The 72,089-nt window shown below is 44.4% G+C and overlaps 1 protein-coding gene across 7 annotated transcripts; it reads right to left on the bottom strand.

Annotated features, from left to right (window-relative positions):
- Nucleotides 1–17,715: 17,715 nt before the first annotated feature.
- Nucleotides 17,716–63,981, bottom strand: LOC140720334 (butyrophilin subfamily 1 member A1-like). Of its 7 annotated transcripts, XM_073035227.1 has the most exons (11): nucleotides 63,858–63,884; nucleotides 59,523–59,611; nucleotides 46,581–46,673; nucleotides 46,190–46,222; nucleotides 45,550–45,897; nucleotides 43,910–44,194; nucleotides 39,726–39,845; nucleotides 35,132–35,164; nucleotides 30,040–30,066; nucleotides 28,294–28,320; nucleotides 17,716–22,251 (listed from the first exon to the last, which is right to left on the bottom strand). In XM_073035227.1, the coding sequence occupies exons 5-11, from the start codon at nucleotides 45,833–45,835 to the stop codon at nucleotides 21,695–21,697; spliced, it is 1,335 nt and encodes a 444-aa protein (XP_072891328.1). In that variant the 5' UTR covers nucleotides 45,836–45,897; nucleotides 46,190–46,222; nucleotides 46,581–46,673; nucleotides 59,523–59,611; nucleotides 63,858–63,884; the 3' UTR covers nucleotides 17,716–21,694. The 7 variants fall into 7 exon arrangements, with proteins under 7 accessions (XP_072891328.1, XP_072891323.1, XP_072891305.1 ...); XM_073035222.1 differs by lacking the exon at nucleotides 46,190–46,222; XM_073035204.1 differs by lacking the exons at nucleotides 46,190–46,222; nucleotides 46,581–46,673 and having other exon boundaries at nucleotides 63,858–63,981.
- Nucleotides 63,982–72,089: the final 8,108 nt, after the last annotated feature.

Genomic DNA, 72,089 nt, shown 5'->3' with positions numbered 1-72,089 from the left:
GCAGGTAGGGCTTCAGGCCAGGCTTCAGAGGGAAGGAAGGGAACAGTCCAGCCTCAGAGCAAAGACAGCCTCACTTACCCAATGGAGGCAAAGACATGAAGGGATAGATCCCACTGTAGGGTAATGGCAAGGATGGCCTGACTTACCCAATGGAGGCAAGGACAGGAAGGGACAGATCCCACTGTAGGGTAATGGCAAGAACGGCCTGACTTACCCCACAGAGGCGAGGACAGGATACCGACAAGATGAACCAGCCACCACACTTGAACCCAGGGCCACTTACATTCCAGCCCCAATATGAGAATCAGTTGCCTGTGATTATGCCCAACTGAAACAATGGACAGCCAGAAGACCCAGAGTCCGGAGTATCACAGACCGGACCGTGAACCAGAACACAGACTTCACGGACCGGACCATGACAATATCAGCCCCGAGATTCACTTTCCTTTGGACATACTCAGCAAACCTACAGAATAGTAACTGTAGCAGGATCAATGAAAAATCAAGTACAGTGCAGAAGACAGCAAACTGTGCAAATGCAAAAACATATAAATAGCAATAAATAACAAGAAAATGACTCTTTAAGGAGAGATCATTGGTTGTGGGAACATCTCAATGAATGGGCAAGTGAGTGTATTTATCACCTTTTGTTCAAGAGTCTGATGGTTGAGGGCTCATAACTGTTCTTGAACATGGTGGTGTGAGTCTTGAGGCTCTTGTATCTTCTATCTGACGGCAGCAGTGAGAAAAGAGCATGGCCTGGGTGGTGAGGATCTCTGATGATGGATGCTGCGGTCCTAAGACGGTATTTCATGTAGATGTGATCAATGATTGGGAGGGTTTTACCCATGATATACTGGGCCAAATCCACTTTCTGTTCAAAGGCATTTGTGTTCCGACATCACATCAGGCCATGTTGCTGCCAGTCAATACACTTTCTGCTACACAACCATAGACTTTTTTCAAAATTTCTGCTGTCATGCTGAATCTCAGCAGGCTCCTATGGAAGTAAAGGCACTGCAATGCTTTCTTCACAAATACATTTGCTTGCTGGGTCCAGGACATGTCCTCCAGAATAGTAACAATCCAGAATCTAAAGTTGCTCATCCTCTCACCTCGATACACCAATGAGGACTGGCTCGTGGACCTCTGTTTACCCTCTTCTGAAGTCTACAATTAGTCCTTGGTCTTGCTGACATTGAGACAGAGGTTGTTGTTGTGACACCACTCAGCCAGATTTTCAATTTCCCTCCGTATGCTGATTCATCACAACCAGTGACTGAGAGAGTCAAGAGAGAAAATTTCTGGGGTTTACTGGGATTTTGACAAAACTCTTTGCTCTGTTTTGCCCTCTGAAATCAGGGGATAATGGTGGAACGCTGTCCATAAATGAAGTCCTGGAGAATTGGAGATAGTGAATGTTCAAGAAGGGGAAATAGGAATAATCTAGGAGTGATAGCCCATGGGTTTTACATCAGTGATAGAAAAGCTATTGGAGAGTATTCTCTGGAATTGGATTTGCTTGCATTTGGATGCCTTGCAAATTTGATTGAGGTTTTTGAGGAGATGAAGAAGGTGATTTATAACAGTGGAGTAGTGGATGTTGACTACATGGGAAGGAAACTGAATGGCCTCTCATGGTGGGTTGATCCTGATAATTAAGATTGAGGTGAATGTGGAGGGTGAGCACCGGCTGCCTGTCTCTGGATCGCTCGCTGCCAGAGAGGGAAAGGCCTGCCGCTGTGCCTGGAGAGTGTTACCCAAGTTTTCTGCATTTCGAATGCGAACATGGACTAGAACTCTTTTTTCAGTGAGAATCAGAATCAGGATCTGGACAACAATTTTTTTTCAAAAGTATTGCTTCCTCAAAATTTTTTTTGTTTATGATAGACTGCTTGAAGATGAACACAAATATAATTTCAGAATACTTGTATCATGTAGGAATTTGGAGAAACAGCAAATTAACTTTTATTGAATATAATGTGTTTAATTGCATAATGATACTGATGCTTTCCAATAGTTCAATTAAATTAAAAATATTTTGTTAATAATTTTCATCTGTACTCAGTGTCTGAGGCTTCTCGCTTAAGTGTCCAACAATAATTCGCCAGCATTGATGGATTCCAGATGCCCTGGTATCTTTTCTCCATGACCGCAATGTCCTTGTGAAACCTTTCACCATGTTCGTCACTAACAGCACCAAGATTTGCAGGGAAGAAGTCTAAATGGGAATGCAGAATATAAATCTTTAGTGACATGTTGCACTTCATGGTTTTGTATGCCTGAAGCATGCTTTCAACCAGCTGCGTGCAGTTTGGTGCTCTGTAGATGCCGAGAAAAATTTCAACAACTTCCTTGAATGCCTTCCATGTGATTTTCTCCTGTCCCACTGGGAATTCTTCAAATTGCCTGTCATTGATGACCTGTTTGATTTGTGGACCAACAGAAATGCTTTCCTTAATCTTGGCATCAGTTATTCTGGGAAGCATCTGTCTCAAATATCAAAATCCTTCATAAAAATTTTTGTGCCTGGTGATAGCAAATTCTATTCTTACAGTCCTGAACCCAATAATTATTCCTAAAACCTGTCCTGCCATGCAGCAGCCACTTTGCCTAAGCATGCCCAAGCATGCCTGGACAAGATAGGAAACTTTCCAGCTTATATTGTAGGCAACATTTTAATTGACTTGAATTGTGAATTGAAATAATAAACAAAGTGATTTCAAAAATGGTGCGTGATACAATGTGAAACACATAAGGTTGAAAGAAAGCAAATGCAGGCTGCACTACTACTTTCATTTGAAAACTTTACTAAGTTATAGAAGTGACTTGAATTTAATTCACAATATTGTCTTTCATTATTTAGAAGCAATAGTGCTCTTTGGGATAATTTAGTTTTCATTTGATAAAGAACTAAGGGGTTTTATTTCCCAACTTTCTATTCCACACTCCAGTCCAGTTGGTGGTGGGAATGCACCTTTAATTTGGACTGCCAACCGCCATTAAAAGTCAGAAGAAGAAAAAGAAGGTGAAGAAAACTTTATCTCAACAGTACTTGGAACCTTATGTGCAATTCTGCCTGTTCCATTACAGGGAGGAGATGATGTTTTTGGAGAGGGTGTGGAAGAGGTGTACCAGGACGCTGCTTGGATTAGAGGGTATTAGCTACAAGGAGAGTTTGGACAAACTTGGATTGCTTTCATAGTAGTATCTTTGGCAGGAGGGGTACCTGTCAGAAGTTTAAAAAGTTCTGAGAGGCATAGATAAGGAAGGCAGTCAGAATATTGTTCTCTCAGTAGAAACATCAGATGTTGAGAGGAAAACGTTTAAAGGGATATGCAGGACATTGTTTTTATTTAAACTATGTGCCTGAAAGAGGCTGATAGGGATAGTGTTGGAAGCAGTTATGATAGTGACATCCAAGCAACTTGCAGATAGACATAAGAATGTGCAGGGAATGAAGGGATGTGGATCATGTACAAGTGGGAAAGATTAACTTAATTTGGCTTAGATACTGAGAGCCAAAAAACTCATTCCTAATTTGTAGTATTTCATGATTTCAAAAGCATTGATGTGCAGAGCAATCTTATGGTGCAAGTTCACCGCACCCTGCAAGTGGCAACACAGGTAAATAGGGTGGTAAAGGTGGCTTACAGCACCATTGCCTTCACCTGTTGGGACGTCGAGCAGAAAAGTCGGGAAGTCATGTTGCAGCTGCACAAAACTTTAGTTAGGCCACAGTTGGAATATTCTGTTTGCCCCATTACAGAAGGTATGTGGGGGCAGTGGAGGAGACAGGGCAGAAATGGTTTAACAGAATGTTGTCTCAGAGTCTCAACTGTAGCACAAAGCTGGACAAAGAGATCGTTTTCTCTGGAGTGTTGGAGGCCGACGGGCATCCTGATTGAAGTACAGTATTTTAAATATGATAGGCATACATAGGCTAGCTAGTCAGAGCTCTCTCCTCCCAGGTGGAAATCTCAAGTACTAGAGGACATGGGATTAGGGTGAAGGAGGAAATTGTCTGGAATGTGTCACAAGGTAACTGAGAGGAGTGGGTACAAACAAAATATCTAAAATATATTCAGACAGGAAAAAGAACAAGCAGGGAATGGGGGATGTGAATCACATGTAATTACATGGGATTGGTTGTATTAGGCATTTTGGTTGACACTGATATTGTTGTCCAAGGAGCCTGGTCTGTGCTGTACAGCTATTTAATGGAAACCTCTGCACAATTAGGATGTTACTTGAATATGTACATAAGTCAATCTTTCTTTTCTAAATTGCAAGGGAAAAAGTAACTAAACTATTTGATCTTTCATGCTATGATAACTCTCACAGTTATTAATCTGGAAAACCTACCAAACCTTTGGACAGACTACACTGTGAGTATATCTTGTTTTAGATAACAAGAACAAAGCTCTGCACATCATTCTCAGCACAGCCTCACCCAAAACATCGACTGTACTTTTTCCCATAGATGCTGCCTGGCCTGCTCTCCTCCAGCACTTTGTGTGTGTTGCTCGGATTTCCAGTGTCTGCAGATTTTCTCTTGTTCTTGATTTGGTCCTCTTACCTCAGAGTCTTGTTTCACTGCCAATTATTCTCATTTTCCAGGGACCATGGCCCAACTTGATCAATCTTTCCTCAGAAGACAATCCCTTCATCCCAACAATCAACCAAATTCCCTGAGCTCCCTCCTCAGTGAGTATCTCTAGTCAGCCTGTTCACAGACTGTGCACTAAAACTTCCTGGATACATCTAACAAATTCACCCATCTAATCCTCTTGCACTAGGTCAATCAATGTTAAGCAATTAAAGTTCCCATGACAACAACCCTGTTATATTTCAACCATTTAAAAATCTGCCTCCCGATCTGTTCCCCAGAGTCTTTGTTGCTTTTTGAGGGTCTATAGAATGCTCCAAATAGAGGGATTGCTCCCTTCCTGTTTCAAACCTCCCCCCTCACTGACTCAGTAGACAATCCCTCCATGACACCCTCCCTTTCTGCAACTGTGATACTCTCCCTAATTAGTGTCATGCCACTTTTTAAAAAAGGATGTAGGCAAAAGATGGGCAACTATAGCCCTATTAGCTTAACATCTCCAGTCAGGAAGAAGCGTAAAGCTGTCATTAAGGAATAAAAAGCAAAACATTTGGAAAGGAGTGGGTCCATTAGACAGATGCAGCATGGATTCAGAAAGTGCAGGTCCTGTTTCACAAACTTACTGAAGTTCTTTGAGGACATAATGAGTGCGGTGGATAGTGGGAAACAGGTGGATGTTGTATACTTGGATTTCCAGAAGGCGTTCTATAAGGTCCCTCCCCCTATCTCTATTACTGGGCTTCGGCCCTCTCTTCCCCCCCATTCCTGACGAAGGGTCTCGGCCCGAAATGTTGACTACTCTTTTCTCACAGATGCTGCCTGACCTGCTGAGTCCTTCCAGCGTTGTGTACGTACACATTATTGTGTAATTGTGTAATTACTTGCACTGTAATTTCTCTGCAACAACAGCACTATATCGCACATTGTTTTCTTTTTACTACCTCAATATACTCGTGTATGAAGTGATCTATCAGGATGGCATGCAAAACAAAAGCTTCCCACTATACCTTGGTACAGATGGCAATAATACTCACCGAGAACATGCAGTTCAACTGCAGATTGCTCAAAGTCAGTTCTGTCTTCAACTGAACAGGAATATTGCCCTTCATCATCCTGCCTTACGTTCTGAGGGAAACATTTCTTTTGGTGATTTCATCTTTAAACAGTTCTGTCCTTCTTCTGTAATCCAGGTGTTGATCGAAGGGGTCATCTTGTCCGTGTCTGTACATGTGGATGGGTGAGCTGAGACCTGATTTCAGCCACTGCACTGCCATGTTGCTGGCAGAGGTTGGTGGGAGCAGCTCACATTCCAGTACAACATCTTCACCTGCAATGGCTACAAAAGGTTCATCGGGTACAAGTAGGATAAAATCACCTGGAGAGAAATAATTGATAAGACAAGGAACCCATATTGAACATTGATAAGGAAATTGTTACCCAATATACAGTTCAAACTACAACACAACCAGGACTGTGAACTCAAATGAAAAGAATCTCAGCAAGTATTACGATTTTGATTACAAACAATCAAATTGAAATGGTTAAGTGTGTAGCTGGTTTTAACACAGGTTTGTATATAAATTTACTACGGATTATAATAACAATGTTAAAGAATATTAGTTCTGCCCCTCTTCTAGCCCACCTCAAACTATCAAAATGGTTTTGGCATCCCACAGAGCACCGGGATGGAAAATAACATCCCACAGCTACTCCACCGCAACCCACCCAACAGGCATGAAGAAAGGGGTGGTTTGGGTCTGAGGGTGGGTAATGGTGTGGGTGGAACTCAGCACAGAAATCTCTATGTGAAATCCAGCCAGGTGACAGCTGGACAGAAAAGCCCAAATTACAAACAAGAAAATTGATGAGAAAAGTTTATTGCATTCCAAGTGCTTAAAGTCCAACTTTTGAGGGTTGAAGTAACGTCTTTATATTGACATTGTCTGGTCATCATTTATTTTTTAATATAAACTGCATAAAAGCTGAAGTTCCATCACTACCCCAATCAAACATCACTCCCGGCATCATGCCAAACAGAAATAAAACCCTGATGCCCATTGTTTGCCAGCTGATCCAGATCCTCTACCCCACTCTTCTACAGTCACATCTTCCTGTCCCTGATCATTCACCAATTCAGTGATGGGAATTGAAGGGTGTGACTGCCTCCTGGAATATTATGTCAACCCTCCCCGATGTATTGAAGTGTTTGGAGCTCATCACCCTGAGCCAAGTACTTCAACCAGAGAACACTTGCAGATGAGTCATTTCACTGCAGTAGTGCAACAGTGGACAGACAAAAGTCCGTTTATACAATGAGAGCTGCTCATCAATGGGTTTTACATGGACTGGTGATCCACGTTGTCCGATTCCATTGAGCCTAGTCTGTAGCAAACAACTTACAAATGCAGCAATGGCTCCAGAAACATTGAAAAGACACTTAACTACAAATCACAGCCACTTGACACATAATTGTACTGATTATTTTAAAAAACCATTGGAATCTCAAGAAAAAAAGATTAAAGCTTTTGAAAATAAAGTCACAGTTATTTAAAGAGTTCAGGAAGCTTGTTATTAAGTAGCTTTAAGACCAGTTCACTGGAGAATGTTTAAAGAACTGTGTGAAACCCTGGACAAAGAGACAAAAATCTCCAGCTACGTACAGAAATCCAGTGGCTGAGCAGAGGAAGAGTTTTCAACAGGGTGTTTGAGTGAAAGGCAAATTGCAGGTGTACTTTCTAGAAAATAGTAGGCCAGATTTTGCTGAGTGCTCTGCAGATGAAGAATGTCTGCAGAAACTAACCTACTTAACAGACATTTTCCATCATATGAACCAGTTGAACGTCTGCAATGTCCTGAAGGAAATGTTTTGACTTCAAGTGACAAGATTCTTGGATTTAAAAGGAAACTGAATCTTTGGAAAAATCATGTTGCAAAAGCAGATCTTGAAATGTTTCCATTGCTGTTTGGATTTGAGAGTGAGGAAGGATATCAGAAAGTCTCGAATCTTGTTGAAAACCACCTGGAAGAACTGCAGAACAAAATTGAACAGTCATTTCTCTCCATTTCAACACAAGAGTATGACTGGGTGAGGGAATCTTTCTCTGAATCTTCTGCTCAGCCTGAGAACCTGACTTTGAGAGAAGAGGATGAACTTTGTGAGCTGCACTCTGATCATGCACTCAAGATTAGATTTACTGACCTGACCCTGGACAAGTTCTGGATTTCTGTAGAAGAGTATCCTGCCATTCATTGAAAAGCAATGAACATTTTGCTTCAGCTTTTAACTTCTTACATGTGTGAGCAAGCCTTTTCTTGTTTAATAAGCAACAAAAGCAAGGATAGAAATACTCTTATTTCAGTTGAAGGTGTGCTTATCTCAAGTTTGACCAAAAATTGAGAAATTTATTATGTTTGCCTTATGGGTTTTTAAAATTTATGAAATGGAAGGAAAGATTAATTTCAAGAAAGGTAAGCTAAGCTTAATGATCTGTTATATTTTCAAGAAAGGTCAGCTGAACATTCATTCCCTGCTCAAAAGAGTATTGACAATTATTTTTGATTTATTATATTAACAACTTACTGATTACACTAACGTACCGTGAGCTGTAGATATAATTTTTATGCAGGGGTTCACTGAGAACTAAAAATTATTTCAATGTTGCCTCCATGGCAAAAAGTTTGAGAAAGGCTGCTCTAAGTATTTGTGGGACAATTTTCCTCTATGACTGATTGCTTGGAGATAAATAGCAGAATTAGACAGTTGCAAGTTCCTGATGAATTTAGCAGAGATGGTGCCTCTCACCACAATGGATCCCCACACCCCAGTAGCCTAAGTGAGCTGTTTCAGTACTTCTTAAAAGCTGGTCTCAAGTCCTCCCTGACCGATGGATGTTGGCATGGAAACATAGAAAACCTATAGCGCAATACAAGCCTTTCAGCCCACAAAGCTGTACCGAACATGTAACTACTTTAGAAATTACCTGGGGTTACCCATAGCCCTCTATTTTTCTAAGCTCCATGTACCTATCTAGGAGTCTCTTAAAAGACCCTATCATATCCGCCTCCACCACCGTTGCCAGTAGCCTATTCCATGCACTTACCAATCTCTGAGTAACAAAAATTACCCCGACATCTCCTCTGTACCTACTTCCGAGCTCCTTAAATAATGCCCTCTCACATTAGCCATTTCAGCCCTGGGAAAAAGCCTCTGGCTATCCACACAATCAATGCCTCTTATCATCTTGTACACCTTTATTGGGTCACCTCTCATCCTCTGCCGCTCCAAGGATAAAAGGCCAACTTCGCTCAACCTATTCTTATAAGACATGTTCCCCAATCCAGGCAACATCCTTGTAAATCTCCTCTGCACCCTTTCTATAGTTTCCACATCCTTCCTGAAGTGAGGCGACCAGAACTGAGCACAGTACTCCAAGTGGGGTCTGACCGGGGCCCTATATAGCTGCAACATTACCTCTTGGCTCTTAAACTCAATCCCACGGTTTATGAAGGCCAATGCACTGTATGCCTTCTAAACCACAAAGTCAACCTGCGCAGCTGCTCTGAGTGTCCTATGGACTTGGACCCCAAGATCCCTCTGATCCTCCACACTGCCAAGAGTTTTACCATTAATACCATATTCTATACTATGTATTATACTATACTATAGTATAGTAATAGTTTAGTAATATACAATATAGTATGTGAATATACTATACTATATTATCTGGTGGGAATGATCATCTGCGGGGCTCAGAACAGCTCTGAAATAGGGCCTGCTGTCACCCACGGCTGTTGGTATAAGGGCAGCCGTTACGAGACCCAGGAGATTTCATTCCTGACACCACAACTGCCTTGTCGGCCATTCAAAGCGTTCCACCCTCCTTAGTAAATTCAATTCCTTTCCACCTATTCCTACCTCCCATCATGGTGTACAGCACTCTTGGGTTCCTGTTGACCTACATTCCACCTCGTTTGTTTTAGCCTGCCATGATGCACACCAGCATCCCCTTAGACCCCCCTATGATGGCCCATTTTGAATGGGGAGAAGACACTTTTTATCATAGAGAAGAGGGGTAAACCTGAATGTACTTCCATAGATCGCCTTAAACAGACCCACCAAGAATTCCACTAGCACGGCCTGCATCACATGACACTCCTCTGGAGGAGCCGAGGCACCTGCTGTTCCTCCTCCCATGGAACACAGAACCTGAGCTGGGCGGCTCGTCCAAACACCGGACAGGTTCACAATGCCGGTTTTAGTGAATTATGGGGAGGGGGAAGGCTGTGTAGTGTAATGTAATTAATGGAAACATATATAATTCACAACCACTGATACTGAGTTGGCGTTTCACTTTAAGAGGCTGGTCTGATATAATTATGTAATTTTTTTTAACCACACTTTGTGTTCAGGGTTTGGATATAATAAATGAGTTGTTATGGCTTTTCTTAAACATAAAATGGCTTCTTCACTATTTTTATTTGTGAAAACCTACAGTGTTCTCTAATAGATTTGTATGGAAGCTCGACTTTCGGACGCACAGAACCCAAACTGCAGATTTTGCAGTAAAGGGCCTTTGAACAAGATGTTCCTGAATTGCTGTTCACACCCTGTTTAACATTCCTTTGCAGGATCATATCATTTATACGCCATCAATTTGGCATACAGCCTAATGATGACCTGGACTCACAAATATTGCTGGATGCAAAACAAACTTTGCTTTCTCAATTTACAAGACTGGTACATCAATTATTCTTGAGGACGTGCTGATGTTTTGCTTCCTTGAACTTCTGGTGAATGCCAGACATGAAGGAAGTAACAGCAGAAGAGTCGAGAGGCTGAGAAGCTGGGAGAGGGGGAGGAGTGATGGTGACAGTGAGGGGGAGTAGGAGGGGTGAAAGGGAGAGAGGGTGAGGGGAGGGGAGAGAGAGAAAGAGAGAGGAGAGAGAAGAGAGAAAAGAGAGGAGAGAGAGAGAGAGAGAGAAAGAGAGAATAGTCCTGTCATTGGTGGGAAGTTGTGAGCATCCCCTCCCCCACTGTCCTCAGCACCAATGTTCACCAACCCCACTCCCAATAACCTGAGATAAAATGCCCTTGGCCTCTCCACACAAGGTGGGATCAAGTTACTGGGCAAAGCAGCACCAGGTTCAGCATGGAGCCCCCACCTCACTTTAGAAATGTAGGGAACATTTCTAACCAACAAACTTGTATTAAAAAAGTGAAATTATTGTCAAGGTTTCAATAATTAGATTAGTAAAGTTTATTACATACTCCAAAACAGTATAGTGTTCAATAAAATAAAGGTACAAGCATTACAGTATCATATTAGTAAAAATATTGTTCCTGTGTGGGTTTATTTCAGTTCTTCTGGAAGATTCCCCAGTGAAACTGCTGAGAAACTTCAACAACACTGACCATCGCTGGGTAAGTCCAATGGAAATTGTAGCTGGGAAATGTTGGTTAGTCACAGTCAGAATGTAAGAACATAAGAAATAGGTACAGGAGTAGGCCAATTGGCCATTCGAGCTTGCCCCACCATTCCATAAGATTATGGCTGATTCTCCACCTACCTGCCTTTTCTCCATAAACCTTAATTCCCTACTATGCAAAAATCTATCCAACCCTGTATGAAATATATTTACTGATGTGGCATCCACTGCTTCCTTGGGCAGAGAATTCCACAGACCAACACTCTCTGGGAAAAGCAGTTCCTCCTCATCTCCATCCTAGATCTACTCCCCCGAATCTTGAGGCTATGTCCCCGAGTTCTAGTCTCACCTACCAGTGGAAACAACTTTCCTGCCTTTATCTTATCTAGCTTTTTCATAATTTTGTATGTTTAAGATCTGCTCTCATTCTTCTAAACTCCACTCATCTCTGGAATCAACCTGGTGAGCCTCCTCTGCACCGACTCCATAGCCAGTATATCCTTCCTCTAGTAAGGAGACCAGAACTGCACACAGTACTCCAGGTGCAGCCTCAGCAGTACCCTGTACATTTTCAGCATTACCTCCCAGCTCCTAGAATCAATCCCTCCAGCAATGAAGGCCAGCATTCCATTTGCCTTCTCGATAGCCTGCTGCACCTGTAAACCAACCTCCAGTGATTCTTACACAGGCAGTCCCAAGTCTCTCTGCAGAGCAGCATGCTGCAATTTTTTACCATTTAAATGATAATCTGCTCTTCCATTGTTCCTTCCAAAGTGGATGACCTCACATTTACCAACATTGTACTCTGTCTACCAGACCCTTGCCCACTCACTTAACCCATATATATCTTCTCCAGACCCTCAGAATCTTCTGCACAATTTGCTTTCCCACTCAATTTAGTATCATCAGCAAATGTAGATACACTACACTCGGTGCTCTCTTCCTTGCAGCCAATTACCATGCATCACAGACTGAAAGCTAAGTCATAGAAGAGGCTAAAGAACACAACTTAGGTGTATAAGGTGATGAGAGGCATTCACTCATTCATGATAGTCAGAGGCTTTTTCCCAGGGCTGAAATGGCTATCACGAGAGGATACAGGTTTCAGGTGCTTGGAAGTAGGTGCAGAGGAGATGTCAGGGGTAAGTTTTTTACGCAGAGTGGTGAGTGTGTGGAATGGGCTGCCGACAATGATGGTGGAGGCAGATACGTTAGGGTCTCTGGATAGGTACATAGAGCTTAGAAAAATAGAGGGCAATGGGTAACCCTGGGTAATTTCTGAAGTAAGTACATGTTCGGCACAGCATCGTGGGCCGAAGGGCCTGTATTGAGCTGTAGTTTTTCTATGTTTCTAACTTCAGAGATTAGGGCAACATCAAGGTGGTAAATTTAATTTAAATTAAATTAAATTAAAAAACTAAATTAAAGTAGCACCAGATCTGAAAGGCCGCTGCTGCCGTGTGCCGTGCTGCCTACAAGCTGATGTATGCATCTTCGCTGTCCAGATGTTCCAGGGTTGAGTGAAGTGCCAATAAGATGGCATGTACTGTGGATCTGCGCGATGGAAGGGAAATTGGAGTGGATCTAAGCTGCTTCTCAGGCGGGAGCTAATATGCTTCATCACTGTGGATGTAAGCGCAAGAGGACTCCCCATGTCTTCTTGGCCACCAGTATAATTGAAACCTGCTTGAAGTAGGTGACAATAAACAATAATCAATAGGTGCAGGAGTAGACCATTCAGCCCTTCGAGCCAGCACCACCATTCAATGTAATCATGGCTGATCATCCACAATCAGTACCCCATTCCTGCCTTCTCCCCATATCCCTTGACTCCGCTATCTTTAAGAGCTCTATCTAACTCTTTCTTGAAAGCATCCAGAGAATTGGCCTCTATTGCCTTCTGAGGCAGAGCATTTCACAGATCCACAACTCTCTGGGTGAAAAAGTTTTTCCTCAACTCTGTTCTAAATGGCCTACCCCTTATTCTTAAACTGTGGCCTCTGGTTCTGGAATCCCCAACATCGAGAACATGTTTCCTGCCTCTAGCGCATCCAAACCCTTAATAATCTTACATGTTTCAATCAGATCCCCTCTCATCCTTCTAAATTCCAGTGTATACAAACCCAGTCGCTCCGATCTTTCAACATATGCCATCCTGGGAATCAACCTTGTGAACCTATGCTGCACTCCCTCAATAGCAAGAATGTCCTTCCTCAAATTTGGAGACCAAAACTGAACACAATAGTCCAGCTGTAGTCTCAGCAGGGCCCTGTACAACTGCAGAAGGACCTCTTTGCTCCTATACTCAACTCCCCTTGTTATGAAGGCCAACATGCCATTAGCTTTCTTCACTGCCTGCTGTACCTGCATGCTTACTTTCAGTGACTGATGAACAAGGACACCCAGATCTCATTGTACTTCCCCTTTTCTTAACTTGACACCATTCAGATAGTAATCTGCCTTCCTGTTCTTGCCACCAAAGTGGATAACCTCACATTTATCCACATTAAACTGCATCTGCCCACTCACCCAACCTGTCCAAGTCACCCTGCATTCTCATAACATCCTCCTCATATTTCACACTGCTACCCAGTTTTGTGTCATCTGCAAATTTCCTAATATTACTTTTAGTCCCTTCATCTAAATCATTAATGTATATTGTAAATGGCTGCGGTCCCAGCACCGAGTCTTGCGGTACCCCACTAGTCACTGCCTGCCATTCTGAAAAGGACCTGTTAATCCCTACTCTTTGTTTCCTGTCTGCCAACCAATTTTCTATCCACGTGAGTACCCTACCCCCAATACCATGTGCTCTAATTTTGCCCACTAATCTCCTATGTGGGACCTTATCAAAGGCTTTCTGAAAGTCCAGATACACTACATCCACTGGGTCTCCCTTGTCCATTTCCATAGTTACATCCTCAAAAAATTCCAGAAGATTAGTCAAGCATGATTTCCCCTTCGTAAATCCATGCTGACTCGGACCGATCCTGTTACTGCTATCCAAATGTGCCATTATTTCATCTTTTATAATTGACTCCAGCATCTTCCCCACCACTGATGTCAGGCTAACTGTTCTATAATTCCCTGTTTTCTCTCTCCCTCCTTTCTTAAAAAGTGGGATAACATTAGCTACCCTCCAATCCTCAGGAACTGATCTTGAATCTATAGAACATTGGAAAATGATTACCAATGCATCCACGATTTCTAGAGCCACCCCCTTAAGTACTCTGGGATGCAGACCATCAGGCCCTGGGAATTTATCAGCCTTCAGTCCCATCAGTCTACCCAACACCATTTTCTGCCTAATGTGAATTTCCTTCAGTTCCTCCATTACCCTAGGTCAGGGGTGTCAAACTCAAATACACAGTGGGCCAAAATTAAAAAATCGGTACAAGTCGAGGGCCGGACTGGTTCAACGTTTATTGCAAAACTTATTGAAATGAATTTATTACACATATTAACCTGGAACGAACAAAGCTTAGGTTATTGCCTACAAAAACAACATTGAACATTAAATAAATAAAAAATCAGTTGCATTTATTTCTTATGGCTTTATCTGCAGCTTTTCCGGAGTAATTTCTAATGAAAACATTTTTCCACAGGCCAACACTCTGTGATTCACACTAGTCTAAGCCAGATACTTGGCATCTCATCTTGGATGCAAGTTCATCAATGTTTGGAGTCAGGCTCTGAGCTGAGGAAATCCTCAGAATTGAGTGAAGGTGTTCATCAGAAAGACGACTCCTGTGTGATGTTTTGTTTATCTTCATCAAAGAGAACAGTTGTTCACACAGATATGTGCTGCCAAACATAGAGAGCATTTGAGCAGCTTGGGTACGCAGCTGGGGCATTGTGTCGGGAATGAAACGTAGAAACTGTGCAGCGCCCACCGAGTCATACTTTGCCTTGAGTGTGTCACTACATTGGAGTTCAATCAGCTCCATTTGTATGTTGGTTGGTGCGCTTTCCACGTCAGCTGCAAATGGATTACTGAGCAGTTCAAACCTGCTTTCTTGGGCTTCAAAGTCGGCAAATCGCCGTGTGAAGTCGGCACCAAGTATGCTAAGTTTTTCAGCAAACTTTGCACGTGGGAACACTGCCGTAGAAACCTGCTCTTTCATAGTTTGGCAACACGGAAAATGGCTCAAGTTTTCTTGCTGCATCTGCGTCTCCCACAGGCGCAGCTTGGTTTTAAAAGCCCTCACTGCAGCGTGCATGTCTGTGATCACACGACCCCGCCCCTGAAGCTGCAGGTTGAGCGCATTGAGATGGCTCGTGATGTCACACAGAAACGTCATTTCACAAAGCAACTTTTTATCCCGGAGCTCTGTTGTGTCTTTCCCTTTGCTTTCCATGAACTGACAGATCTCCTCACGCAACTCGAAACATCTTTTCAGCACTTTTCCTTGGCTTAACCATCGCACCTCTGTGTGATAGGGCAAATCATTATATTCTGAACCCAACTCCTCCAGAAACGACTTGAACTCGCGGTGATTGAAACCTTTGGCTCTTATGAAGTTAACTGCTCGTGTTATTGTGCTCATTATATGTTCCATTTTCAAGGCTTTGTCACACAACGATTCCTGGTGTATGATGCAGTGATAAGCTGTCAGCTCACCTGCGCCGTTTTCCTCCCGCATCTTCTCCCGGATCCTGCCCTCCAATCCACTCTTTTGACCGCACATCGCGGGCGTTCCATCTGTCGTCAGTCCCACAAGTTTATCCCAAGGCAGCCTCATTATATTTACACATCTGGATACCTCTTCAAAGAGATCTTTTCCAGTAGTTGTGCCATGCATTGATCTTAATCCCAAAAGTTCCTCTGTTACACACAGACTTGAGGCCACTCCACGAATGAAAATTGACAATTGGGCAGTTTCAGAAGTGTCCCTGCTCTCATCCACAGCAAGGGAATATGCGATGAAATCTCTTCCCTTCCCCACCAGCTGTTGTTGTAGATTGGTGGCAAGCTCACGTACACGGTCAGCAACGGTGTTTCTGCTCAGGCTCACATTTGAAAATGCTTGCCTTTTATCTGGGCACACGACGTCGCAAACTTTCATCATGCAGTTTTTAACAAATTCTCCCTCGGTAAAGGGCCGGGCTGACTTAGCGATCTCTGCTGCCACAATAAAACTAGCCTTGACAGCAGCCTCACTTTGTGTTTTGGCTTTTGTGAACATAGCCTGCTGTGACGCCAGACTTCTTTTCAACTCTTCGACCTTCTGGAGCTTCTGTTTCTTGTCCAGATGCTTGTATTTGTCGTGGTGTTTCGTTTCATAGTGTCGTCTTACGTTTACTGGGGCCAGCGTTAATAGTAATTAGATATTATCTCGCAGGCCAAAGATAATTCCACCGCGGGCCGGATTTGGCCCGCGGGCCTTGAGTTTGACATATATGATCTAGATCCTCTGGCCACTATTACATCTGGGAGATTGTCTGCGTCCTCCCTGGTGAAGACAGATCCAAAATACCTGTTCAACTCGTCTGCCATTTCCTTGTTCCCCATAATAAATTCACCCATTTCTGCCTTCAAGGGCCCAACTTTGGTCTTAACTAATGTTTTTCCTCTTCACATACCTAAAGAAGCTTTTACTATCCTCCTTTATATTCTTGGCTAGCTTACCTTCGTACCTCATCTTTTCTCCTCATATTGCCTTTTTAGTTATCTTCTGTTACTCTTTAAAAGGTTCCCAATCCTTTGGCTTCCCGCTCATCTTTGTTATGTTATACTTCTCTTTTATTTTTATACTGTCCTTGACTTCCCTTGTCAGCCACGGTTGCCCCCTACTCCCCTTAGAATCATTCTTCCTCTTTGGAACGAACTGACCCTGAACGTTCTGAATTATTCCCAGAAATACCTACCATTGTTGTTCCACTGTCATTGCAGCTAGGGTATCTTTCCAGTCAACTTTGGCCAGCTCCTCCCTCATAGCTCCATAGTCCCCCTTGTTCAGCTGTAATACTGATTACAGGTGGGTACCACATACTGCTGAAGCGAGAGGTTAAAGATTGTAGTGAATACCGTAGTCAGTTGATCAGCACAGGTCATTATTACTTGGCCAAGTAACCCATCCTCCCAGTACATGACATCACCATCACCAGATCCAAGGTCAGTTCACAAATTGATCAGCACCTGCGATTGGTTTGAGTTGGCATCGGGGGCCAGGGTTAACTGAATGAAGAGTGAGGCCATGCTCTTTGGCAACTGGACCAATACAACAAGTACTGGCTGGAGTGCATTGGGAAGGTAGAAGAGAAATTGGGATTCTGGGAGGGTGTTCCTTGTCGATAACTGGGAAGAACACCAATCAGGTGTGAGGTGCTCTCAGGGCTGCTGTACTTGATGCAACTGTGAAACATCCTCCAATCCTCCTGCTGGGAATCCCCAGAACTGCCTTGGGATGCAAAATGGAGTGAGTCAGATGGGTCACAGTGGGTAAGTCCTTGGACAACAGGGGCAAAAACACATCTGATGTTGCCCTCATCATGGTACCGTATAGGGTTCTTCCCCTACTGGACAGGACAAGTCTGGGTTGGATGAGAAAGCTCTTCAATTATTGTAGCAGTTAACACCCCAGTCCTATTGGTTGTAAGGAATGCAATAAACAAAGTGTAATGCATTGACTATGAATGTAAGAATTTAAAGACATTGCATGGTTTATTTTTGTAAATATTTTTATTATTAAAAAAGTTTATTTCGATTTATAAAATAGGATCTTACTGTTGCTTACAGAGGAGGCAGTAAACTTTGTGAAACAGAATAATAAAATAAGTGATAGTTTCGATGAAGCAACACACACAAAATGCTGGAGGAATTCAGCAGGCCAGACAACATTTATGGAAAAGAGTAAACAGTCGATGTTTTGGGCTGAGACCCTTCATCAGTCTTGATACAGTTCCCTACCTCATTCCAAAGATGTATGGGATGGGGTTAGTAGCATGTGTTGCTGCCGCCAGAGGCATGGTGCCCCTGTCCCCAGCACACTGTGTTGGTCCTTGATTCAAACAACGCATCACTGAGTACAGTGAATATGTTTCAATGTACATGCACCAAATGAAGCTAATCTTTAATATTTAAAATCTATCATTAATATCACCTCACTGTTTTCTATTGGTTACCTTAATTTTATGATGTGAAGAGAAGGGAAAGGGTAAAAGGGGAGACAGAATGGGAAATGGAGCAAAAGAAAAGTTGAAGGGGGAAAATATTGGAATTTAGAGTAATTGATGTTCATGTCGTCAGGGTGGAGGCTACCCAGATGGAATATGAGCTCACCTGGTCTCACCGATCACCTGCCGGTTTGTACTCCTCCCCCTAGACCATCTTTTATTCTGTCTTCCTCCCTCCTTTCTATTCCTGATGATGCTTTAGTCCAAAATGTCACCTATCTATTCCCATCCAGCATTTTGTGTGTGTTGCTCAAAGAACTCCCATATTTACATATTTATAAGACCATAAGGCTATAAGACATAGGAGCAGAAGTAGGCCATTTGGCCCATTGAGTCTACTCCACCATTCAATCAAGGCTGATCCTTGTTTCCCCCTCCTCAGCCCTATTCCCCAGCCTTCTCCCTGTAATCTTTGATGCCATGTCCAATCAGGAACCTATTAATCTCTGCCTTAAATACACCCACGACCTGGCCTCCACAGATGCATGTGATAACAAATTCCACAAATTCACAAATTTCTCCGCATCTGTACCTTAAATGTATGTCCTTCTATCATGAGGCTGTGCCCTCTTGTCCTACACTCCTGAACGATGGAAAACATCCTTTCCACATCTACTCTGTCTAGGCCTTTCAACATTCGAAATGTTTCAATGAGATCCCTTTTCATCCTTCAAAATTCCAGCAAGTACAGACTGAGATCCATCAAATATTCCTTCTATGATAACCCTTTCATGCCTGGTATCATCCTTGTGAACATCCTCTGGACCCTGTCCAATACCAGCACATATTTTCGTTGATGAGGAGCCCAAGACTGTTCACAATACTCAAGGTGAGGCCTTACCAGTGCCTTATAAAGTCTCAGCAACATATCCCTGCTCTTGTATTCCAGACCTCTTGAAATAAATGCTAAAATTGCAATGCCTTCCTCACTACTGACACAACCTGCAAGTTAACCTTTAGGTGTTCAGCTCAAGGACTCCCAAGTCCTTTTGCCTCTTAGATTTTTGGATTTTCTCCCCAGTTAGAAAATAGTCTGCACATTTATTTCTACTACTAAAGTGCATGACCATTCATTTTCCAACATTGTATTTCATTTGCCACTCTCTTCCCCTTTCTCCTAATCAGTCTAAGTCCTCCTGCAGCCTATCGGTTTCCTCAACACTGCCTGCTTCACCAGCAATCTTCGTATTATCTGTAAACTTGGCAGCAAAGCCATCCATTCAATCATCTAAATCATTGATATACAGCATAAAAAGAAGTGGTCCTAACACCGACCCCTGTGGAATACTGCTACCCTCTGGCAGCCAACCAGAACAGGATCCTTTTATTCCCACTCGCTGCCTCCCACCAATCAGCCAATGCTATAACCATGTTAGTAACTTTTCAGTAATACCATGGGCTCTTAACTTGGTAAGCAGCCTCATGTGTGGCAACATGCCAAAGACTTTCTGAAAGTCCAAAAATACAACATCCACTGCATTCCTTTATCCATCCTACTTGCAATCTCCTCCAAGAATTCCAACAGGTTCGTCAGGCAAGATTTTTGTCCTATCTTGTCCTGTGTCACAAAGTACTCCATAAACTCATCCTTAACATTGAGTCCAACATCTTCCCAGCCACTGAGGTCAGGTTTACTGCTGCCTTCCTCCTTTCTTAAAGAGTGGAGTGACATTTGTAATTTTCCAGCCATCTGGCACCATGCAAGAGTCCAATGATTTATGAAAGGTCATTGCTAATGCCTCCACAATCTCTAACACTACCTCTTTCAGAACCCTAGGGTGCAGTTCATCTGCTCCAGGTGACTTATGTACCCTTAGGTATTCCAGAATTTGAGCATATTCTTCCTTTTGATAGTAACTGCACTGACTCCTCTTCCTTCACACACTACAACACCTGGCACACTGCTAGTGTCTTCCACAGTGATGATTGATGCAAACTCCTCAATTAGTTACTCTGACATTTCCTTGTCCCCCGTTATTATTTCTATGACCTCATTTTCCAGCAGTCCTATACCCTCTCTCATTTCTCTTTTATTTTTTACATACATGACAAAGCTTTTACTATCAACTTTGATATTGTTTGCTAGCATGCTTTCATATTTCATCTTTCCCCTTCTAATGATTCTTTTAGTTACTCTGTAGGTTTTTAAAAGATTCCCAATCCTCTATCTTCCGGCTAATTTTTGCTTTGTGGTATGCCCCTTCTTTTGATTTTACATTAGCTTTGACTTCCCATGTCAGCCACGGTTGTACAATTTTGCAATTTGAGTATCTCTTTGTTTTTGGAATACATCTGTCCTGCACCTTCCTCATTTTTCCCATAAACTGATGCTATGCTATGCCGTCATCCCTGCCAGCAGCTCCTTCTAATTTACTTTGGCCAACACCTCACTCATACCACTGTAATTTTGCTTACTCCACTGAAATACTGCTACATCAGACTTTACTTTCTCCCTATCAAATATCAAGTTGAACTCAATCATATTTTGATCACTGGCTCCTAAGGGTTCTTTTACCTTAAGCTCCCTAACTGCCTCTGGTTCATTACATAGCACTCAATCCAGTATTTCTGATCCCATAGTAGGCTTAATGACAAACTGCTCTAAAAAGCTATCTTGTAAGCATTCAACAACCTCACTCTCTTGAGATCCATTACCAACCTAATTTTCCCAATACACCTGCATGTTTAAATCTCCTAAGACTATCATAACATTGCCCTTTTGACATGCCTTTTTAAAAAAATTTCCCATTGAAATCTGTATTCAACATCCCAGCTACTGTTGGAAGGCCTGAATAAAATTGTCATCAGGGTCCTTTAACCCTTGCAGTTTCTCAACTCAACCCACAAGGATTCAACATCCTCCAATCCTTTGTCACATCTTTCTACTGATTTGATGCCATTCTTTACCAGAAGAGCCACTCCACCCCCCCCTAGCTACCTTCCTATCCCTCTGATACAGTGTGTAACCTTGGACATTCAGCTCCCAACTGCAACCACGATTCAGTCATGGCCACAACATCATACCTGACAACCTGTAATAGTGCAACAAGATCATTCACCCTATTTCTTACTCTCAATTCATTAAGATCTAACACTTTGAGTACCGTATTTGCTACCCTTTTTGATTCTGCTCCCCTAATGCACTGATACTCACCCTGCCGACTGCAATTTTGTCCTATCATCTGCCTGCCCTTCCTGACAGTCTGACTGCATGCTATCTTTGCTTTCTTACCATCTGTCCTAACCTGAGTCCCTTCATTCTGGTTCCCACCCCCTTGCTAAATTAGTTTAAACCCTCCCCAACAGCTCTAACAAACCCACCCACAAAAATATTGCCCCCCCCAGGTTCATGTGCAACCCACCCCTTTTGTACAGATCATACCTCCCCCAGAAGAGATCCCAATGATCCAAGAACCCAAGCCCTGCCCCTGCCCCAGCTTCTCAGCCACACATACTTAATCCATATTGCACAGACCTGCTGTGTTAAATGACATTATTTTTAGAATGATTACTGGGTTTTGTTTCCTGCTTGGAACAGATTTTCAGCCATCTCTTCTGATGTGTTGTGTGAAAGAAAGGGTAAAGCTTCTCAGAGAATTTCTCATTGAATGTGTAGAGGAAAGACCTGGTGTTTGCATCGTAAAATGAAACTACCCCTGTATCATAATCAAGATAAACTCCTATCTTCCTGGGAACCTCTTGATAAGAGATATCCAATTTATCATTATCGTTTGCATGGATTTCTTTCTCATTTTGCCCAATGGACCAGAATTTATTCTTTGGTTTTAATGTAAGGTCACCCTTTCTATTTGCATTCTCTCCAGCAATTCCCAGAGACCACTTGTGATTTCCCGCAACTTCTACCTCCCAATAATGTTTCCCTGATGTGAATCCATCTGATCCCAACACACATTCCCAGGCTGTAAACCTCTCCTCATTTTCAGGAACATCTGTCTGGGAGTTCGTCAGTCTCACACTCTTCTGATCCTTTGAAATCTCCAGTTGTCGATGTGCTGTTTCTGTGTCCAGTTTTATAGAGGCTGCAAGAAATGGGAAAAATTGATAAGAGTTATAATGTAGGTTATAAGCTGAGAGTAACCAGCAGCAACATTCAATTAAAACATCAAATTCAAAGCAAATTTATTATCAAATTACATATTTGTCACAGTAGTATAGCAATTAGTTCACCACTATGACAGCTCAGGGCATTACGGAGTTCAGCGTTCAATTCCAGCGCCGTCTGGGAGCAGTTTGTACATTCTCCCCATTAACCGGTTAATAGCTTAATTGGTCATTTTAAAAGTTGTCCTGTAATTAGGCTAGAGTACTAGATGGATGGGTTGCACCTGAACTGAAATGGGAATATCCTGGCCAGGGGGTTTCCTAATGCTACTCAGGATGGTTTATACCAGTTTTGCAGGGGGCTGGGAACCAGAGCACCAGGTCAGTAAGTGAAGGATCAGACATGAAACTAGATGTCAGGGAAGCTAGAACTTGATAGGTGGAGTCGGTAGGTAGGGGAGTGGCAGGAAATAAGGAGGTGGGAGGTGATAGGTGATAATGGTAAATGGCTGGAGAAGAAGGAATCTGATAGAGAATAGAGAGGAACTTGTGAGAAAGGGAAAGAAGAGGGAACCCAGGAGGAGTGATAGGCAGGTGAGGAGAATAAATAAATAATTTTAATCTATTTATGTGGCCAGCATAGGAAATTGATGATGAGGGAAGGGGAATGGGGAACAAATTACCAGAAGTTGGAGAAATTGATAATCATGCCATCAGGTTGGAGCTAAATCGATGGAATATGAGGTGTTGCTCCTCCAACCTGAGAGCGATCAGTCTCATGGTAATGAAGAGGAGGCCATGGACTGACATGTGGGAATAGGAATTAAAACAGTTGGCCACCTGGAAATCCCACTTTTGGCAGATGGTGTGGACATGCTTGTTGCCTCACCTGAAAGGACTGTTTGCAGTTCCTCATTGTGACCCTCAGACTGTGTCAGGCTCCAGCAGAGCAATCCCAATCAGTCCCAGTCCCCTTCATACTACTACTTTGTAGTCCTGATACGTTTTTGGATTAAAATATACTTTATTCATATTGAAAATGACTTACAAAAATAAAATTTACAGACTTTCTAGGGTTGTTTAGATAGACTTTTGCAAGTGAGGAAAGTGGAAGGATATGGTCATTATGTTGGCTGAGGAGATTCGTTCAGTTGGTCACTCGATCACTAATTTAATTGGTTCTGCACAACATTGTGGTGGAAGCTGGTTGCTGTGCTGTACTGTTCTATGTTCTATGCCAGGGGTGTCAAACTCATTTTAGGTCACGGGCCGGATTGAGCAAAATGCAGCTTCATGCGGGCCGGATCAGTCGGACGTGTGCGAACGCAGCTTTCGTTGCCTCCGTTTTTTCAGCCTGCTCTCATGTGTCTCAGTCTCTGCTATAACTACAAAGTGTTTCACTTTACAAATTCCGTTTCTTATGAAGAAGACTGCCGAGCAAGACTGCCGAATAAACACTAAAAACCCTGAAAACCTGGTACCTGAATAAACTCAGCATTAGCCATATCATACGCCATAGGTGCTTCGATTACTGGGGCCAGCTTTAATAGTAATTAGATATTATCTCGCGGGCCAAAGATAATTCCACCGCGGGCCGGATTTGGCCCGCGGGCCTTGAGTTTGACATATATGTTCTATGCAATCCTCAGAGATACAAACTACCTACGTGCAAGAGAGTGGGCGGATACTTGCCTGGTCAGCTTGGACCAGGAGAACACCTTTGCCAGGGCACACACATGAATGGGATGGTTAAACTCTCCAAAACAGGCTTGAGGAGGGAATCAGGAATTAGATCCAACTGCTCTACACTGATAGTCTGAGAAAGAGGAACCTGGAGTCATAGAAAGGCAGCGTTCTAGGATCTCACTTCTCAGGATGGGTGGCCTGACACTGACATAGATGGTCATCAACAGGAAATGATAGGAGGTGGGATTAGACTGATGAGGCATTATGCATTCCTACTCCTTGCAAGGGAAAAAATGGACGCAGTCTGGTAGTTGGAGACAAAGCTCAGTAATAATTTGGAAAGAGATGACATTTGATATGTTGCTAAGCAGCTGAGATCCAAAGAGACTGAGTCGCAACATGATCAGTGAATGAGATCAATGGAAACAAGAATGCAACCTGGAAGGAATGGAGGGCAACAAGAGTCGGGCAGAGAGAGGATGACGGATGCCGAGGCACATTTGTGGGTGGGTCTCACTCTCACTGCAGGGGAAATCCTGGAGTTATTAAGAGCTGGTGTTACAGCTCTTCATTTCTGGTTCCCGGCCAAGTTACATCCCTGCAGCTGCCATCAACTGGCCGTTCATTCCAACTGGAACATTCAGATGGTGCATATCCTGTTTCCTTTTATACCAACTGTGTTTGAAGCCCCTTCAGCAGCACTAAATGAGAAACTACAAAGTACCCATCATGGGGGTTGAGAGGGATCTTTTCAAATACATATTCTGGTGCTTATGGATCAAAATGGATCATCAAGATGGTGCCAATATTCGGCGACTCTTTGTGTGCACCTCCAATTGGAATTGTCAAATTTTCCCATTCAAGACTACCACAGCTGAAATCCACAGCCACAGGTACTTCAGTAATCACATCATTTTAAGACACGTAAAAATTCTGTCGAGACTCATAATTGGTGGATCCCAGAATGCAGAGCCAGGTCAAGAGTGCATTTCCTCTTTCATAAAATAGACTGCAGAAGCTGAGCTGGTCTACCCAGATAGGATTAAAATGCAGAGCTTTAGTGCTCCACTGCTGACTATCCTGCTGGTGAAAGTACAGTTTCAGGAAAATAAAACTGAAGACCTCAGAGCAAGTTTACTGTACCAGAGGGACATCAGGGAACGACTGCTGTGTTCCTGTGTTTCTGCTTCACAGAAACATGGCTACCACCCTCCATTTTAGATGCAGCTTCACCATTCTCCGCAAAGACAGGACTGCTCTGTCATTTAAAAGCAGCGGCGGTGGAATATGCTTTATGATTAACTCATTGTGGTGCACAAAGGTGGTAGTTCTATCCCAGTACTGCTCACCCAACCTGGAACATCTGGCGGTCAAATATCATCATTTTAATCTGCTGAGGGAATTTTCTACCAAAATTCTGGTAGTTGTGTACATTCCACTTCAGGCCAATGTCAGGGAATGACTGGAGGAGCTAAGCTCTATATTCCTAGTGTCCAAGAAGAGCAGGGTGAACTGGTAATGACAATTTCCAAGTGGCTCTCACACCTACTGTGATGAAGTGCTTTGAGAGATTGGTCATAACTAGAATCAACTCCTGCTTAAGCAGGGACCTGGACCCACTGAGAGTTGCCAATTGCCATAATCAGTCTACAGTAGATGCAATCTCACTGGTTCTCCATTCAGCCTTAGGTCATCTGAACAACAGTAGTACTTACGTCAGGCTGCTGTTTATTGATTGCAACAAAAGCATATCCTTCATTCTAATCAACAAGCTCCAAACCCTGGACCTTCCTCTGCAACTAGATCCTTGACTAAAAGCCTGTGCAGATCGGAAATAACATTGTCCTCCTCGTGGACAATCAACAGCGTTGGTGCACCTTAAGGACGTGTGTTTAGCCCACTGCTCTACTCTCTCTGCAACCATTAATGTGTATCCAGGCACAGCACAAACAACATCTGTAAATTTGCTGATGACACAACTATTACATATGGTGATGAGGAGAAGCACAGGAGTGAGACAGATCAGCTGGTTGAGTGGTGTTACAACAATAACCTTGCACTCATTGTCAGTAAGGCTAAGGAATTGATTGTAGACTTTGGAAAGAGGAAGTTGAGAGAACACCCACCATCGAGGAATCAGTAGTGGGAAGGGTGAGCGGTTTCGAGTTCCTGTGTGTCTATTTCTCTGAAGGTCTAGCCTGGGCCCAACAGCTTGATGCAGTTACAAATAAGGCAAAGAAGGCCACACCCCAGTGGCTCCAATGACTACAGACCGGTGGCATTGACCTCCCACAACATGAAGACCCTGGAGAGACTTGTTCTGGAGCAGCTCCGGCCTATGGTTAGGCAACACTTAGACCCCCTCCAGTTCGCCTACCAGCCCCAACTAGGAGTTAAGGATGCCATCACCTACCTGCTGAACTGTGTCTATGTCCACCTGGACAAGCCGGCGAGCACTGTGAGGGTCATGTTTTTTGACTTCTCCAGTGCATTCAACACCATCCGCCCTGCTCTGCTGGGTGAGAAGCTGACAGGGATGCAGGTGGATGCTTCCCTGATGTCATGGATTATTGATTACCTGACTGGCAGACCACAGTACGTGCGCTTGCAACACTGTGTGTCAGACAGAGTGGTCAGCAGCACTAGGGGCTCCACAGGGGACTGTCCTGTCTCCCTTTCTCTTCACCATCTACACCTCGGACTTCAACTACTGCACAGAGTCTTGCCATCTTCAGAAGTTTTCTGATGACTCTTCCTTAGTTGGATGCATCAGCAAGGGAGATGAGGCTGAGTACAGGGCTACGGTGGGAAACTTTGTCACATGGTGCAAGCAGAGTCATCTGCAGCTTAATGTGAAAAAGTCTAAGGAGCTGGTGGTGGACCTGAGGAGGGCCAAGGCACCGGTGACCCCTGTTTCCATCCAAAGTGTCAGTGTGGACATGGTGGAGGATTACAAGTACCTGGGGATGCGAATTGACAATAAACTGGACTGGTCAAAGAACAATGAGGCTGTCTGTAAGAAGGGTCAGAGCCGTTTCTATTTCCTGAGGAGATGGAGGTCCTTTAACATCTGCTGGACGATGTTGAGGATGTTCTACGAGTCTGTGGTGGCCAGTGTTATCATGTTTGCTGTAGTGTGCTGGGGCAGCAGGCTGAGGGTAGCAGACACCAACAGAATCAACAAACTCATTCGTAAGGCCAGTGATGTTGTGGGGGTGGAATTGGACTCTCTGACGGTGGTGTCTGAAAAGAGGATTTTACTTTACAACTTTACAACTCCTCCCTCGGAGTGTCAGACACTCTGAGCCAATAGGCTGCTCCTGGACTAATTTCCTCTTGGAATAATTTACTTATTATTATTTAATTATTTCTGGTTTTATTTTGCTATATTTCTTCACTATTCTTGGCTGGTGCAACTATAACGAAACCCAATTTCCCTCGGGATCAATAAAGTATGTCTGTCTGTCTGACAATGACTATCTTTCTTTTGTTTGATGAGACTTGGTATGTTCCCAAAGACACTGGCAAATTTCAATAGTGGTATTGTGGAAAATATTCAAACTGGTTGCATCACTGTCTGGTAGAGGGGCCACTGCAGAGGATGGGAAAAAAGCTGCAGAAATGTGTAAACTCAGCCAGCTCCATCATGGGCACCAGCCTCCTCACCATCACGGAGATATAAAGGTGATGCAGTTGTGCTGCTGAACTGGCTCCGTGGCTGTGGATTCACTTTCGGAGACTCTACCTGTGATTTATTTACGTTTTTACTGTTTGCAGAATTTGATCTTTTCTCACACATTGGGTGTTTGATGGTCTTTGTTCTGTGCGGTTTCTTTCAGTGGGTTCTATTGTGTTTCTTTGTTTTGCGGCTGCCTGCAAGTAGTTGACTCTCAAGGTTGTATATCATGTACATACTTTGATAATAATGTACTTTGAATTTTGAAAAGGTACCATCCATCATAGGAAGCACCATGTCCCAGGACTTGCCCTCTTCTCATTGCTACCGTCAGAGGAGGAGGAGGTGCAGGAGCCTGAAGACACACACCCAACATTCAGGGACAGCTTCTTCCCCACTGCCATCAGTTTTCTGAATGGACAGTGAACCTATGATCACTACTTCAACTATTTTCCCTCTCTGTTTACACGACTTATTTAATTTGTCAAAATATATACATATACTTATAGGTTTTTTATTATGATGGATTGGAATGTACTGCTGCCACAAGACCACAGTTTTCTCAACATACGCCGCAGATGTAGACAAACCTGACTCTGATTCAGATGCAACATCAGATGGAGCCAAAATACCCATCGTAATCAATCAAAGATCTTACCTGGATTTTTACACATGTTCTCCCAATCTGGAAACAAAAACAGCCAGTTAGTATGGAAAAACTTTCCCTGTACATTGAATTACCATGCAATTATACTCATAATGTTCAACCTTCATTTGAATTGGAAGTTTATGATTAGCTTTATTTGTCACATGTACATCGAAACATGAAATCAAAGTGAAATGCACCTCTACATCATCGACCAACACAGTCTGATGTACTGGGCACAGCTCGCAAGCATCGTTATGCTCCGGTGCCAGTGTAGCATGCCCACAACTAATTCATCATTTTACATCAAAACATACAGTGAAATACATCATTTGAGTTAAGGGGCAACACAATCCGCACTGATTCGATTTGATGTAAAGGACACATTTCATTGTGTTTTTGATGTACATGTGACAAGTAAAGCTAATCTTCATTTTTCTTTGAGAGAGCAACGATCAAATTTGAAATTGGATTTAGCTGGGTCGCCCTCGAGGTAGGTCATGTTGTAACTAGGTTGAAGGGTGTAGAACAGACTGCATAATTACACTAACTGGGGGCATGTAAAGTTGAAGTCTCACCCGAATCTGATTTCCAAAGTAAACAACCCCAGCACAGACACTGTTCTAAAAAATCAGAAGTTGTATGGGTGCAAAGGGACTGAAATATAATCTGATTCCAGGAATGAAAGGGTCAACACATGCGGAGTGTTTGATGGCTCTGAGGCTGTATTTGCAGGGGTTTGGAAGAATGGGTGTGTTGGAGGAGGTGGGGGAGAGAGAATCTCAATGAAATCTCTAACATCTTGAAAGGCTCACATAAAGGGGAGAAGGAGAGGATATTTCCTATAGTGGGGGGTGGGGTCTGGGACAAGTGGGCACAGTCTCAGAATAGAAGGACATCCCCCCAGAAGAGAGACGATGAGGAATTTCTTCAGCAGGTTTGTGGTGAATCTGTGGATTTCATTGCCACAGACGACTGTGGAGGCCAGGTCTTTGGGTATTTTTAAATGAAGGTTCATAGGTTCCTGATCAGTCAGGGTGAAATGTTGCACAGAGATGGTAGGGTTAAAATGGATAATAAATCATCCATGATGGAGTGGTGGATCAGACCAAAGGGCCAAATGGCCTCTTTATGTTCTTACATCATATTGTTGTTAATTATTTTCAACATTTCAGTTTTATTCACAGCATGACAGACATCCCCCCATTACTACATTCAGATTCATTTATTTATCACATGTACATTGACACATACAGTGAAATGCTTCACTTGTGTTAACAACCAGCACATCCTGGGGATATGTTGGGGACACCCCACCAGTGTCACTGCACATTCCAGGGCCAACATAATTTGACCAAAATGTTCAGAAGAGCACATGCAACAAGAATATTAGCACCAACACCAACTCCACCAACACCACCTCCACTAACAACAATAACAATAAGAGTAAAGCCAGGCCATTGCTCCCTCGTTCCCATCCACCCACTCACTCACAGTCAGTCCTCCAGCCTCAGGACATGTCTGGCCTCCAGCTTCCAGAGGGCTCACTGACTCAGACATCTATCATATGATAACACTGAGATGGTCTTCCTTGGTGATATCCCTCCAATCTACTTCCCACCCTCTCTAACTATGCCCTGTCGCTGTTTGTTCTGACTCTCACCATTCTGCAGCTTAGATGAGTTTAAACTGATGGTGCACGGGGAATCTACGTTCCTCAACATTTTCATAACATTTCTGTTAAATATTATGACTTACCTGACTCAACAAGAGGTTTCCAGTGGCCTAAAAAAATTAAGAAAAATATACTTTAATAACCTTATTGGTGCAAAGTTATTGGTCATTTTCTATGATAGCCCAAGGTCAGGGTGGGTAACCTCACTTCCCTGGCAGAGGAGGTGAACATAAGTGAAAGACTCAGGCTCAACGTACAGACTCCATTTCAATGCAATGCCGTGGGGTGCTGTGCTGATGGAGAAGTGATCTTTTCATAGAAATATTAAATGGAGGACCAGACTGCGCTTCCTCGGTTGGAGGGAAACAGCAGGGTCATTCTCTTGGTTTGTCAGTCAATTGATATCCTGCAGTCGACATCTCCACAGAGTTCTCTGTGTCTACAGCGTAGAAGCAGGCCCTTCAGCTCATCTAGTCCACAAAACGTCAGTCAGCCTAATCCCATCAACCTGCACTCCATATCCCTCCCATCCATGTACTTACCTAAACTGCTCTTAAATGCTGAAATTCAACCTATGTCCAGCACTTCTGCTAGCTGCTCGTTCCACACTCACACCACCCTTTGATGAAGAAGTTCCCCCTCAATTTCTCCTTTAAATATTTCACCCTTCACCCTTAACCTATGAACTCTAGTTGTAGTCTCATGCAACCTCAGTGGAAAAGCCTGCTTGGTTTACTCTATATGTACCACTCATAATGTTGTATACCTCTATCAAATCTCCCCTCATTCTCCTGTGCTCCAGGAAATTAAGTCCTAACCTATTTACACTTTCCCTACAACTCAGATCCTGAAGTCCTGACAACATCCTTGTAAATTTTCTCTGTATTCTTTCAATCTTATTGATATCTTTCCTGTAGGTGGGTGATCAGAACTGCACACAATAGTCCGAATTTAGCCTCACCAGCACCCTATTCAAATTCAACATAACATCCAGCTTCAACACTCAATACTCTGATTTAAGAAGGACAATTTTCCAAAGATCTTTTGATGACCCTGTCTGTCTGTGATGCCACTTTCAAGAATTCATGGATCTATTTTCCCAGACAAACAGACATACTTTATTGATCCCGAGGGAAACTGGGTTTCGTTACAGCCGCACCAACCAAGAATAGTGTAGAAATATAGCAATATAAAACCATAAATAATTAAATAATAATAAGTTAATCATGTCAAGTGGAAATAAGTCCAGGACCAGCCTATTGGCTCAGGGTGTCTGACACTCCGAGGGAGGAGATCCTGCTGTTCTCCCACACTCTTCAGTGCCCTACCATCCTCAGTGCAAGGCCTACACTCCTTCAACATATCTGGTTAATACTGATGTTTGTGTGACCATACATCAGCCAGTGTCTTTCCTTAAGAAAGACATCTACATCTCAGTGAGCTAGGACATGCAGAAGCCTTTAAACCTAACTTTAAAAACTAACGATTAGAAACATAGAAAACCTACAGCACAATACAGGCCCTTCGGCCTACAAAGTTGTGCTGAACATGTCCCAACCGTAGAAATTACTGGGCTCTCTTTTTTTAAACACCATGTACCTATCCAAAAGTCTCTTAAAAGACCTTATGATATCCGCCTCCACCACCGTTGCTGGCAGCCCATTCCACACACTCACCACTCTCTGAGTAAAAAACTTATCCCTGACATCTCTTCTATACCTACTCCCCAGCACTTTAAACCTGTGTCCTCTTGTGGCAACCATTTCAGCCCTGGGAAAAATCCTCTGACTATCCACACGATCAATGTCTCTCATTATCTTATACACTTCTATCAGGTCACCTCTCATCCTCTGTCGCTCCAAGGAGAAAAGGCCGAGTTCACTCAACCTGTTTTCATAAGGCATGCTCCCCAATTCAGGCAACATCCTTGTAAATCTCCTCTGCATCTTTTCTATGGCTTCCCTATCCTTCCTGTAGTGAGGCGACCAGAACTGAACACAGTACTCCAAGGGGTCTGACTAGGGTCCTATATAGCTGCAACATTACCGCTTGCCAATACATCGCATGCCTTCTTAACCCCAGAGTCAACATGTGCAGCTGCTTTGAGCATCCTATGAACTCAGACCCCAAGATCCCTCTGATCCTCCACACTACTAAGAGTCTTACCATTAATACTATATTCTGCCATTATATTTGACCTACCAAAATGAACCAGTTCACACTTACCTGGGTTGAACTCCATCTGCCACTTCTCAGCCAGTTTTGCATCCTATCAAAGTCCCTCTGTAAACTCTGACAGCCCTCCACACTATCCACAACACCTCCAACCTTTATGTCATCAGCAAATTTACTAACCCCTCCCTCCACTTCCTCATCCAGGTCATTTATAAAAAATCACAAACAGTAAGGGTCCCAGAACAGATCCCTGAGGCATTCCACTGGTCACCGACCACCATGCAGAATGGGACCTGTCTACAACCACTCTTTGCCTTCTGTGGGCAAGTCAATTCCGGATCCACAAAGCAATGTCCCCTTGGATCCCATGCCTCATTACTTTCTCAATAAGCCTTGCATGGGGTACCTTATCAAATGCCTTGCTGAAATCCATATACACTACATCTACAGTTTTTCCTTCATCAATGTGTTTAGTCACATCCTCAAAAAGCTTGTTGAACTGACGCTATCAATGTCCCGCTGTATCTGTGCTGTAGTACTCTGTGATTCTTTTTATGACTCTGGAGGCATGGGAAATGAACATCAGGTTGTTCTTCCTTTATTCCCCATTTTGAAAAGTTGCAAGTCACTTATATTATGTAAATTCAAGCAAAAATGGTTTGTGTTTGTTGTGTGATTAAATTGAATGTCACATCTTTGTACAGTTTGAAAGAGCCTTTCACCATGCAATATCTCACAAGGAAACAGGTCTTGAAACAAAGGTTGGTACTTACAGATCCACACTGATGTTACAGAGTTAGATTAAATAATAACCAGGTAGCCTACAGAGAAGAAGTCATCAGCCTGACACAGTGGTATCAAGAAAACAACTTCTCCCTCAATGTTGCGGACTGCTTGAAGAATGGAGACAGGGTAAACCCTATAGACGTAAACGGATCTGGAGTTGAGAGCCTGAACAGCTTTAAGTTCCTCGGCATAACCTCGGCACTGCCAGGTGTGCTGGTAGGGGCAGACATATTGGAAGCATTAAAGAGACTGTGAGATAGGCACATGGATGAAAGAAAAAAATGAGAGTTAAGTGGGAGAGAAGGGTTGTATTGATCTTGAAGTAGGTAAATGGTTGGCAAAACATTGTGGGCTGAATGGCCTGTACTGTGCTGTACTGTTCTACCGTAGGTTCTATGTTCTAATCAAATTCAGATGATCAGAGAACTAACAGACCCTCAGTCCTAAATGACTCACCTCTATATTTGAGGTGATGCATTACCTCAAATGCATTATTCTGGGATACAGATCTCCTTATCCTTTACAAACAGAGGCTGTGTGTTTAAGTAATCTTACGAATCTCCCTCCACTTTTTAGCTTTTTAGCAAACCTTTTAGCTAACCACCAAGCTTTTTAGCTGGATGTTGTAGGAGAATAGGGCTTTGTCATGTTTTGTTACTGTAAAGAGTTGACATTGCATGTGTGGGATTGGAGTGTAGAGCTGATATTTTTCTTGTCGTTTACCTTTCCTATGCTTGCTTATAATTTTATATAATCACTGATGTGTAATGAGAAGCCACATAATACAGCAAAAATTAGTGGGAAGTTAGAGGATTTGGAAACTTTTAAAAACCAAAAGGCGGCAACTAAAAAAATCATAAAGAAGGAAACAATAGAATATGAAGGTAAGCTAACCAATAATATTAAAGAGGATACTTCAGACAGATAAAGTGTAAAAGAGAAGCAAGAGTAGATATCGAACCGCTGGAAAGTGATGCTGGAGAGGTAGTAACGGGGCAAGGAAATTGTGGATGAACTGATTAAGTATTTTGCATCAGTCTTCTCTGTGGAAGACACCAGCAGTGTGCCAGAAGTTCCAGAGTGTCAGGGGGCAGAAGTGTGTGAAGTTGCCATTAATGGGCAGAAGGTTCTTGGGAAACTGAAGGTAGATAAGTCACTTAAACCAATGGTATACATCCCAGGGTTCTGAAAGGGGTGGCTGAAGATATTGTGAAGGCACATATAATGATCTTTCAAGAATCAGTAGGTGAGGCCTCATTTGGAGTATTGAGAGCACTTTTGAGCCTCATAACTAAGAAAGTATGTGCTGACATTGGAAAGGGTTCAAACAGGTTCACAAAAATGATTCCGGATCGGAAAGGCTTGTCATATGAGAAGCATTTGATGGCTCTGGGCCTCTACTCACTGGAATTCAGAAAAATGAGGAATGACCTTATTGAAACCTATCGAATGTTGAAAGGCCTGGACAGAGTGGATGTGGTGAGGATGTTTCCTATGATGGGGAGCCTAAAGACCAGAGGACACAGCCTCAGAATAGAGGGATATCCATTTAGAACAGAGGTGAGGAGAAATTTCTTTAGCCAGAGAGTGGTGAATCTGTGGAATTCATTGCCACAAGTGGCTGAGGAGGCCAAGTCATTGGGAATATTTAAGACAGAGGTTGTTAGATTCTTGATTAGTCAGGGCATGAGAGAATACTGGGAGAAGACAGGAGATTTGGGCTGAGAGGGAAAATGGATCAGCCATGATGAAATGGTGGAGCAGACTTGATGGGCCAAATAGCCTAATTCTTCTCCTATATCTTATGGTCTAAATGCTTTGTCAATTTTCAGTACATCATTTAACAACCCTGTACTGCAGCTTCAGCCGCTGGTGCCTTACTGAAACCTGTCAAATACTGCAAGGCTGAGGTAGATTAGATGTGTCCAACAGTGGAGGAGTCTAGCACTGGAGGGCACAGCCTCAAAAAAATTAAGGACGTCCCTTTAGAACAGAGATGAGAAGGAATTCCTTTAGCCAGGATACAGGGAGAAGGCAGGAGAATGGGGTTGAGAAGGATAATAAAATAGCCAAGATGGAATGGTGCAGCAGACTCGATGGCCTGAATGGCCTAATGTCTTACTATACCTTATGGTCTCTTTACAAGGCACATCTACAAGAGCTGGGAGTTTATTCATTGTTATAGTGCATTTATTTCAGTTATTATAAACTCACCATACTGTTTGACGGATTCGTCATCTTCTAGACCTAGAAAATTCAACAAGGGAATTGTAGTTAATATAAACACCAGCATCTCTCATTAACATCTATTTCTGCTTATAATTATGAATGAATAGAGTGAATTCTGCATTTCAAAACTGAACGAGTAATTGCACCAGCAAATGCAAACTCCAGTACTACAGAAGGAATGTCAGGTCCATAACTGTTGCTGTATCCAAAGCTATCAGTCATTATTTGATATCCCATGGAGTGAATCTTACTGGCTGACAACTGACTTTTGGGATGGAGGGAATTCTGGGTGTCACCTTATCTCCAGAAACACCACATGTGGTCAGTTTTGTAATGTGGCCATACACAGATCCATTTGCCATAAGGAGATGTCATTCTTGCCAATCAAGTAAGTTCATCCCCTCACGATTGTTTGCACATTTCCACTTGCGGATCCAATTTTTTTAAACTTATTTTTATTTACTTAGAGATACAGCACAGAATAGGCTCTTCCTGCCCTTCGAGGAGTGCTGCCAGCAATCCTCAATTTAACCCGAGCCTAATCACAGGATAGTTTACAATGACCAATCAATCTATTAATGGGTATTGCAGCACCGAAAGGAAACCCACACATTCCCCAGGGAGGACACAGAACACCGGATTGGACTCCGATGCCCCGAGCTGTAACAGCATTGCGCTAATCACTACCGTCCTAATATGGCATCCTGGTCCTTCGTGCCTTGACCACTTTGATCAGTGACCATGCTGCCAAGTGATTCCTGAAGGGAGAGGCCCTCTACCCAGGGTTTGTTTTGTACAATTACTATTTTCAGTGCTTCTTCCATACATGTTGAACATTGAGCAGCACGGTTCCATTGGCTGAGAAGGTCACTGCTGGGTAGTTGGCAGGAGATGTCCATGTCCACGTTGAACCCAATTCTACTGGATATTACGGGATCGGTAGTCAATGCTCGGACTCCAGTGCTACCTGCTCCCATAAGTATTGGTCTCACTGCTGGGGCAGTTTTGCCAGCAGGACAGGAAGTACCTAAGGACAACAGCAGTCAACTCCAGAATATTGCCTACAAGGGCTGCCTTGGTCAGTATAACAGATTAGCTTTGTTTATCACCTGTACATTAAAACACACAGTGAGATACATTGTCTATATCAATGACCAATACAGTCTGTGAAAAGCTGGGGGCAGCCCGCAAGTGATGCCGTACTAACACAGCACGACTAGAACTCACTCATCCTGACCCTAACAGCTCATGTGTGGAATGTGGGAAAAAAATCAGAATACTGTATTTCACAGGGAGAATGTACAAAGTGCTTACAGAGAGTGGCAGGAACTGTACCCCAACCTTCCAATGGCATGAACTAGAATACAAAGTCGAGGATGTAATGCTGAGGTTTTACACAGCATTGGTCACACCAACCCGGGAATACTGAGAGCAGCTTTGAGCTGCTTTTCTAAGAAAAGATGTGTTGGCATTGAAGAGGGTCAAGAGGATTTTCACGAGAGTGATTCCAGGAATGAAAGGGTTAATGTGTGGGGATAGTTTGATGGCTCTGGGCCTGTACTGACTGGTGTTTTGAAGAATGAGGTGGGCTCTTATTGAAAGCTATTGAGTATTGCTAGATAGACTGGATGTTTCCAATAGTGGTGGAGACTAGAATGAGAGGACTCAGCCTCAAAATAGAAGGATGTTCCTTATAACAGAGATGAGGAGGAATTTCTTTAACTGGGGGTAGTGTCTCTGTGGAATTCATTGCCACCGATGGCTGTGGAGACCATCATTGGGTATATTTACAGGACAGGTTGATAGATTCTTGATTAGTCAGGGCATCAAAGGGTACAGAGAGAAGGCAGGAGAACGTGGTTGAGAGGGATAATAAATTAGACAGGATGGCATGGTAGAAGGGCTGAATGGCCTAAATTTGCTTTAAGTGGCCAACAGATCCCTTTTGTGGGGGATCTCTGAAAATACAAACAACTGTCCTCAAATGTCCTCCGGGAGACCTTTGCAAGGACAACTGGACTGGAACTGATGATGTCAGAATTCAGCACGTGGGTTGATACCAGGTGGAGTATCTGCTTATATCGTTCTTTTGCTTTAACACTGGATGTAGCACAACTGAGCAGCTTGCTAGGCCACTTCAGAAATAGAATGGATTCCAATTCAGATTTATTTATCTCATTATGTCGAAAACACACAAAATGCTGGGGGAGCTCAGCAGGCCAGGCAGCATCGAAGGAAAAAAGTAAACAGTCGATGTTTCAGGCTGAGAGCAGTATCGGGACTGGAGAAAAAAGTTGGGAAGTCAGAGTAAGAAGGTGGGAGAGGGGAGGAAGAAATACAAGGTAGTAGGTGACAGGTGAAAATGGGAGAAGAGGCGGGTGAGGCAAAGAGCTGGGAAGTTGATTGATGAAACAGATGAAGGGTTGGAGAAGGCAGAATCTGATAGGAGAGGGCAGAATGCCATGCAAGAAAGTAAAGTGTGAGGAGGTGATGGGCAGGTAAGGAGGGAGAGGGAGAGGGGAATGGGGAATGATGAAGTGTGAGGAACACCAGAGGGAGGTGATGGGCAGGTAAGGAGGGAGAGGGAAATGGGAATGATGAAGTGTGAGGAACACCAGAGGGAGGTGATGGGCAGGTAAGGAGGGAGAGGGAAATGGGAATGGGGAATGATGAAGTGTGAGGAACTCCAGAGGGAGGTGATGGGCAGGTAAGGAGAGAGAGGGAAATGGGAATGGGGAATGATGAAGTGTGAGGAACACCAGAGGGAGGTGATGGGCAGGTAAGGAGGGAGAGGGAAATGGGAATGGGGAATGATGAAGGAGGGTCGGAGGTGTGACTGCAAGTTTGAGAAATCAATGTTCATGCCATCAGGTTAGAAGCTACCCAGACGGAATATAAGATGTTGCTCGTCCAACATGTGTGGCTTTGTTGTGCAGTAGAGGAGGCCATGGGCTGACACGTTGGAATGGGAATGGGAATGGGAAGTGGAATTAAAATGGGTGGCCATTGGGAGTCCTGCTTTTTCTGGTGGATGGAGCGTAGGTGCTCGGCGAAGTTGTCTCCTAATCTACATCCGGTCTAACTGATATACAGGAGGCCACACCGGGAGCACCGGATACAGTAGATGAACCCAACAGACTCACGGGTGAAGTGTGGCCTCACCTGGAAGGACTGTTTGGGGTCCTGAATGGTAGTGAGGGAGAAGGTGTAGCAATTGTTCTGCTTGCAAGGATGTGCCAGGAGGGAGATCAGTGGGGAGGGAAAGATGTGCTTGGTGGTGGGATCCCACTGGAGATGGCAGAAGTTGTGGATAATTAGCTGCTGGACGTGGAGGCTGGTGGAGTGGTAGGTGAAGACAAGAGGAACCCAATCCCTGGTGGGGTGGCAGAAGGATGGGGTGAGAGCAGATATGTATGAGATGGAATAGATATGGTTGAGAGGAGTGTTAACGGTGGAGGAAGGGAACCCCTTTCTTTCAAAAAGGGGGACATATCCTTAGTTCTGGAATGAACAGCCTCATTCTGAGAGCAGTTGCAGAGGAGATGGAGAAATTGAGAGAACGGGATGGCATTTTTACAAGTAACAGGGTGGGAAGAGGTATAGTCCAGGTAGCAGTGGGAGTCAGAGAGTTTATAACAGACATCAGTAGATAAGCTGTCTCCAGACATAGAGGCAGAGAGATTGAGAAAGGGGAGGGAGGTGTCGGAAAGGGATCAGGTAAACTTGAGGGCAGTGTGGAAGAAATGCTCTGAGCTTTAATAGTGCCATGCTACATTACCGTGGTGTCCATCACGTTGACTTCAAAACATACAGCAAAATGCATCATTTGTGTTAACAACCAACACGACCCAAGGATGTGCTGGGGGCAGCCCGCACGTGTTACCCCACATTCCATCTCCAACATATCAGACAATGTTCAGCAGAACAACACAGAACACAAAAAGCAACAAAACAAACAGCAAAAAGAGCTGCACTCCTTCCTCCCACAGTCACATTCACCGTCCTTCAACCCCAGGACAAGCATCCAGCCCACATGGATTTGGGCCTGCAGACACCTAACCACTTCGAAGCCAATTGTTACGTGGGCCTCTCTGAATCCTCTCCCACAGGAACCCCACCCCCACATCAACCAACCTCAACCCAAAATATCAGGATTTCATGGTTTGCAAAGATCCAAAAGAGTGTCAGACTATTTCTGCACAGATGCCGCTTCCCCTACTTATTTCAAGCTACACGATGTGGCCACTTTATTAGGTACACCAGCACATTAATGCAAATAACTAATAAAGGCTTGTTATTGAGAAAGATCCGAGGAGAGTGGCCAGAGTTGTTCAAGCTGACTGTAATTCAGATAACCAAGCGTTACAACAGTGGTGTGCAGACGAGCACTTCTGAGCACATGACACATCGAGCCTTGAAACTGATGGGCTGCAGCAGCAGAAGACAACACCGGGTTCCACTCCTGTACCAAATAAAGTAGCCACTGGGTGTGTTTTAATTTCATTGGTAACAGGAAGAATAAAGTGGGTTAAATTGTGACTCGGTGTTGCCCAATGGCTGCGTGAGACCAAGACCATACCTTTCATGTATTTACGTCTTCTTAAGGTCCAGAAAATGCCAAGACCAAGAGCTATCAACAGAAGACAGAGGAGCAGACACAAGAACACCAGCCAGCCCGAGACAACGGGGAAGAAAACATCTGAAAAGCAAATGCCAATGATTAGACAACATCGCCTTGAAAATAACCCACAGATATCATTCATTTTCTATTTCAGAAAAATAAGGCTGAAAGTGCATGGCTACTTTGGGACGTGCCCTGTATTTCTAAAGCCACAAGGGAAGATATGAATAAAATTGCACGGGTGCAGAGAAAGTTTACAAAGATGCTGCCAGAAAGTGAGGTCCCGAGTTACAGTGAAATGTTAACGAGATTAGGACTTTGTGCCCTGGGACACAGGAGAATAAAGAGGAAATTTGATGAAGATATACACAATTATGAGGGGTATAGATAGGACAAACAGAAGCTGGCTTTTCCACTGAAGTTGGGTGAGACTAGAACTAGAGGTCCTGGATTAAGGGTGAAAGGTGAAATATTTTTGGGAAACTTGAGAAGGAGCTCATAGGATGGTGTGAGCTGCCAGCAGAAGCAGCGAATGTGGGTTTGATTTCAACATTTGAGAGAAGTTTTAAGAAATACACAGATGAACAGGGTTTGGAGGGCGATGGTCTAGGTGCAGGTTGATGGAACTATGCAGAATAACAGTTAGATATGGACTGGGTGGATTTAAACTGCAAACATGGGCAAATGGAACCAGCATAGATAGATATCTTGGTTGGCATGCACCAGTTGGGCAGAAGGGCCTGTTTCCACACAAAATTCAGGATTCAAGATTGCTTAATGGCATTTCCAGTACACAAGGAGATTGAACCAATTGTTAATCTGAATCCAATGCAGCACAAGAAAAATCCAAATATAAAGAACACCTTAACACAATAAATATGAATATATATACATACAGGGTCTGATTTGGAGCAGTCAACATGGATTTGTGCATGGAAGGTCATGTTTGACAAATCTTATTGAATTTTTTGAAGCAGTTGACGAGGGTAAAGCAGTGGATGTTGTCTATATGGACTTCAGTAAGACCTTTGACAAGTTTCCACACGGAAGCTAGTTAGGAAGGTTCAATCGTTAGGTACTAATATTGAAGTAGTGAAACGGATTCAGCAGTGGCTGGATGGGAGATGCCAGAGAGTAGTGGTGGATAACTGTTTGTCAGGTTGGAGGCCGGTGACTAGTGGTGTTCCTCAGGGATCTGTACTGGGTCCAATGTTGTTTGTCATATACATTCATGATCTGGATGATGGGGTGATAATTTGGATTAGTAAGTAAGCAGATGATACTAAGGTAGGTGGCGTTGTGGATAATGAAGTAGGTTTTCAAAGCTTGCAGCGAGATTTAGGCCAGTTAGAAGAGTGGGCTGAAAAATGGCAGATGGAGTTTAATGCTGATAAGTGTGAGGTGCTACATTTTGGTAGGAATAATCCAAATAGGACATACATGATAATTGGTAGGGCATTGAAGAATGCAGTAGAGCAGACTGATCTCGGAATAATAGTGCATAGTTCCCTGAAGGTGGAATCTCATGTGGATAGGGTGGTGAAGAAAGCTTTTGGTACGATGGCCTTTATAAATCAGAGCATTGAGTATAGGAGTTGGGATGTAATGTTAAAATTGTACAAGGTATTGGTGAGGCAAAATTTGGAGTATTGTGTACAGTTCTGGTCACCAAATTATAGGAAAGATTTCAACAAAATAGAGAGAGTACAGAGGAGATTTACTAGAATGTTACCTGGGTTTCAGCATCTAAATTACAGAGAAAGATTGAACAAGTTAGGTCTTTATTCATTGGAGCGCAGAAGGTTGATGTGGGACTTGATAGAGGTATTTAAAATTATGAGGGGGATAGATAGAGTTGATGTGGATAGGCTTTTTCCATTGAGAGTAGGGGAGATTCAAACAAGAAGACATGACTTGAGAGTTAAGGGGCAGAAGTTTAGGGGTAACACAAGGGGGAACTTCTTTACTCTGAGAGTGGTAGCTGTGTGGAACGAGCTTCCAGTAGAAGTGGTAGAGGCAGGATCGATTTTGTCATTCAAAAAAAAAATTGGATAGGTATATGGACAGGAATGGAATGGAGGGTTATGGGCTTAGTGCAGGTAGGTGGGACTAGGTGAGAGTAAGCATTCGGCATGGACTAGAAGGGCCGAGATGGCCTGTTTCCATGCTGTAATTTTTATATGGTGTTACGTACTCGTGACACGTGACAGTGGTACCCTTGTCACGTGACTGGGGTTGAAGTTATACTGGACTTGAGGTAATGGTCTTGTGATGGTGGAGTGACGTCATTTTCCCGCCTGTAGAGATCATGTGACAGGATTTTTTTACAGGGTATAAGAGGAGGACCCCACCCTGTGGGGAGGGGCAGTTCGTGGCTGGATTTGCCATGTTGACTTCATGCCACTGCGTGATTTAATGTTATGACGTAGTTTAGTTGAAAAATGAAGTTTTATCTAATGCCTAAAGTTTAAAAGGTCATTGCCAGCAGTTTCTTTACTGTGGAGAGTGAAGATAAATGTTCGGGAGTTAAAGATTGAAGAGAATCGAATTTCGACGGTGGATTGGGTTCGACCTTGTGTGATCCTCATTCGGAAGGATTTCGTTGACTGTTCTCGTGTTAATCTCTGCAGGATAGCAGGAGATTGAGGACAGTGTGGAAGGAAAGGTCAGAGCCTTTAAGCCGTTACGTTTCATAAAAATTCAACGTGGGAAGAGTTCGACGCCGGGGATCAAAGGAAAATGACGTGGAAGAGAATTTAAATCGCCTTAAAAAGTCTCTCCTTTTAAATGGACTGAGCATTTTGAACTTTTGGCAATATCGCTTTAAACAACTGTCTTTGCAACATCGCTTTAAGAACTGTTTGAGCTGCCGCACAGCAGGTGTTTTCCGGTTACATTAGTGTTTGTTTACTTTTGGGGGGTTTGTTTTCAGTGTTTAATAAATGTGTTATTTGTTGTAAGAACCCTTGCCTAACTCACATATATTTATTGTTGCCTGAATACGTAACAATGGTTATATGGTTATAATATAGCTTATTTGCAAAGACAGATTGTATGTCCATAAAGTGATGCCAGCCACAGGAGTGTCATACAGACGGTGACTGACAGGAAATAATAAAGCAGTGGGGCGTGGAGGGGTGGGTTCGTGGGTGCTCAATGTGATTGTTCGGGTGTTTGGTCGGGCAGTTGTGTGTGAGCAGAGAGTACAGTGATGGGCTCAGTGCACAGTGCTGAGGGTTACCCCTCTTGAGGATGATGGGGAGGGAGTTGCTGTTATGCATCCTGACTATCCAAGGTCCGTTGGTTTGGAAGACCAATGCCCAGCTGCACAGTGGTGTAGTTAGACCAAGGAGTAAGAACTTATGATGATCACACAAAGGAGTAGTTTGTAAAGAAACATAAAATGATGGTGTTGGAAGTCACAAAATAATCAGTTCAGTACATCACAAAGAGTTCCTTTACAGAAGGGATGATCAGTGTCCTAGATTCTCCTGGGAAATATGACAATCGAGGGATATATGGGAGGGAAGAGTTAGAATAGTCACGGAGTGAAATGGTCAGCACACCAATGTGGGCTGAAGGGCCTTACTGTGCTGTACTGCTCTACGTTGCATGTTCCGTGTTCATTGCTCCAAATGGGGAACAGCTTGTTAAAAATATTCATACAATTGCTTCAAGGACTCATCACCCCAGGATTATTCCTGGTCAGTCTGGAATGGACAGAGGAAACATTATAAATGACACAACTGGCCACTGTCCATGTGTGAACAATCCCTCTTCAATAATCTGGGGGGATCCAAATCAAGAAATCCCACCACACCACATTTCAGCTCTGAGCTGATATCCAGGACCAACCTACTTATAGAGCCTTCCTGTGGAAAACAGAACATGGAACATTACATCATGGTACAAGCCCTTCGGCCCTCTATCAAGTCACCTCTTATCCTTCTTCACTCCAAACAGGAAAGCCCTATTTCACTCAACCTATCCTCATTAGGCATGAGACAAAACCATCAAGGGCAGACAGGATTGTTTGTAGAGTGAGATTATCTTGGCAGTGTAGTTACTTTGTTGTCTCTCGTCGTTCAATTTATTAACTATGCAAATCAATTGTGATTAACTACATTAGGTAGTTTACAAACCTGCTATCTCGATAGTTGCTTCTTGTCCTTTCTTCAGTACTTGATTCTCTAAGATACACCTGGACCTGTTGGTTGCATCTTTTGATACAAAAATCTTGCTCTTGGCATTTATCAGGCCTTTGGAATCCTGGTTGTAATTTATTTCAGACTTTGAAGTCAAATTCTTTTTATCACCACTAATCCATTGTATCAGTGGTTTAGGATACCATCCATTAGATTCACAGACAAGTTGAATTTCATTTTTTCTGTATCCTCCAATGTTGATCCAGTGCTCGTATCCCAAAGCTGCATGAATCAACAAACAAATTTAGAAATAATATTTGTGATGAACTGCTCTTTGTGTAAAACATGAGTAACGTTCAGCACAAGGTTGTCAGTTCAGATCCACTCTTTGCACTCTCTGCTGTGCTTTCTCACTGCCCCAGTTTGCCAAGTTTGAACCCAAAACAATTGTTCTTTCTGTCTGTCTCTTCTCATTGCTGCCATCAGGAAGGAGGCCAGGAGCCTCAGGATCTACACCACCAAGTTCAGGAACATTAATTACCCCTCAAACAGTAGGCTCTTGAAACAGAAGGGCTAACTTCACTCACCCCAATACTGAACTGCTCCCACAACCGATGAATTCACTTTCAAGGACTCTTCATCTCATTTATTGCTTACATATTTATTTATTATTATTTTGTTTGTTTTTACTTATTTTATTATTTGTGTATTGTGTTGTCTTTTGCACATTGATTGTCTGTCTCGGTTGTGTGCAGGTCTCTTTCTACTTATTGTGAATCTCCGCAAGAAGGTGAATCTCAGGATAGCATATATGTAGTTAGGTAATAAATTTACTTTGAACTTTGAAACGGTCTGTGGAGCTCAGTAGTGATTTTCTGTGTCGTGCATGTACCTTCAACAACGTATTAGGGTGAACTTGATGCAGAACTACCAATAAAATCTCCCAGCTTTGCCAACTTTCAAACCTCTTAAATGTTTCTGAATGAATATTAAGTTGGCTGATATAAGAGGGCCTAACTTTAAGTAACAGAAAAGTATAGGGGAGATGTCCTCAGGGGTAGTTGTTTTTTTTAAGAGAGTAGTGGATGTGTAGAATGCTCTGCCAGGATGGGGGTTGAGACAGATATGTTTGGGTCACTTAAGAGACTATCAGACAGGCATGTAGCTACTACTATGACTCACAGAGTGAGTGTACTGTTGTGGCACATAGTTTGCCCACAATTCACTAACACTAATCTGCGCTCCTTTGGAATGTGGGTGCAATCCCACACGGTCACAGAGAGAATGTATAAACTCATTTCAGACAGCAACGGAAATTGAACCTTTGAACCAGGATCTGATCATAGCGTTACACTAACCACTATGCTACCACGCTGCTCTCACCAACCTACAGGTACAACCCAAATCCCACAGTTTTGCAATACTGTGAACACGTTGATCACCATACAGTAAAATGGAGATTTATTTTGATCTAACTGTATTCTTCTTGTAAAAGTTTTGGATAATTTTTGTCCAACTGGTGTGTTACTGACAAACGCTGCTTACGTGATGCTGTGTCTCTGTGATGTTGTGATGCAAGTAAGTTTTTCATTGCATCTGTACGGGTGAGTTTTCACTTTTTAGACATGCCCACTAACCTGCAACTTGCAAGACAATAGATGTTTCTTCAAAATCAATTCCATTATCAACTGAGCAGATGTATGTCCCTTCATCGGCTACTCGGATGTTCTTTATTCGAAGGGACACATTTCCTTTATCTATTTGGTCTTTGAACAGCTCAGTCCTTCCTCTGTAAGCAGGATCTTGATTAGCAGTTGCATCTCTTCCGTCTCGGAACTCGTGAACTGCCGAGTGGAGGTCTGTTTTAAGCCACTGGAGTGCCATGCTGTGACTCGATTCCGTTGGCACAACTTTACAGTCCATCCTCACATCTTCACCCACGATGGCTATGACAGGACGCTCTGGGCCAATAACTTGGAATTTACCTGTTACATATAAAAGAAAGACCAATTTCAGCAAATATCTTACACTCAATAATATATTATTAATTAATTATAATTATCTTTAATTTGGGGGAAAACTAAAATATACCTTTGCTCAAAATGATTATGGGCTCAAGCTGGTAAATATTTCTACTTTAAATGCATCAAAATTAACCTGAAAGATTCTACAAGTTTGTCTGGTAAATATTTCTCTATCAATCTGAGAGACAAAAGAGGAAAGCAAACATAAACATGAGGTTCTGCAGATATTCGAAATCATTAGCAACATGCATACCATTTTGGAGGAACTCAGCAGGTCAGGCAGCATCTATGGAGGGGAATAAGCAGTTAACATCTTATGCTGAGACATTTCATCAGGAATGGAAAGGAAGGGTGAAAAAGCCAGAATGAGAAGGTGGGGTGAGGGGAAAGGGCACTGGCGAGCAGATGATGGGTGAGATTAGGTGGCCGGGTGAGAGGGGATGAAGCAAGATACTGGGAGAAGATTCATGTAAGAGATAAAGGCTGAAGAAGGATGAATCTTGGAGGAGAGGATAGTGGACCATAGGAGAAAGGACAGGAGAAAGAGCAATGGATAGAGGGTTATGAGCATGTAAGAAGAAGGGGAATGAAGGGAGTCAGAATGGGGAATGGGAAAAGGAGAAAGTGGAGTGGGGAGAACTTACCCGTCACTGGAGAAATCAATGTTCATACCATCGGGCTGGAGGCTACCCAGATGGAATATGAGGTGTTGCTAATCCAACCTGCGAGTGGCCTCACTGTGACAGTAGAGGAAGCCACGGACAGGCATGTCGGAATGGGAACAGTAAGACAAATTGCAGTACCCATGTAAAAACAAACAAGATAAAATCTGCAGATGCTGGAAATCCAAGCAACACATACAAAATGCTGGAGGAACTCAGCAGGCCAGGTACCATCGACTGAAAAGTGTACAGTTGCCGTTTTGGACCGAGACCCTGGCCTGCTGAGTTCCTCCAGCATTTTGTGTGTGTTACACACATAACAATGTAAGAAGTGGTTGTAGTAGGCCATTTGGCCCCTCATATCTGCTCTATCATTCTATAAGGTCATGGCTGAACCTATGGCTTAAATATTCTACCAGAACCCTCTTGGGTGCATATTTCAAAACTATCACCACCCTGCCTGTGAGAGGAAAATAATTCTTTTTGCCTTTGCCAAGAATTAACTTTTCTTTATTGTGACCCGTGGTTTTGGACACCCCAGACAAAAAAAAATTCTGCATTTATAGAAACACAGAAAAACTACAGCACAATACAGGCCCTTCGGCCCACAAAGCTGTGCCGAACATGTCCTTACCTTAGAAATTACCTAGGGTTACCCACAGCCCTCTGTTTATCATGTGAGTCCTATAATACTTTGAGTTTCTTTAGATACATAAAGTATAAAAGAGAGGGGAGAGCAGATACTGGAATACAGGAAAACAATGCTGGGGAGGGAGTAATTGGGTACAATAAAATGGTGGACAAACTGAATAAATAATTTGAGTCAGTCTTCACTGTGGAAGACACTAGCAGTTTGGTGGAAGTTCCAGGTGGTGGGGTGATGAAGTGTATTAAGTTACCAGAACTAGAGAAGATTCTCAGGAAACTTTAAGGTCTGGAGGTAGACAAGTCATCTGGTCAGATGGTTCTGAAAGTGGTGGCTGAAGAGATTAGTAATAATCTTGCAAGAACCAAGCGTTTATTGGAGTAAGGGGTAATATGAGGCTATCAGGCAGGGATTTAGAAGCATAAATTGGAAACAGATGTTCTCGGGGAAATGTATGGAAGAAATGTGGCAAATGCTCAGGGGATATTTGCGAGGAGTTCTGCATAGGAACGTTCCAATGAGACAGGGAAAGGATGGTAACCGTGGTGTACAAAGGCTGTTGTAAATCTAGTCAAGAAGAAAAGAAGAGCTTACGAAAGGTTCAAAAAACTAGGTAATGATAGAGATCTAGAAGATTATAAGGTTAGCAGGAAGGAGCTTAAGAATTAAATTAGGAGAGCCAGAAGGGGCCATGGTAAGGCCTCGGTGGACAGGACTATGGAAAACACCAAGACATTCTACAAGTATGTGAAGAGCAAGAGGATAAGACATGAGAGAATAGAACCAATAAAGTGTGACAGTAGAAAAGAGTGTAAGGAACCGGAAGAGATAACAGAGGTACTTAATGAATACTTTGATTCAGTATTCACTATGGAAAAGGATCTTTGCAATCATAGGGAAATGACTTACAGCAGACTGAAATGCTTGAACATGTAGATATTAAGGAAGAGGATGTGCTGGAACTTTTGGAAAGCATCAGGTTGGATAAGTCTCCGGGACCGGATGAGATATACCCCAGGCAGCTCTGGGAGGTGAGGGAGGAGATTGCTGAGACTCTGGCAATGGTCTTTGCATCATCAATGAGGATGGGAGGGGTTCTGGAGGATTAGAGAGTTACTGATGTTGTTCCCTTATTCAAGAAAGGGAGGAGGGATAGCCCAGGAAATTATAGACCAGTGCGTCTTACTTCAGTGGTTGGTAAGTTGATGGAGAAGATCCTGAAAGGCAGGATTTATGAACATTTGGTGAGGCACAATATGATTAGGAATAGTCAGCATGGCTTTGTCAAAAGCAGGTCGTGCCTTATGAGCCTGATTGAATTTTTTGAGGATGTGACGAAACACATTGATGAAGGAAGAGCAGTAGATGTAGTGCATATGGATTTCAGCAAGGCATTTGATAAGGTACCCCATGCAAGGCTTATTGAGAAAGTAAGGATGCATGGGATCCAAGGGGACATTGTTTTGTGGATCCAGAACTGGCTTGCCCACAGAAGGCGAAAAGTGGTTGTAGATGGGTCATATTCCGCATGGAGTTCGGTCGCCAGTGGTGTGCCTCAGGGATCTGTTCTAGGACCCTTACTCTTCATGATTTTTATAAATGACCTGGATGAGTAAGAGGAAGGATGGGTTAGTAAATTTGCTGATGACACAATGGTTGGGGGTGTTGTGGATAGTGTGGAGGGCTGTCAGAGATTGTGGCAGGACATTGATAGGATACAAAACTGGGCTGAGAAGTGGCAGATGGAGTTCAATTCAGATAAGTGTGAGGCGGTTCATTTTGGTAGGTCAAATATGAAGGCAGAATATAGTATTAATTGTAAGACTCTTGGCAGTGTGGAGAATCACAGGGATCTTGGGGTCCGAGTCCAAAGGACACTCAAATCTGCTGCGCAGGTTGACTTTGTGGTTAAGAAAGCATACGGTGCATTGGCCTTTATCTATCATAGGATTGAGTTTAAGAGCTGAAAGGTAATGTTGCAGCTGTATAGGACCCTGGTCAGACCCCACCTGGAGTACTGTGCTCAGTTCTGGTCACCTCACTACAGGAAGGATGTGGAAAATATAGAAAGGGTGCACAGTGGATTTACAAGGATGTTGCCTGGATTGGGGAGCATGCCTTATGAAAACAGGTTGAGTGAACTCAGTCTTTCTCCTTGGGGCGACTGAGGATGAGTGGTGACCTTATAGAGGTGTATAAATTTATGAGAGGCATTGATCATGTGGATAGTCGGAGGCTTCTTCCCAAGGCTGAGATGGTTAACATGAGAGGGCACAGTTTTAAGGTGCTTGGAAGTAGATGCAGAGGAGATGTCAGGGGTAAGTTTTTTTACATAGAGGGTGGTGAGTGGAATAGGCTGCCTTCGACAATGGTGGGGGTGGATACGATAGCATCTTTTAAGAGGCTCCTGAATAGATACATGGGGCTTAGAAAAATAGAGGGTTATATGTAACCCTCGGTAATTTCTAAAGTAATTACATGTTCGGCACAGCATTAAGGGCCGAAGGGCCTGTGTTGTGCTGTAGGTTTTCTATGTTTACTTATTTGTTTGTTTATTTATTTATTTTGATTGAATGCTAATGTGAGTCAGACTAGAATGTAATTCCATGCAATTTGGAGATGTAGAGTGAATATTGTGTTGCGAGGAGAGGTGACGATGACTGACAGGTGTCTGCAGGACAAAGTACAGGACTGGACATTATCCATCAGTGTGGAAAAAAATTAATTCTTGGTCGTCCTAATTTCTCCACCCTTCCTGTGAAAAAGCGTTCTGACTTCTCCCCGCATGCCCCCCCATATCTGTCTTGGCTCCACTGGAAGGCCAGTTCACCCCTATACTGGACACTGCCGACAAGTTTAATTATTTTATCAAAATGCACTTTATTCACAATAAAATATTCACAAGGATACTCTAAACCGTTCCATATCTTTATTTATGTGCATGAGGACTCCTCAGTCCCTCTGCACCTCTGATGTTTGAACCTTCTCCCATTCAGAAACTATTGCTCCTTTTAATAAAACGCATCACTATACATTTCCCAACATCTGCCACACTTTTTGCCCATTCTTCCAATTTGTTGAAGTCTTGCTGCAATCGCATTGTTTCCTCAGCACTACCTACCCCTGCACCTATTTTCATATCATCGTCTGCAAACTTTGCCACAAATCCATCAACTGCATTATGCAAACCATTGACAAACAATGTGAAAAGCGGCGGTTCCCAATTCTGACCCCTGAGAAACACTGTAGGTCTTAAAAGACCCTATTGGCGGACACAATAGGGTCTTTTTAGAGGCTTCTGGATAGGTACGTGGAGCTTAGAAAAACAGAAAGAGATTGGTATTCCTAAGTAATTTCTAGAGTAAGTATATGTTCGGCACTGCATATATGTTTCTATGTTTTAACACCACTAGTCACTGGCAGCCAACAAGAAAAGTCCCCTTTTACTCCACTCGCTGCCTCCTGCCTGTCAGCCATTCCTCTGTCTATGCCAGAATCTTTCCTGTAACGCCACAGGATTTTATCTAAAGCAGCCTCATGTGTGGCAGCTTATCAAAAGCTTTGTGAAAGTCCAAGTAAGTGACATCCACTGCCTCTCCTTTGTCCACCTGCTTGTTACTTCCTCAAAGAACTCAAATAGATTTGTTAGGCAAGACTTTCCTTCACAGAAGCCTTCGACATAATTATCATTAATCTTTAAATACCCCAAAGCCTCATCTTTAAAAATGGCCTTCAACACTTTTCCAACCACTGAGTTTAGGCTAACTGGCCTGTAATTTCCTTGCTTTTGCCTTCCTCCCTTCTGAAAGAGTGAAGTGACATTTGCAATCTTCCAGTCATCTGGGACCATGCCAGAATCAAGTGATTCTTGAAAGATCATGACCAATGCATCTGTTATCTCTTCCAAGCCTCCCTCTGGACTCTGGGATGTAGTCCGTCTGGACCAGGTGTCTCATCAACCTTAGGACCATTGAGTTTGCCCAGCACTTTTACCTTTATAATAGCAATGGCACTCACTCTTGCTCCCTGACACTCATGGACCACTGGCACACTCCTAGTGTCTTCCACAGCGAAGACAGATGCAAAGTACCCATTAAGTTCATCTGTCATTTCTTTGTCCTCCTTTACTACCTCACCAGCATCATTTTCCAGTGGTTCAATATCAACTCTCACCTCCCTTTTACTCTTTATATAGCTGAAAAAAATCAACTTTTAGTACCCTGCTTTATATTACTCATTAGTCTGCCCTCATATTTAATCTTTTCCCCTTCTTACCGCTTTTTTAATTGCCTTTTGTTGGATTTTAAAAGCTTCCCAATCATCCAACTTTTGCTACCTTGTACACCCTTTCCTTGGCATTTATGCAGTCCTTAACTTCCCCTGTCAGCCACGGCTGCCTATCCCTGCCATTTGAGAATTTCTTCCTCTGTGGGACATATCTATCCCATGCCTTGTCAACCATTCCCAGAAACTTCAGGCACCTCTGCTCTGCTGTCATCCCCATCAGTATCCTTGGCCAATCCACCTGGGCCATCTCCTCTCTCATGCCTCAGTAATTCTCTGTATTTTATTGTGATATTAATACATGTGAGATGTGGTTCTCCCTGTCAAATTGCAGTATGAATTCAATTATATTATGATCACTGTCTCCTGAGTTTCCTTTACATGCAGCTGACTAATAACATCTGGGTTATTACACAGCACCCAGTCGAAGATAGCCTTTCCCCAGTAGGCTCGAGCATAAACTGCTCCAAAAAGCCGTCTCATTGGCATTCAACAAATTCCCTTTCTTGTGATCCAACACCAACCTCATTTTCCCAATCCCCTTGCATATTGAAGTCCCCCATTACAATTGTGACATTACTCTTATTACACACCCTTTCCAGCTCCCTTTGCAATCTCAACCCCACATCTTGGCTACTATTTGGAGACCTATATATGATTTCCATAAAGTTTTTTTACCCTTGCAGTTCCTTAACCCCAACCACTAATATTCAACATTCTCTGGCCCGATATCACCCCTTTCTAATGATGTACCAACAGAGCTACACCACTGCCTTTGCCTTCCTGCCTGCTGCTTCCATACAAAGTATATGCTTTGATGTTAAGCTCCCATCTATGGTCCTCTTCCAGCCACGACTCAGTGATGCCCATAACATCATATCAACCATTGTGCCATGTGTTCGTCCACCTTATTCCAAAAGCTATGTGCATTTAAATACAGCACTTTAATGTCCTCTATTCTTTGCCCTTTTGAATTTTGCCTCTGTGGTACAACTTACCTCTTTGCTCTGCATTTGTACCCTCTCATTGGCTTGTCCTTCCTTATATCCATCATCTACTAGTAAATCTTCCAGCTCATCCTCTGCTCTAACATACTAGTTCCCATTCCCCTGCCGTATTAAGATTAAATCACTCCCAACAGCTGTAATAAGTCAGCTTGCAAGAATATTGGTTCCCCTCGGATTCAAGTGCAACCCATCCCTTCTGCACAAGTCCCACGCATTTATCTGCCACCTCATTCTACTCCTATCCTCACTGTCTCATGGCACAGTCAGAAATCACGAGGTTACTACCTTTGAGGTCCTGCTTCTCAGTGGAAAGCAGCCAGTGAGTGAGTGGGTCAGTGAAGGACTGGAGCTCTGAGGCTTTGACTTGAGAGATTCTGGAAGTTTTGACAGTGGGACTGTGCAATCCAGATTTGAATAGCTCAGCAGAGTCACATCTGCCAGAAGTGCTTGCGGCTGGGCGATCTGGAAGACTGAGTGAGGAATCTGGAGCAGCAGCTGGATGACCTTCGACTCATAAGGGAGAATGAGGCAGTCATAGATGAGAGCTACAGGGATGTAGTCACACCTAGGCTGCCGGAAGCAGGTCATTGGGTGACAGTCAGAGGGGCAAAAGCGAAGGTGAGTAGACAGGTAGTGCAGAGCACCCCTGTAGCAATTCCCCTGAATAATAAGTTTACCGTCCTGGATACAGTTGGCGGGGATGACCCACCAGGTGTGAGCCACAGTGGCAGGGCCTCTGGCACTGAGTCTGACCCTGTGGTGCAGAAGGGTGGGATGGAGAAGAGGAGAGCTGTTGTCATTGGGGAGTCTATAGTCAGGGGAGCAGACAGGAGATTTTGTGGACGTGAGAAGGACACATGCAAGGCTTGTTGCCTTCCGGGTGCCAGAGTCTGGGATGTCTCTGACCGGGTGCACGACATCCTGGTACGAGAGAGAAAGCAACCAGAAGTCGTGATACATGTTGGGACCAATGACATAGGCAGGAAGAGGGATGAGGTCCTGAAGTGTGAGTTTCGGGAACTAGGCAGAAGGCTGAAGAACAGGACCTCAAGGGTGGCGTTCTCAGGATTGCTGCCAGTACTACGTGAAAGTGATGGTAAGAATTGGAGGAGATGGCAGTTGAATGCGTGGCTGAGGAGTTGGTACAGGAGGCAGGGTTTTAGACTTTTGGATCATTGGGATCTCATCTGGGGAAGGTGGGACTGTACAGATTGGATGGGTTGCACCTGAACTTGAAGGGGAGCAATATCCTTGCTGGTAGGTTTGCTAGCATGGTTCGGGAGGGTTTAAACTAATTTGCAAGTGGGATGGGACCCGGAGCGATAGAGCAGTGGAAGAAGGCAATGGAGTAAAGCCAGATCTAACTTATAAAGAAGCGTTGAGGAAAGAGAAGCAGAATAAATGGTGTAAAGTTAGTAAGGCAGAAGGGCTAAAGTGCATGTACTTTAATGCAAGCGGCATCAGGAACAAAGGTGATGAACTGAGAGCTTGGATACATACATGGAATTATGATGTAGTGGCCATTACGGAGACTTGGCTGGCACCAGGGCAGGAATGGATTCTCAATATTCCTGGAGTTCAGTGTTTTAAAAGGTATAGAGAGGGGGGAGAAGGGGAGGAGGGGTGGCATTACTGGTCAGGGATACTATTACAGCTACAGAAAGGGTGGGTAATGTAGCAGGATCCTCTCTTGAGTCATTATGGGTGGAAGTCAGGAACAGGAAGGGAGCAGTTACTCTATTGGGAGTATTCTATAAGACCCCTGGTAGCAGCAGAGATACCGAGCAGCAGATTTTGGAAAGGTGCAAAAATAACAGGGTTGTTATCATAGCTGACATTAACTTCCATAATATTGATGGGCACCTGATTAGTTCCAAGGGTTTAGATGGGGCAGAGTTTGTTAAGTGTGTCCAGGATGGATTCCTGTCACAGTATGTTGACAGGCCGACTAGGGGGAATGCCATACTAGATTTAGTATTAGGTAACGAACCGGGTCAGGTCACAGATCTCTCAGTGTGTGAGCATCTGGGGACAGTGACCACCACTCCCTGGCCTTTAGCATTATCATGGAAAAGGATAGAATCAGAGAGGACAGGAAAATTTTTAATTGGGGAAGGGCAAATGATGAGGCTATAAGGCTAGAACTTGCGGGTGTGAATTGGGATGATGTTTCTGTAGGGAAATGTACTATGGACATGTGGTCAATGTTTAAGGATCTCTTGCAGGATGTTAGGGATAAATTTGTCTCGGTGAGGAAGATAAAGAATGGTAGGGTGAAGGAACCATGGTTGACAAGTGAAGTGGAAAATCTAGTCAGGTGGAAGAAGGCAGCATACATGAGGTTTAGGAAGCAAGGATCAGATAGGTCTATTGAGGAATATAGGGTAGCAAGAAAGGAACTTAAGAAGGGGCTGGGGAGAGCAAGAAAGGGGCATGAAAAGGCCTTGGTGAGTAGGGTAAAGGAAACCCCCAAGGCATTCTTCAATTGTGTAAAGAACAAAAGGATGACAGGAGTGAAGGTAGGACCGATTAGAGATAAAGGCCCACCTTTATGTGCCTGGAGGCTGTGGAAGTGAGCGAGGTCCTCAATGAATACTTCTCTTTGGTATTCACCAATGAGAGGGAACTTGATGACGGTGAGGACAACATGAGTGAGGTTGATGTTCTGGAGCATGTTGATTTTAAGGGAGAGGAGGTGCTGGAGTTGTTAAAATACATTAGGACGAGTCCCCGGGGCCTGACGGAATATTCACCAGGCTGCTCCACAAGGTAAAGGAAGAGATTGCTGAGCCTATGGCTAGGACCTTTATGTCCTCGTTGTCCACAGGAATGGTACCGGAAGATTGGAGGAAGGCAAATGTTGTCCCCTTTTTCAAAAAAGGTAGTTGTGATAGTCCGGGTAATTATAGACCAGTGAGCATTGTATCTGTGGTGGGAAAGCTGTTGGAAAAGATTCTTAGAGATAGGATCTACAGGCGTTTAGAGAATCCTGGTCTGATCAGGGACAGTCGGCATGGCTTTGTGAAGGGCAGATCGTGCCTAACAAGCCTGAAAGAGTTCTTTGAGGAGGTGACCAGGCATATAGATGAGGTTAGTGTAGTGGATGTGATCTACATGGATTTTAGTAAGGCATTTGACAAGGTTCCAAATGGTAGGCTTATTCAGAAAGTCAGAAGGCATGGGATCCAGGGAAGTTTGGCCAGGCGGATTCAGAACTGGCTTGCCTGCTGAAAGCAGAGGGTCGTGGTGGAGGGAGTACACTCGGATTGGAGGGTTGTGACTAGTGGTGTCTCACAAGGATCGGTTGTGGGACCTCTGCTTTTGTGATTTTTGTTAACGACCTGGATGTGGGGGTAGAAGGGTGGAGTTTGCAGACGACACAAAGGTTGGTGATGTTGTGGATAGTGTAGAGGATTGTCGAAGATTGCAGAGAGACATTGATAGGATGCAGAAGTGGGCTGAGAAGTGGCAGATGGAGTTCAACCTGGAGAAGTGTGAGGTGGTACACTTTGGAAGGACAAACTCCAAGGCAGAGTACAAAGTAAATGGCAGGATACTTGGTAGTGTGGAGGAGCAGAGGAATCTGGGGGTACATGTCCACAGATCCCTGAAAGTTGCTTCACAGGTAGATAGGGTAGTTAAGAAATCTTATGGGGAGTTAGCTTTCATAAGTCAAGGGGTAGAGTTTAAGAGTCATGAGGTAATGATGCAGCTCTATAAAACTCTAGTTAGGCCACACTTGGAGTACTGTGTCCAGTTCTGGTCGCCTCACTATAGGAAGGATGTGGAAGCATTTGAAAGGGGACAGGGGAGATTTACCAGGATGCTAACACGAGGAAATCTGCAGATGCTGGAAATTCAAACAACACACACAAAATGCTGGTGGAACACAGCAGGCCAGGCAGCATCTATAAGGAGAAGCACTGTTGACGTTTCCGGCCGAGACCCTTCGTCAAGACTAACTGAAAGGAAAGATAGTAAGCCTCCAGGTCCAACGTATAATTCTCCGTAACTTCTGCCACCTCCAACGGGATCCTACTACCAAGCACATCTTTCCCTCCCTCCCTCTTTCTGCTTTCCGCAGGGATCGCTCCCTACGCGACTCCTTTGTCCACTCGTCCCCCCCCCCATCCCTTCCCACCGATCTCCCTCCTGGCACTTATCCTTGTAAGCGGAACAAGTGCTACACCTGACCTTACACTTCCTCCCTCACCACCATTCGGGGCCCCAGACAGTCCCTCCAGGTGAGGCGACACTTCACCTATGAGTCGGCTGGTGTGGTATACTGCGTCCGGTGCTCCCGGTGTGGCCTTTTATATATTGGTGAGACCCGACGCAGACTGGGAGACTGTTTCACTGAACACCTACGCTCGGTCTGCCAGAGAAAGCAGGATCTCCCAGTGGCCACACATTTTAATTCCACATCCCATTCCCATTCTGATATGTCTATCCATGGCCTCCTCTATTGTCAAAATGAATCCAAACTCAGGTTGGAGGAACAATACCTTATATACCGGCTGGGTAGCCTCCAACCTGATGGCATGAACATTGACTTCTCTAACTTCCGTTAATGCCCCTCCTCCCCTTCTTACCCCATCCCTGACATATTTAGTTGTTTGCCTGTTCTCCATCTCCCTGTTCTCCCCCCCACTCCTTTCTTCCTCCCGAGGCCTCCCGTCCCATGATCCTTTCCCTTCTCCAGCTCTGTATCACTTTCGCCAATCACCTTCCCAGCTCTTAGCTTCATCCCACCCCCTCCGGTCTACTCCTATCATTTCACATTTCCCCCTCCCCCCACTACTTTCAAATCTCTTACTATCTTTCCTTTCAGTTAGTCCTGATGAAGGGTCTCAGCCCGAAACGTCGACAGTGTTTCTCCCTATAGATGCTGCCTGGCCTGCTGTGTTCCACCAGCATTTTGTGTGTGTTGTTTACCAAGATGCTGCCTGGTTTAGAGGGTATGCATTATGATCAGAGATTAAGGGAGCTAGGGTTTTACGCTCTGGAGAGAAGGAGGATGAGAGGAGACATGATAGAGGTATACAAGTTATTAAGCAGAATAGATAGAGTGTACAGCCAGTGCCTCTTCCCCAGGGCACCACTGCTCAGTACAAGAGGACATGGCTTTAAGGTAAGGGGTGGGAAGTTCAAGGGGGTATTAGAGGAAGGTTTTTTACTCAGAGAGCGGTTGGTGCATGGAATGCACTGCCTGAGTCAGTGGTGGGGGCAAATACACTAGTGAAATTTAAGAGACTACTAGACAGATATATGTTGGAATTTAAGGTGGAGGATTATATGGAAGGCAGGGTTTAAGGGTTGGCACAACATTGTGGGCCGAAGGGCCTATACAGTGCTGTACTATATGTTCCTTCTGAACTTCCTGTATTCTTTTTTCAAGATCTCCTTCCTTTTTCTACTTATGTCATTAGTACCAGTATGTACCACAAATTCTGGCAGCTCCACCTCCCTTTTCAGGATATTGTGGATGCGTCAGAAACGTGGCAGACTCTGGCACCTGGCAGGCAACCTACCATCCGAGTGTCCATTTTGCATCCACAGAATCACCGATCTGTCTCCCTGACTATCGAGTCCGCTATTATTGCTGCCATTCTCTTTGGTTCCCTATCCTTCTGAGCCACAGGGCCAGAATTTGTGCCAGAGGCACGGTCACTGTTGCTTCCCCAGGCAGGTTCTACCCCCCAAACAGTACTCAAAATGGAGTTCTTATTGTTGAGGGGTACGGCCCGAGGGGTGCTTCCCTTCCCTCTCCTGACAGTCACCCAGTTATCTGTCTCCTGTAACCTTGGGGTACTACCTCCCTGTAGCTTCTGTTTATCACTGCTTCACTTTCCCTAACAAGCTGAAGGTCACCGAGCTGCAGCTCTCTAACACGGACTCTGAAGAGCTCCATCTCGATGCCCCTGCTATTGCATTGTACTGCTACCGCAAAGTTTACAAATTTCTCTACGTACGCTGGCGATAATCTCATTCAGATTCTGTAACAGGATCAATGAAGAATAAACCAGAGTGCAGAAGGTAACAAACTGTGCAACTGCAGATACAAATAAATAGAATAAATAAATGAATCTCAGGCTTGCATGTACTCTGACAATAAATTTGACTTTGAGAACATGAGATAAAAAAGTCCTTGAAAGCGAGATCACTGGTTGTGGGTTCATTTCAATTATGGGGCAAGTGAGGCTGAGTGTGGCTATTCCCTTTTAGTCAAGACCCTGAAGGCTGAGGGGTGGTAACTACTCTTGAACCTGGTGGTGCGAGTCCTGAGGCTCTTCTACCTTCTACCTGATGGCAGCAGCACGATAGGGTCTTAATACAGAGAGTATTGAGAAAAGGATTTAGGGTGTCATGTTGAAGTTGTATAAGATGTTGGTAGGGCAAAATTATTGTGTGTAGTTCTGGTCGTGGATATCAATAAGACTGAATGAGTACAGAGAAACTTTTACAGAGATGTTGCCAGGACTCAAGGCCATGAGTTAGAGATAGAGTGAATAGGTTAGGACTTATTTTCATGGAACAGATGAGAATGATTGGAGATTTGACAGGGGCATACAAAATTGTGAGGTACACGGAGGGTAAATGCAAGCTGGCTTTTTCCACTGAGGTGTAGTGAGGCTAGAATTAGATGTCATCTGCTAAGGGTGAAGGGTGAAATATTTAAGTGGAAACTACTTCTTCACTCAGAGGGTGGCGCGAGTGTGGAATGAGCTACCAGAGAAGTGGTGGATGCAGGTTGGATTGTAATATTTTTACAATTTGGACACATAAATGGATGGGAGGGGTATAGAGGGTTTTGCTCCATGTGCAGTCAATGGGACTAGGCAGCATAACAGTGTGGCAGAGATCAGATGGGTCGAAGGGTCTGTTTCTCTGCTGCAGTGTTCTGTAACACTATGACTCAATTATTCGTTAGACTTTGAAACACTGTCCACTAATAATGGAAAATAAATGAATGCCAGAGGTGCTTACCATGTGCAGAATAGAGAACCACAGGAAGTAAACACACAGCGAGATATATTTGTTCCATGTTTGTGAGATGGGTGGAAAACAAAGATCCCCTAGTAAAAAAAATTGCATGGTTTTTGAATATGAATCATTATATTTTGCATACATTAACATACAGATATTACCATTATTTTATCTTGTGCAATGTTTAATTGAATGACAACATCCTTTAGAAACCTTGTTCAATAATATTCACAAACATTCCAAATTTTGTCTGTGTTAATGTTCTGCATTTGTTTTTCTAACTTTACAAATCCACCGCCATTCACTTTCTATCACAGCATGTTTGCTGAAAACAAAAGGCATTATTTTTATCAAGGGGAAGAGATGGGCAACAGTGATATCAGAGAGGGAGGGCCAAAGGCTAGGAAACAGCAAAGGTCCAAAAATTAGCGGCCTCATCACGACAGTGTAGGAGGCCACGGATGGTCATACCGGAACTGAAATGGGAAGTGGAATGAACATGGGTGGCTGTTGGGAGATCCCACTCAGTGAAACAGTCTCCCTGTCTGTGTTGGGTGCCACCGATATACAGAATACCACACTGAGCGTACTGGACAAAATATATGACCCTGATGGACTCACAGGTGAAGTGTGGCCTCACCTAGAAGGACTGTTTGGGGCCCTCAAGGGTAGTGAGGGAGCAGATGTAGCACTTGTTCTGCTTGCAAGGATCAGTGCCAGGAGGGATAGCAGTGGGGAGGGACAAATAGATAAGGGAGTCTTGCAATAGATAAGGGATCCCTGCGGAGAGTAGAAATTGTGGGAGAGGGGGTAGGGAAAGATGTTTTGTGGTGCGATCTCGTTGGAGATGGTGGAAGTTATGGAGAATTATATGCTGGTTGCAGTGGCTGGTGGGGTGGTAGGTGAGGACAAAAGGAACCCTATCCCTGATACGGTGGCGGGAGGATGGAGTGAGAGCAGACGTGTGTGAAATAAAAGAGATACGGTTGATGGCAGCATTGATGGCGAGGAAGAAAATCCCAGTTCTTTTAAGATGGAGGACATCTCCTTTGTTACAAAATATAGAAACATGGAAAACCAACAGCACAATACAGGCCCTTCGGCCCACAAAGCTGTGCCGAACATGTCCTTATATTAGAATTACCCAGGGTTACCCATAGCCCTCTATTTTTCTGAGCTGCATGTGGCTATCCAGGAGTCTCTTAAAAGACCCTATCGTATCCGCCTCCACCACCGTCACCAGCAGCCCATTCCACGCAGTCACCTCTCTCTGCATAAAAAGCCTTACCCCTGACACCTCCTCTGTACCCGCTCCTAAGAAGCTTAAAACTGTGCCCTCTTGTGCTAGCAATTTCAGCACTGGGAAAAAGCCTCTAACTACATGATCAATGCCTCTCATCATCTTGTACACCTCTATCAGGTCACCTCTCATCCTCCATCGCTCCGAGGAGAAAAGGCCAAGTTCACTCAACCTATTCTCATAAAGCAGCTCCCCAATCCAGGCAACATCCTTGTAAATCTCCTCTGCACCCTTTCTATGTTTTTCTCATCCTTCCTGTAGTGATGTGACCAGAACTGAGCACCGTGGGGTCTGACCAGGGCCCTATATAGCTGCAACATTACCTCTCGGCTCTTAAATTCAATCCCTTAATTGATGAAGGCCAATGCACTGTATGCCTTCTTAACCACAGAGTCAAGCTGAGTAGCAGCTTTGAGTGTCCTATGGACTCGGACACCAAGATCCCTCTGATCCCCCACACTGCCAGGAGTCTCACTGTTAATACTGTATTCCATCATCACATTTGACCTACCAAAATGAACCACCGCACTCTTATCTGAGTTGAACTCCATCTGCCACTTCTCAGCCCAGTTTTGCATCCTATCATTGTCCCGTTGTAACCTCTGACAGCCCTCCATACTATCCACAACACCCCAACCTTTGTGTCATCAGCAAATTTACTAGTCCATCCCTCCACTTCCTCATCCAGATCATTTATAAAAATCACCAAGAGTAGGGGTCCCAGAACAGATCCCTGAGGCACACCACTGGTCACAGGACTCCATACAGAATATGACCCATCTACAACCACTCTTTGCCTTCTGTGGGCAAGCCAGTTCTGGATCCACAAAGCAACATCCTCTTGGATCCCATACCTCCTTACTTTCTCAATTAGCCTTGGATGGGGTACTTTATCAAATGCCTTGCTGAAATCCATATACACTACATTTCCTGTTCAACCCTCATCAATGTGTTTAGTCACATCCTCAAAAAATTCAACCAGGCTCATAAGGCACGACCTGCCTTTCACAAAGCCATACTGACTATTACTAATCACATTATGCCTCTCCAAATGTTCATAAATCCTGCCTCTCAGGATCTTCTCCATCAATTTACCAAATACTGAAGTAAAACTCACTAGTGTATAATTTCCTAGGCTATCTCTACTCCCTTTCTTGAATAAGGGAACAACATCCACAACCCTCGAATCCTCCAGAACCTCTCTCGTCCCCATTGATGATGCAAAGATCATCGCCAGAGGCTCAGCAATCTCCTCGCTCGCCTGCCACAGTAACCTGGGGTACATCTCGTCTGGTCCTGGTGACTTATCCAACTTGATGCTTTCCAAAAGCTCCAGCACATCCTCTTCCTTAATATCTACATGCTCAAGCTTTTCAGTCCACTGTAAGTCATCCCTACAGTCTCCAATATCGCTTTCCGTAGTGAATACTAAAGCAAAGTATTCATTAAGTACCTCCACTACCTCCTCCAGTTCCACAGACACTTTTCCACTGTCACACTTGATTGGTCCTATTCTCTCACGTTTTATTCTCCAGCTCTTCACAAACTTGTAGAATGCCTTGGGGTTTTCCTTAATCCTGTCTGCCAAGGCCTTCTCATGGCCCCTTCTGGCTCTCCTAATTTCATTCTTAAGCTCCTTCCTGCTAGCCTTATAATCTTCTAGATCTCCATCATTACCTGGTTTTTTGAACCTTTCATAAGCTCTTCTTTTCTTCTTAACTAGATTTACAACAGCCTTTGAACACCATGGTTCCTGTACCCTACCATCCTTTCCCTGTCTCATTGGAAAGTACATGTGCAGAACTCCATGCAAATAGCCCCTGAACATTTGCCACATTTCTTCCGTACATTTCCCTGAGAACATCTGTTTCCAAGTTATGCTTCCAAGTTCATGCCTGGTAGCCTCATATTTCCCTTTATTCCAATTAAATGCTTTCCTAACTTGTCTATTCCTGTCCCTTTCTGAATCTATGGTAAAGGAGATAGAATTGTAATCACTATCTCCAAAATGCTCTCTCACTGAGAGATCTGACACCTGAGCAAGTTCAGTTGTTCTGGAATGAAAAGCCTCATCCTGAGAGCAGATACTGCGGGGAGACAGAGGAATTGAGGGAAGGGGACAGCATTTTTACAATAGGGTGGGAGGAGGTACGGTCCAGGTAGCGATGAAAGTCCGTGTGTTTGTAATAGATTAGTAGGTAATCTGTCCCCAGGGACAGACAGAGATATCAAGGAAGGGGAGGGGTATCGGAAATGGTCCAATCATTTCGTAGTTTCTTATTTCGTCCCGTCTCCCTCCCTAACCCACACATCCACCTTTCCTCCAACCTGCTAGCTTGTACTCCTCACTCTCCCCGCACCCCACTTATATATTCGGGCTTCTGGTCCCTTCTATTCCTGCCCTGATGAAGGGTATCGGCCCCGAACCGTCGACTTTGTACTCCCCTCCATAGTTTCTTCCTGACTTCCTGCCCAATTTTGTGTGTGTGCTATAAAATCTTTGCACTGTTTCTTCCTTTTATATTTGATTTAAATAAACTTTCTTTTGATGTTCATTTAAAAAAAACAACTTTGTTCCCACTCTCTCGCCAGCCCGACTGAAGTTACTTGTTTTTTTACTGCGGTGCTCCTGAACCGAAACGTTGGAGTCTGCGCAGTATCACAACCCTCCCGCACTCACTACAACTCCTCAACTCTTACCACTTTACAGGTTAAAAGCCCTTCCACCCGCTCTTCCCAGTCACCGAGTGGATCAGCGCCGCGAACGGGAAGCTCTGCACCCCATCGCGGCTTCTCAGCGAAAATCCTCCCGGCCCAGACTGAAACTCTGCGCCGCGATCTCTGCACAATCTAGTGCCCGACTTCCGCCTCCCTGACACTGGGCAGCTCCCAGCTCTGCGAACGAAGCGAAGTCTCGGCCAGAGCCGCCTTCGGAGGGAGGAAGGGGAGAGACCGCGGGTCTCCCTTTCACGGAGCCCCGCTGGGAAACTTGAAGGTGACCCTCTTTGTCCAGGCGCCTCCCCAGCCCCACTCACCCGATCAAACCCGGGAGCGGCCGCTTCTCCACTGGCCAGGGCGTGTCGGGGAAAGTGAAAGCATACTAGTGATAGGGACGGAGCAGGGTCCACAGACACGCAAACTTTGTTTCTTACAGTTAAACTTGTTAATTTATCAACATTTCAAGAACATCCTCCTTTTCAGATTAGTTGGAATCGAAGTTTCAATTCCCCTTGTATAAAGGGAACATTAGGGGGGGCTTCATCACACAGAGAGCGGTGGGACTGTGGAATGAGCTGCCAGTTGAAGTGGTGAATGCAGGCTCACTTTAAACATTTAAGAAAAACTTGGACAGGTATATGGATGAGAGGGGTATGGAGGGATATGGTCCAGGTGCAGGTCAGTGGGACTAGGCAGAAAAATGGTTTGGTACTGCCAAGAAGGGCCAAAAGGCCTGTTTCTGTGCTGTAATGTTCTATGAAACAAAACCAGAGATTCTGCAGATGCTGGAAATCCAGAGTAACACACAAAGTGCTGGATGCCAGGCAGAATCGAAGGAAATGAATAAACAGTCGATGTTCCGTGCCAAGACCCTTCATCAGGACTGGGAATAGTGTGCAGGTAAATGGTAGAATCTGTTTAGATCACAGAACAGCACACCACAGGTACAGGTTCACGGCCACATTGTTTATCTCCCTTTGATTTCCTGTATTCTGATGGCCTTCTCCCAGTGACATGACCTGCTTATCTCCTCCCCCTGGTTTCCCACTTCATTCCCTTTCTTCCAAGGTCCACTGTCCTCTCCTGTCAGCGTCCTTCTTCCTCAGCCTCCTCTGCCCGTCAAATCCCAGCTTCTCACATCACCCCACCCCACCCCATCCGGGAGTAAGAAGATCACACACCGGCTCGTCATCGAGGGTTCAGCAGTGGAAAGAGTGAGCAGTTTCAAATTCCATTCATTGTCATTCAGCCTTACACAAGAATACAGCCGATCGAAATGGCATTCTCTGCAAAACGGAACATACAGTCACACACAGCACAATGCACATGTCAATACACTAGCAGGAAAACACAGTCACAACAAATAATTCACCCCAGGTCTGTGAGTGGCATGGCCTGTAGGTTGTTGGTGCATGGGATGCTGGCCTCGAGCCATGTGTCTCCAAGAACAAGCACTCAGCAGTTCCTCATCCCACACCGGTTCAGCAGACGAACGCAAATCAGCTCGCCTCGCACCGGGCGGAGAGCAGAGCCAATGGGAGGGGTCATCTCCCAACCCAGCATGGACACCTGCTGTTTCCTACACTGCCTTTGGCGTCCCATCCTGGGAGGTTGTCACACCATGTGGGCCTCATCCACACACGTGTTGAACCAGACTGGCGATATTTCCTATAATAAGTGAGTCTAGGCCCAAAAGGGCACAGCCTCAGAATAGAGGGGCATCAATTCAAAACATAAAGGAATTCCTTCAGCCAGATGGTAGTGAATCTGAGAAATTCATTGCCATAGATGGCTGTGGAAGGCAAGTCACTGAGTTTATTTAAAGCGGAGGTTGGTAGGTTCTTGAATAGTCAGGGTGTCAAAGGTTACTGAGAGAAGGCAAGAGAATGAGGTTGAGAGGGGTAATAAATCAGCCAGGATTGAATGACTGGGCAGACTTGGTGGGCCAAATGATCTAATTTTGTTCTTATATCTTATGGTCTTATAGCATCATGGGGCCAGTATTTATTGCACATCCCAATGCCCCAAAGAAATGTTGACACCTTTTGTGAAAGGTGAGGGATAAGGGGGATGTGGGAAGGTCCCTGCCACCTGTAGAAGCTGTGTTTTGAAAGGATATTGTCAAGGCAAGAAAGGAAGTGAGAATGAGAATCACAATCAGCTTTATTATCATTGTTAGGCTGCCAAATGTTTTAGTGACAGAAGTACAGTGCAAGATTTTTAAAAACCTGTAAGTTACAATAAGAGAGGCGTTCTGTTGGTCGAGGTCAACCATGGAATTTGCTTCCTATCTTTCACATGCCGGTGTGCAAGACAGGGCTGTATGATACGGTACACAAGCTGTTGCCTGCGTATCCTATATTTCACATGCCGGTGTGCAAGACGGGGCTGTATGATACGGTACACAAGCTGTTGCCTGTGTATCCTATCTTTCACATGCCGGTGTGCAAGACGGGGCTGTATGATACGGTACACAAGCTGTTGCCTGTGTATCCTATCTTTCACATGCCGGTGTGCAAGATGGGGCTGTATGATACGGTACACAAGCTGTTGCCTGTGTATCCTATCTTTCACATCCCGGTGTGCAAGACGGGGCTGTATGATACGGTACACAAGCTGTTGCCTGTGTATCCTATCTTTCACATGCCGGTGTGCAAGACGGGGCTGTATGATATTGTACACAAGCTGTTGCCTGTGTATCCTATCTTTCACATGCCGGTGTGCAAGACGGGGCTGTATGATACGGTACACAAGCTGTTGCCTGTGTATCCTATCTTTCACATACCGGTGTGCAAGACGGGGCTGTATGATACGGTACACAAGCTGTTGCCTGTGTATCCTATCTTTCACATGCCGGTGTGCAAGACGGGGCTGTATGATACGGTACACAAGCTGTTGCCTGTGTATCCTATCTTTCACACGCCGGTGTGCAAGACGGGGCTGTATGATACGGTACACAAGCTGTTGCCTGTGTATCCTATCTTTCACATCCCGGTATGCAAGACGGGGCTGTATGATATTGTACACAAGCTGTTGCCTGTGTATCCTATCTTTCACATGCCGGTGTGCAAGACGGGGCTGTATGATACGGTACACAAGCTGTTGCCTGTGCAGCAGGCTCCCGCCACGCTGCTCATGATGAATTCAAAGGAAAAGCAGAGACTGATTGCCATAGGTAGCATTGCGAGAGGCCCCTGTCGATTGATCATGCCTGTGACCCAGCCACAGACCAAACTCCACAAAGGATGTACCCTTTTAACACCATTTAAAAGTCCTTCAAATCATAACATAATTATCAGCCCACACACAAAATACTGGTGGAACGCAGCAGGCCAGGCAGAATCTATAGGGAGAAGTACAGTTGACATTTTGGGCCGAGACACTTCATCAGGACCAACTGAAAGAAGAGTTAGTAAGAGATTTGGGAGGGCGAGATCCAAAATGATAGGAGAAGACCGGAGGGTGTGGGGTGAAGCTAACAGCTGGAAAGGTGATTGGCAAAAGGGATACAGAGCTGGAGAAGGGAAAGGATTATGGGACGGGAGGCCTCAGGAGAAAGGGGGAAGGGAGGACCAGACGGAGATGGAGAGCAGGCAGAGTGATGGGCAGAAAGAGAGAAAAAAAGGAGGGGGGAGAAAACTAAGTATATCAGGGATGGGGTAAGAAGGGGAGGAGGGGCATTAATGGAAGTTAGAGAAGTCAATGTTCATGCCATCAGGTTGGAGGCTACCCAACCGGTATATAAGGTGTTGTTCCTCCAACCTGAGTGTGGCTTCATCTTGACAGTAGAGGAGGCCATGGATAGACATATCCGAATGGGATTGCAACATGGAATTAAAATGTCTGGCCAGTGGGAGATCCTGCTTTCTCTGGTGGACAGAGCGTAGGTGTTCAGCAAAATGGTCTCCTGGTCTGCGTCTGGTCTCACCAATATATAGAAGGCCACACCGGGAGCACCGGATGTAGTATATCACACCAGCTGACTCACAGGTGCAGTGTTGCCTCTCCTGGAAGGACTGTCTGGGGCCCTGAGTCCCTCTCACAAGCACTCCTTGCCTGCTCTCCATCTCCCTCTAGTGCTCCCCTCCCCCTTTCTTTCTCCCTAGGCCTCCCGTCCCAGGATCCTTTCCCTTCTCCAGCTCTGTATCCCTTTTGCCAATCAATTTCGAGCTCTTAGCTTCATCCCTCCCCCTCCTGTCTTCTCCTATCATTTCGGATCTCCCCCTCCCCCACCCACTTTCAAATTTCTTACTATCTCTTCTTTCAGTTAGTCCTGACGAAGGGTCTTGGCCCAAAACGTCGACTGTACTTCTTCCTATAGATGCTGCCTGGCCTGCTGTGTTCCACCAGCATTTTGTGTGTGTGCTTGAATTTCCAGCATCTGCAGATTTCCTCGTGTTTGCGTTTTAAAATAATTATCAGCCCAGTATTTTTCCATACCTTGGTGGGACCTGCTGCACCCTCTTATCTCTTACAACCTTCAGCCCAGACACATAATTTTGGAAGACGACGACAACAGGTATGTAAAGAGGAAAACTTTCTTTGTCAGTATCTTAATGATGTGCGTTCAACATTGAGGCAAGACACTGGTCAATATGAGGGAAAATCAGCCATTATCACATTTCAACCTGACGCCATTTTGTCTTCAAACTTCCATTTTATTTTGGCTTGTGCCAGGGAGGAATCACAATTAACTCTTTCCTCACACAGGGAAATGCGCCTTCTCCAGCAGCCTCCTGATGTTGAGGATGACTCGATTCCACTCCAGAAATGAGGTGACGGATGAGGCCAATGTGGGATCTGCAGTGTGGGATTAGTACATGTGTGTGGTTTATGGTTGATGAGACTTGGTGACGAAAGGGCCTGTATCTGAGCTTTATTCGTAATAAAAGTATTAAACCTGATGTGAAAACTGTTTTACATTCTGAATGCCATCTGGTCAAAACATTCAGTCATATTTATACAGTTGTATAAGATGATGAGAGGCATTGATGGTGTGGATAGTCAGGCCCAGGGCTGAAATGGCTAGCGTGAGAGGGCGCAGTTTTAAGGAGCTCGGAAGCAGATACAGAGGAGATGTCAGGTAAGTCCAGCCGCAATACAGGCTCCACTCCAGATGTTCTTCGTTTTTCCTGAGGCTGCCCACAAGTCTGGGGATCTGGTTCATGAGCACCAGGGCGTGTCCAGCCACCGGGCAGCCTGCGAGCTACATTTGCAGGGGCCAGACCTCTTCCCTGTTGTTCAGCCTTAGTCTGAAAGGAGTTTAGTTTCTGTGTGTCACCAGCGAGGGGCACTACATGAGACTTAAACACAAAGTACACTGCAGATGCTGGGGTCAAAGCAACACATAAAACAAGCTGGAGGAACTCAGCAGGTCAGGGAGCAGCTGTGGAAATGAGCAGTCAACGTTTCGGGCCGAGACCCTTCGTCAGGACTGAAGAGGGAGGGGGCAGGGGCCTATAAAGAAGGTGGGGGAGGGTGGGAAGGAGAAGGCTGGTAGGTGCCAGGTGAAAACCGAGTAAGGGGAAAGATCAAGGGGTGGGGGAGGGGAAGCAGGGAGGGAATAGGCAAGAGAGGTGAAGAAGGAATGTAAGCGGAAAGCACTCTGGGTAGTAGAAGAAGGCAGAATCATGAGAGAGGTGATAGGCAGCTAGAAGAGGAGACAGAGTGAAGGTGGGATGGGGGAAGGGAGAGGGAGGGAATTACCGTAAGTTGGAGAATTAGATGTTCATACCAAGGGGCTGGAGACTACCCAGACGGTATATGAGATGTTGTTCCTCCAGCCGAAGTTTGGCCTCATCATGGCAGTAGAGGAGGCCATGTATGGACATATCCGAATGGGAATGTGAAGCAGAGTTGAAGTGGGTGGCAACCGGGAGGTCCTGTCTGTTGTGGCGGACGGAGCGGAGGTGCTCGACGAAGCGGTCCCCCAATCTGCCTCGGGTCTCGCCGATGTAGAGGAGGCCGCACCGGGAGCACCGGATGCAATAGATGACCCCAACAGACTCACAAGGGAAGTGTTGCCTCACCTGGGAGGACTGTTTGGGGCCCTGAATAGTGATAAGAAAGGAGGTGTAGGATCAGGTGTAGCCCTTGTGCTTGCAGGGATAAGTGCCAGGTGGGAGATCTGTGGGGAGGGACGTGTGGACCAGGCAGTCGCGGAGGGAATGATTCCTGCAAAAAGCGGAGAGGGGTAGAGAGGGAAAGATGTGCTTAGTGGTGGGGTCCTGTTGAAGGTGGCGGAAGTTGCAGAGGATAATATGCTGGATCCGGAGACTGGTGGGATGGTAGGTGAGGACAAGGGGAACTCGGTCCCTGTTGTGGTGATGGGAGGATGGGGTGAGGGCCGAAGTGCGGGAAATGGAGGAGATGCGGGTGAGGGCATCATTAATGGCGGCAGAAGGGAAACCACAATCCTTAAAGAAAGAGGACATCTGAGATGTCCTGGAATGGAAAGCCTCATCCTGGGAGCAGATGCGGGGGAGACAGAGGAACTGGGAATAGAGAATAGCATTTTTACATTTGGCAGGGTGTGAAGAGGTATAGTCGAGGTAGTTATGAGAGTCAGTAAGTTTATAGAAGATATCAGTGGACGGTCTGTCTCCAGAGATGGAGACCGAGAGATCGAGAAAGAGGAGAGAAGTGTCCGAGATGAACCAAATGAATCTGAGGGCTGGGTGGAAGCTAGAGGCAAAGTCGATGAAATTGACGAGTTCAGCATGGGTGCAGGAAGCAGCACCAATGTAGTCGTCAATGTAGCGAAGGAAAAGTTGGGGAGCAGTACCAGTATAGATTTGGAGCATAGACTGTTCCACATAACCAACGAAGAGGCAGGCATAGCTGGGGCCCATGCGAGTGCCCAGAACTACACCTTTGGTCTGAAGAAAGTGAGAAGAGCCAAAAGAGAAGTTATTAAGTGTGAGTACCAGTTCCGCCAACCGGAGGAATGTGTTGGTGTTGGGGAACTGGTGAGGTCTATTGTCAGGAAAGTAGCAGAGGGCTTTGAGGCCTTCTTGATGGGGAATGGAAGTGTATCAGGATTGGACATGCGTAGTGAAAATGAAGCTGTCAGGACTGGGGAGCTGGAAGTTATTGAAGAGGTGGAGGACATGGGATGTATCCCAGATGTAGGTGGGGAAGGACTGAACTATGGGTGACAAAATGGAGTATGTGATACCTGTCTGGACACGCCCCCTGATGACTGCTCCTGTGGCTCCACCCACAGACCCCTGTATAAAGGTGATGGAGGTCTGAGCCCGGCCTCTCTGTCTCCAGGATGTAGTATAGTGGTCACTCACTGCTTGTTCCTTCTTCCAGTCAATAAAAGCCGATATCTCGCCTTAAGTCTCAGAGTGAGTTATTGATGGTGCATCAGGAGTCCAGGTAGGCAGATACAAGTTTGGTGGGCAGGAGCAGTCCGAAACGATGGGTCTACCGAGACAGTCAGGCTTGTGGATCTTGGGGAGGAGGTAAAACCGAGCAGTGTGGGGTGCGGTAATTATGAGTTTTTTTGGCTGAGGATGGAATGTCTCCGGAGTTGATAAGGACAGTGATGGACTTGCTACATAAGACTTGTTGTTGGAGAGGCTCTGTATTGGCAGGGAGAAACTTACACATTCAGCTCTCCATTTCACACAACTGCCAGCCCGTGGTGGAAGCTGAAAGTGAGAGCTAAAAGCACTACCACTACACTACCACACTAAGCTCATCACAATGACCACTTTGACACCAAAGACATAACATCACTATAAATGATAAAATAAATAGTGCAAGTGAAGGAATAATGGGGGAATCAGTGGGAATCTTTGTGTCATCCCCGGCACAAAGAAGATGTTTGTGGTGTTTGGAGCCGATCATCTCAGCCACAGGACATCTCTGCAGGAACTCCTCAGGACAGAGTCCTCGGCCCAAACACCCTCAGCTGCTTCCTCAACGACCTTCTGTCCATCGTAAGGTCAGAGGTCGGGATGGTCACTGATGACGACACAATGTTCAGCTCCATCTGCCACCCCTCAGGTAATGAAGCAGCCCACAACACAAATGCAGCAAGACCTGGACAATATCCAGGCCTGGGCTGATAGGTGGCAAGTGACAATCACACCACACAGTGTCAGGCAGTGATGTCTGAGGAAGGGATCTCTGGGAATCATGAGAATTGGGAAAGTGTGTAATATGTTTAAACTAGGTGCTTATATTTTGGGAAATTGTGGTAAAATTAGACCAAGGGAGAAGGTCACTGAAAGGTGACGATATGACAGTCGGTGCAGTGATTAGACTGTGGACGTGTTCAGTCAGCAAAGTGAAGCTCACTGGATCAAAGGTAACATAGAAAACATAGAAAATAGGTGCAGGAGTAGGCCATTCGGCCCTTCGAGCGTGCACCGCCATTCAGTATGATCATGACTGATCATCCAACTCAGAACCCTGTACCTGCTTTCTCTCCATACCCCCGATCCCTTTAGCCACAAGGGCCATATCTAACTTCCTCTTAAATATAGCCAATGAACTGGCCTCAACTGTTTCCTGTGGCAGAGAATTCCACAGATTCA

The sequence above is a fragment of the Hemitrygon akajei genome, chromosome 2 (assembly GCF_048418815.1).
Source record: "Hemitrygon akajei chromosome 2, sHemAka1.3, whole genome shotgun sequence".
NCBI classification, from domain to species: Eukaryota; Metazoa; Chordata; class Chondrichthyes; order Myliobatiformes; family Dasyatidae; genus Hemitrygon; species Hemitrygon akajei.
Note: the sequence above shows the minus strand (reverse complement) of the source record. Positions and strands in the feature narration are given on the sequence as shown.

What these genes read in the sequence shown, in the direction of transcription:
- LOC140720334 (XM_073035198.1), bottom strand. An exon ending in GGTTCTCTATTCTGCACATG is followed by an intron (nt 45,898 to 59,522) that starts GTAAGCACCTCT and finishes TATATGTAACAG; the next exon opens with GTAAATTCCAAGTTATTGGC. An exon ending in AAGACGTAAATACATGAAAG is followed by an intron (nt 35,165 to 39,725) that starts GTATGGTCTTGG and finishes TGAATTTTCTAG; the next exon opens with GTCTAGAAGATGACGAATCC.